A 72089-nucleotide genomic window follows, 5' to 3' on the forward strand; every position below is an offset into this window, starting at 1 on the left:
AGGGAAGCTCCAACTAGCACTTTTATTCATACAGATTTGGTATGAGACAAAAATCTCAGCATGTTTTGAGTGACAGTGTATATTTGACGACGCACACCCATTCCAAACTGTAGGCGCATGTAAAACATTAGAGTACAGTTTAGGTGTCACACGGTCAATGGAGAAGAGAGAGAAATTAAGTTCTCCATCTTTTCTCCACCTGTAATCCAATTCATACTAGAGAATCAGGTCATAGTAAACTCACACTTCTACTAAAACTCTGATCACAGTTTAAGTCAAGTGTCATTAGCATTATTGGCCCAATTCTCTCTCATGGGGAATATACACCCTTCGTGGTACTGATTGTGACCTGAAAAAAAGATGTAAGTTCTCAAAAACCACTGCACATGAACACAGGAGTTATAGAATGCTGAAATACACGTGTCTGTTATTACCGTATGTGCCCTACGGCAGGTAAGCTAACCAAACTGATAAAGGAGATCCTTTAAACGGAACTGAAGTGTTTTGAAAAACTGTGTGCTAAGTACTCAACCGAAAGACTACGATTGCAGGAAGGATATAAAGAAGTAATTAGGAAAGAAAATGAACGTGATATCTGTAGAAGCAAGGAAAATATAAAAGTATCCATAGAGAAATATTTGTGCAACAGCTATATTCCGCCACTGAGCTTCAAAGAGAAAACTTCGGACAGCTAAAACTCATTTAGGCATTAAGATCAATGACCTGAAAGTCATGGCTCAACCAATGAAACTGAAGTGTTACGGACACTTGAACTTGGCAAAGTCCACCATCCACTGTCCAGAGCAGAGTTGGGTACAGCTGCGAGCAGCAGAACGAGCGCTGAGGGCAGCATCTGAATAATGGAGTCTTTAGAAGAGTTTAAACCAGACCCCAGGTATAGTAATAGTAATGTAAAGCAACAGATTACATTACTGTTTGGAGAAATACTGTAGAAAATGGAAATCTACATTTATCTTAGTGAATGCATATTATGGATCATGCAATATGGTTTGGATGATAACACCTATTGACACCTTAGGATGTTACACATATAATTTTCTATATTATGCGCTCAGTTTTTGATGTTATGCTTTAAATATTGCCTTTTAGGTGAGAAAAATAATTTCTTAGTAACAATTGATATTCCAGTCTATTCATTATAGAAACTAGTATTTAGCGATGCATATTAGAATTTAACAATCTAAGAACCATCTTTGAGAAAGGCCTAAAAGGCATCACATATAAGCATTACATATAACAAGTTTCCCATAGGCACCAATGGCACTGGGAATGTGACTTCTCAAACTAGGCTGCTAAAGATGGGGAGACAGAAAGCGCAGTAGGGTCTTACCCGGTATTTACCTATGGAAGTATAGAGAGGTACACTCACCTGGTCGGGTTGTGCCAGTCACAACTCCTAAGTAAGCATGTGAGTGTCCGCGTGGTCCAAGCAGCGGCCCCGTATAAAACGTAATAAAAATGCCAAACAAGAAAACGGGTCTATGCCGCGCTAAAAAAACACTGGTACTTGGAAATTAACGGAATTTCTTTTATTTCAGCAATCCAAACATTGGATTGGATTGCTGAAATAAAAGAAATTCCGTTAATTTCCTAGTACCAGTGGTTTTTTAGCGCGGCATAGACCCGTTTTCTTGTTTGGCATTTTTATTACTTCTCAAACTAGGAAATCCAGCCGTTAGATTCCCAGTAGTCGTTTGGGGCATATACACTACAGCTTAGACTAGTTGATGTGTTGCAATGTGTTATTTTGTGTATGTCACTTGACACATTCTCCATTTTCTTTATCTTTGTACCCCCTGGGCTTGTTCAGCATATTATGGGTCTGTGTATCATTGCAAAATAGAAAATAAACGGACAGCAAACCGACCAATGCAAGTCAATGGTGTAGTTCACATGAATGGTTTTAAACACAGACTGGTGGTTTAGTGAAAAAATTGAAGTATGCACTAGTTTCATCCTTTTTTCAGATCAGTGTTCTCCATTAATCTCAATGGGTGCTTAAAAAAAAAATAAATTCTTACACATGCTCGTCTGAACCTATCCTTAAGCTATGTTCACACATTTGTGTCTGTTTTTACATCCATGTTATTTTCTCATGTGCCATCACTATTGCCTCCGTTTTGCATCTGTGATTTGTTAACAATCAATCATTGAAGGTAATAATGGCTTTTCTTATTCATCTGTGGTTATTGGATCCACATAGGCACAGTCTGATCCACAAAACAGATGAGAAGAGGACATGATCTGAGTCTTATGGACTGGAGACACGGACCTGGGTTTTTTTTAGAACAAATGTGTGGATTGATGAGGGTCAGATAGACATTGGTTTTAAAGGGAACCTGTCACGTCTTTTTCTATATTAAAACTGTTCCCAATTTCTTGTTAGTGAAGCAATGTGCATCACTAACTGTTATTCTCAAACAAAAGTTCCCAGTATTTATCATAAAAATATACTTCTTATCATTAGGTGAATGCATTATAGATCTTCTCATTCAGTCATCGGGGTGGCGCTTTGTATCATTTCAGTCACAGTCAGTCACGGTCCTCTTCAAATTATGCAAGTCCTTCACAGTCTGATTGATTGCTGTGACTGGCCCGACATCACGGTGACCTCCTAGTAAATCCCAAGCTTGCGTATTGCCCATCAGCACCCCAGGCATGCACTCTGAATCTGGGTGTACGTCTCCAACTTCATTTCATATATGCACATGCTCCGGAGCCGCAAGCAGAGTGTGCATAGCATCCATACATACTCACCAGTAGACATCAATAGCCACTGACTGATAGCAACTCTAGGGCATTCGCATAGATGCAATGAAGCTGGGGATGTACACCTGGATTCAGTGCTCATGCCTGGGGAGCTAATTGTCAGTGTGCAAGCACAGGATTTACTAGGAGATCACCATGATCTTAGGCCAGTCACGGCAATCAATTGCACTGCCATGGGCCTGAATAATTTGAAGAGGACCGTGACTGAACATGACTGATTGTGACTGAAAGAATAGAGAGACACCCCTATGACTGAAAGAGAAGGTCTGTTATACACTCACCTAATGATAGAAAAGGTGATACTGGGTCCTTTTGAGAACACCATGTTAATGATGCACAGTACATCACTAACAAGACAATGGGGGCAGTTTAATATAGAAAAATGATGTGACACCCAGGTTCCCTTTAAAAGAGGACAGCACACAGACACGTACAAAGGATTTCCGAATATAACCTTAGGTGAAGTTCACAAGTCCGCAGACATTAACAGACCAGTCACATTCTCGAATCGCATCCACGACTGGCTTTATGTGCCTGTCTGCTATGGAGCTACCTGATATTCACAGTCTAGTCCATAGATCATAACATTCTCTCCAGCTCTATCATATTACTCAGAAAAGAGCAGCACAATGTGAATTTTACAAGTTCTAACCCCAACACACATTGCAACAGTGTAGTTTCTGTAACAATCACGGCAAAAACGCATCAGATGATACATTGTTGGGTGGCAGCAGAGCAGTCACAGCTCCAGCCGCACCAAGGCAATGGTCGCAGATTGTGGGAACAAAATCAGGCAGCAATTTGCAGTGGGTGGTGTTTAGTCACCGTGCAGCACTTAGCCCTTAGGCTATGTGCCCACGCTGCGGATTTACCGCGGGTTTTGCCGCGGATTTGCCGCGGATTTCCCGAAAATCTGCAGCAGCGGCACTTCCAAGCCATTTCAATGGCATTTTGGAAATGCTGTGTCCATGCTGCGGATTTTTCCCCTGCGGATTTGCCGCGGATTTTGATCCGGAAAAATCTGCAGCATGTCAATTGTTTGTTGCAGATTTGGTGCGGATTTTGGGTATAGAATGGGGAAAAAAGAAAAAAAAAAAATCCGCATCAAAATCCGCGGCAAATCCGCGGTAAATCCGCGGCAAATCCGCGGGTGCGGATTTGCCGCGAAAGTCGCGGATTTTCATGCAGAAAAATCCGCAGGTACATTCTACCGTGGACACACAGCCTTAGGGTATGACGACCTGAAATGTGGCGTGACCTGGCTGGGGACCCTCCAGGGGCACTATGGTTTTCAAATGACCAATTTTAAAAAATGTTTGATTTTGTTTAAAATCAGCTGTTTTACCTGCAAAACCGTGTGTTCGACTGTTGTAGCTTTGCGGTTTTCCTTTCCCTCTGCATAATCAAATAATTTTCTGCTGCAAATTTTGTTGCACAAATTTCTTTAATTGTCCTAGTCATCTGAATGGAAAATGATGAAATCCATGAGCGTGTCCTCATAACCACCTGTTAGGCTATGCTCACACACTGCGTTCTTGCTAAGGTTTTTCATGAGTTTTATGCAAATTAGCTGCTTTTTACAGTACCAGCAAAAGCAATGAATTTCAGAAATCTTATGCACTCGATTGCTTATTTTTTCATGACGAAAATGAAAAATTCCTGCAATTTGTTTTATTAAAAAAAGCATCATGTGAAATCTTTCAGAGTTTTTGCAGCGTTTTTTCACCATTGAAAGCAACAAGAAAGGACAGCTGCGTTTCTGCTGCTTTTGTGGTGAATAAACCTAACTTTATTTAAACACAAACTGTAGAAAAATAACATGAAAATGCAGCCAAAAAAGCAGCAGAAACACAGCATAACCTGCTTTTTAGAAGCAGCTTTTTTTACTGCAGAAAAATAAGGCAGCAAAAATGCAACATGTGAAGAAAACCTTCGATAAAACTGATTTTAGTCAAATACAAATGGCCTGGGTAGGGCTGGTTTTGCTACCAGTTTCTTGTACTTGCAGATACAGTAGATGTGACGTTTCCTTCTACTTTGCTTACCAGATACATTATTGATTTCCATTGCAAATGGTTAAATGCAAAATATGACACAATGGTGTTTACTTATATTATTATGGTGGCTACCATCCAACGTGGGTGAGCTTCTATTACCTCTGCTGTTATTGATTGCACTCTTTTCCAGGCTTCCCAAGCAGCTGGTTTATTTCCTGATGAACAACCACAGTATACCAGCATCCTGCTTCTCCTTACCACCAACAGCGGCACGATTACCATACTGTACGTCACCCAGTGAAACAGCTTGAATATATGTATATATAACATTATTAATGCATTTCTATCAGGGGCGGACATATCATTGGTGCAACCTGTGCAGCCACACAGGGGCCCAAGAGGGAATGGGGCCATTTCTACCTACAAAACAGGTGGCATTGTCTGTTTTGATGAGTTATTGGACTGAGAAGGGCCCATATACTGTTCCTGCACAGGGGCCCTTTTCCGTCTGTCTGCCAATGATTTATATATAACATTAATGGCCTCAATGTGGTGGTATGAATTGCCATAGCAGCCATGAATCTGCTGAAAACAGCCATCTTTATATTCCTATGATATCATTCATTTCACCAAATACTGCAATACCAAAGTACAGTACAAGCAATTGCACATTTCAGGTTCCAGGCCCCTTGAATATTTTTTTTTTTACATATTTGTTATCACCACAAATCATAAAAGTCCAAAACAAGAAATCGAATTGAAGGGGTTTTTTGTCACCAAACCTCCCCAAATGCTGTAATAAGGAACTATCAAACATTGTATGGACGCTCAATTGGTAACAATAAAAACAGCCGCTCCCCACACACTGGAAAATACAAAAGTTGCAGGTCTCAGAATAGGTTTTTTTACAGTTTGGATATTATTTTCACCACTTGCATATGTCGCGAGCGGAGGAGGGGACGCTACGCTCTCCCACTGCTCGGGTCCGGCTGCCGCTGCTCCGCGGCTGCTGCTGCTCGGTGGCTCGAGCGATGGGCCGGATCCCGGGGACTCGAGCGGCGCTCCTCGCCCGTGAGTGAAAAGGGGTGGTTTGGTTTTGGGGATATTGTCCGTGACGCCACCCACGGTTGTGGTGATTGTGTGGACACCACCGCTGCTCTGGACGGGGATCCCGGGAGCGGTGACAGGGAGCAGCTTTGTTGTTAATTCTCCCCTCCGTGGGTAGGGGGTTGGTTGTGTGAAGCCCCACAGGTGTTGTGTCGGTGCATTACCTTCAGGGACTCCACTCGGCTGGATCTCGTCACAGGTAGGGAATCTTCTATTTGTCGTGACGCCACTCTCAGTATTGCGGTCAGTGGGGACCGCCACTGCAGGTTGAGGGACGCCTGGGGCTGATGGTGAATGCAGTTAGTTGGAATTGCCTCCTGAGAGTGAGGCAAGCCCCAGGGCCCTGTGTAGATGCGTAGAACCACAAGGCGCAGAATAACTCCACACAGGCAGAATGTCTTTCAGGGTTTTTACTCACTTCAGGTGGCAGGGTGAGTAACCCGGGCGTAGCTGGGATGAACCAGGCGGGAATCAGGTATCCTTCAGGCTGACTTCTGATGGTGACTACCAACTCGCCTTCCTTAGCCCTTGGTGGTTTGGGGTAACCCCGACTTTTAGTCCCTATGGGGGTCACCCGGGGAAGTTGCTGAAGCCTCACTCCCCTTCGTTTGCCGTGTGCTTGTTGCCTGGGCCAGATCACTCCAGCTTCTTGCCTCCTGTGAACTGTGGGCCCTAACTGTGGCTACGTGGCTGCGGCTTTTAGTTGTTGTGGTGTGGGCTTTGAGGGCCCCACACCGGCAGGTTTAGCAAGGAAAGGTGGATCTATCCCCGCTCCGGGATCTGCCGCCCGTTTGGGCCTGGTACTCCCTAGCAGTCTCCTTACTTCCCACTCTGTGCTCTCTCTCTAGCTGGAGATGGGTTTCGGGTAGCACTCCTAGGTGACCGTTCTCCCCCGTCGGTAGTCACTGCGCGGGCGCTGTCAGACTGCAACAGCCCCAGGGGAAGGGGTCAGCTCCTCTCGGAGCTCCCTGGACTCTGCACTGCACTGAGCCGGCTCACTGCTCCTCCTCTCCTGTTCTTGCCTACGCCACCTAGCAACCAGGCTCTCTTACCACACCCCTTGAGAGGAGATGGAGGCTTTTGGCCCCCTCCACTATTCCAGTGAAGGTGAAGGCTTTTCCCCCTCCTGGGATCCCCAGGGGTCCTCTCATAGGTACATGTGTGAGACCTGATCACTATGCGCCTGTGTAGTCACACCTCGGTCAGCCTTCTGGATTACCTGTATTGTACTGTCCCCAGCATGGGTGCAGTACTCAGTGGTGCCTGACCAGGTCAGGGGCGCCACAGTTGTCTCGGGGCCCGGTGATGGGGTAGGAGTGGATGACAGGCGGGTTGCGGGGCCTGATGAGGTGCAGGGTCGCAGGGGCAGCGCTGTGCCGCACGGCACGGAGGTACTCACTCAGCCCAATGATGATGACACAGTTCACGGTAAAACAAGTGGCTGGATGGACGAGTCCCTCGGACGGCTGCGGTGTTGTTGTTCCCTGCAGGTTAGCGGTGACTGTCTCTCCCTGCACCTATGTTCTATGTTGATTCCGATTGGTTCCCACCGGTAACCCGCTCCCCGACCTGGATGTGGGCCGGAGGAGCCCCTTTTGCCCGCAGGCGCTGGCCCTGGGAAACGGTTGCCCTTGGAGGTGGCGGTGTCTCCCCTTCACGGTTGGACGGTTGCCTTCTGTCGGGACTTGACTATTTGGAAACCCGGAGGTCCCTTTAACGGATTCGGCAACTTCACGGCGACTCCTAGCCTTGCCGGGGTCCGAAAAGCCCCTGCCAATGGTGCTGGCTTCTCCTTGTGTACCGGTCCGGTACCTCCGGGCCACCGCCCATCCACAGTCCTTACGGCAAACTCCGATAGGCCACTCCTGCAGACGGTCACCACCATCTGCCAACCTTGCTGCTCCATCCGGGCCACACACCCGGACTCACTTCAGTCTGCTCTCTTGCCACTTCACTACTTCTCACTTTTCCTCCTTCCACTTTCACTGTCCAAGCTAAACTCCTCTCTCCTTCACTTCCCTAGCTTAACTCCACTTCCTTTTCCCTCCTCCAGGACTGTGAACTCCTTGGTGGGTGGAGACCAACCGCCTGGCTCCGCCCCCTGGTGTGGACATCAGCCCCTGGAGGAAGGCAACAAGGGTTTTGTGTCTGACCTTGATGTGCCTGCAGGGAGTGTGGGGTGTGTAGGTGTTGTGCTCTGTGGCCCCTGGCTTGTCCAGGGCGACACACATACAGTAAATAATTGGCAAGTTTTTTTTACCTCAGTATTTGTAGCCAAAACCAGGAGTGGAACAATCAGAGGAAAAGTATGATAGAAACACAGCACCACTTCTGTATTTATCACCCGCTCCTGGTTTTATCTTACAAATACTGAGGTAAAAAACTCCCCAAATACTGGATGTGTGTGTGACTGTGGCCTAATATCTAAAAAAAACAAACAAAAAAAACCTATACAAGTTTGGCACTGGCGTAATCATTCTGACTTGAGGAATCATGTCACAAGATAATATTTTAGCATGCAATAAACTCCATAAAAAGGTGTAATGATGTTTTTTCACCCCACTTTTTTTCCTACTTTTTAGTACATTATATGGTGTTACTATGTCGTAAAAAAAAAAGGAAAAAGTTAAAGCTCTTGCATGAAAGGGAGAAAGAAATGAAAAAGCAGAAACAAAAATAGCCATCATGAGGATGGGGTTAAATCTAAGTTCTGTCAGGCCTCATTTACACATCCGTTTTCTACGTAGTGTTCTCCAAGAGTTTTTCTCAGATAGAACATGTACCCATTTTATTCTATATTGCTATTCATGTCTGTGTTGTCTGTGGTCCATGCGTGTCCTTGTTTGATGCGTTTCACAGATTACATTCAGTTATACAAGTCTATATGTCTATGGGTCCATAATTTTCAAGAACAGCACACAAATGCCATCTATGTGCAATCAGTGTGCTGTCTGTTCGTAAAATTGTAATGGTGGGTGCACACAATCTGGAGATGCTGTGTCCTGGACGCAGTGTGTCTTCTCCTTCGGGGCCGCGAGTGCTGTCCGCAGGAGACCGCAGCTTGATGTACCCACGATCAGGGTTCGGGCCACTGTGGATTTTCACTCTATTCTCCCTGCGGAGAACACTCTCGTCTCCACAGCATAAATTGACATGCTGTGACCGGAAAGCCACACTGCATGTCAGTTTATGCTGCGGAAAAAGGAAACACAGTGGAGATGAGATATCTATAAATCCACTGTGTTTCTACTGTTCAACACAGTGTTTTGGACGCAGCGCAAACACACTGCATCCAAAACGTTGTAAACCCTGATCATGGGCACCTACTCTAATAGGTAGGCAAAGCTCTGCCAAAAAAATATTTGCATACCTGAAAATCACTGATGAAACACTGATGGTAAAAATGCACACTCTTACCAAACACTGATGAAAATCATTATTATTTTTTTTTTCTACATACACAAAACCCCCCATTTTTTTAATGAGGCCACATATTGGGATTACCCTAAAATATTTGAGCAGCTAGTTCCTTTTAAAACTCCTCACTGCAGGCGCAGCTCCAGTATGCAAAACTGTCTCTTTACCGCCATCTATTGGTTATTACCCCCTGGACCTGTCAGCTCAAGAAATATCTATTTCAGTAAATCATTGTATTTCCCATAAAAAATTATGCACAATTATTTGGGCCCCTTCATAGAGTAGGTTAAACATTAGGAACCTGGTCTTCATTTTCCCAATTACCAATGCTGAAAGCCTACAGTGCTAACCTGATAACTACTTTCCCAATACTGAGTAGCACATCCTTTTGTGGGTTCATCTGTCTTAAGTTAGGGGGGCTTCCAATCCTTATAATGAAGGGGCTGTAATACTTTGCGCAGCAACCCCCAGACACTAATGAAAAGGAGACAGTAGTTGACCCTATCCCTTTAAATGTGGCCTCATTGCAGCTCCTTGAACATTTAAATGCATGGATAGCAGGCAGCGTAATGCTACTCTTGCAGATGAAAAAACTATTAGGAGAGACGTACGATGGCTCCTGCATAACCAATAACCAGTAATTTCAGGTTTTGGTGTTTCCTATTGTCTATTCTACGTTCATTGAGGGTTGTTCTTTACTGTACAGGACAAATAACTGCCTACCTAACCTTACTGTGCTACCTGTACCTTATCACCTCTTCTCCTGTTTTTAGTGGTGGATACCTTGCAGCTGAGCATTATGGGGATTCTCACAGTACTTTCCATCATCTCAGTTATTGTTTATGTGGAAGAAGCTCTTTATATTCTAAAGAAAGTGCAATGCCCAATGAAGAAGAGAACCTCTCTCTGGAGCAGCGCTGCCCCAACGGTGAGAGCCTAAGGAGCTTCTTATTTGAAATATTTATTTTGGGCAGATAGAATGACAGTTGTGTAAATGTTAATTGAAGTGAAGCCTATTTGGTTGTCACCTTTTAATTACTGTAGCTACTCAATGAACTTTTTCATCACCATGATCAATTACTAAAAAAATAGCTAAAGAAGCAGAAAAAATGCATATGCTCTTCCTCTTCTCACTTGCTACTTAGTCACACCTGCACCACATAGAGCATGCCCACAACACTGACATATAGAGGGACTTGAAAAAGTTTACCTACCTCATGAACCTTTCTACATGTGTTTATGTTACACTCACAAACATGATAGCTGTGTCCCCTAGATAGCATGTGTAAGATGGTGCTGTAGTCATTTAAGACCAAAGGTGAATTTTTTGGGTCAAATGCAAAATGTTAAATGCAAATGGAAAATTAAAACTGCACATTACCCTGAAAACACCATCCCCACCATCAAGTATGATGGCGGCAGCATCATGCTTTCCTCCAACAGGGACGCCTGCACCACATAGAGCATGCCCACAACACTGACATATAGAGGGACTTGAAAAAGTTTACCTACCCCATGAACCTTTCTACATGTGTTTATGTTACACCCACAAACATGATAGCTGTGTCCCCTAGATTGCATGTGTAAGAAGGTGCTGTAGTCATTTAAGACCAAAGGTGAATTTTTTGGCTTAAATGCAAAATGTTAAATGCAAACGGAAAATTAAAACTGCACATTACCCTGAAAACACCATCCCCACCATCAAGTATGATGGCGGCAGCATCACGCTTTCCTCCAACAGGGACAGGGAAGCTGGTCACAGCTGATGGGGAGATGGATGAAGCTAAGTAGTGCCAGAGCTACAATGTTACGGTTTTGATCAAAGCATATTCATGAAGCTTCATCTACCATTTTGTTCAATGCTTAAAAAAGCCCAATATAGAAGTAGAAAGAACAGTTCAGCTCACCCCAATAGAAGGAGACTCTGGCAGTGTGGTGCACGGACAAATAATAGGCTGGTTCTTGAATAAACGATCCAAAAAGAGTAGAGCCAACATCCGCAGGTGATTTTAAAAACCTTTGCATTAAAACATAGACACTGTCTGGTCCGTGTTTCGAACTGATGAGTTCTTATTCATGACCATATTCATGAATAAGAACTCATTAGTTCGAAACGCGGACCAGACAGTGTCTGTTTTTTAATGTATTTTTCTGAAGAATAAAGCAAAGGTTTTTATTATTCCCTGCGGATGCTGGCTCTACTCTTCTTAAAAAAGGCTGCTTGTTGGCCTAAACGTCACTTTAAATCATGTGTCTGATGCCTTGGAAACTATTAGCCTGTGGCTAATGGCAGATAGGTTGAAACGATTTACTAAAGAGCAGTGATAAGATATTTATAGCATGATACTTTACCAAGTGCAAACTCCTATTCCAAATGCATGCTAATTTGCTGTCTCCTGAAATGATTAATTGGGAGGTATCATATAGTTTTGCCACAGTATTAGCGTGCTAAGGAGTTAAAGTTGCGATCACATGGTCATTTGGCGATCAGTCTGTTGGAACACTAATTTATAAGTATTTATGTACAGAACTATGGTATGGTACTTTACTATAACCATCTTATAGATTATTTTTTTGTTCAAAATTGGCTGCAAACGTAAAGGGTTAAAGTCTTGTTTGAAACACCTTAAAAGTCCAGCGTTCTAAGCAATAGACAATATAATGTATTTGATAATATTTTAAGTCAAATCATCTATATTACAGTTCATTATGTGCAAATATTTCCATGACAAAATTTAAAGTTTGCATCAACCCAACTTCTTACTTCACAATCACCACCTTCTTCCTTTCATTCTTCCATCTTGTGTGTAGTCAGATACAAACAGCCGGAAATTAGCAGACAAAACAAAAAACAAGCTATTGGTTTCTATGGGAGAGTGTTGCGTGCTAGATCTACCTGTGTTCACAGCCAAAACTGCATAATGAAACTGCAATATTTAATCACATAGAAAGTGATTAACAAATGTAAAATTGTGTTAACTCAAAACCGAAGTAACCTTGAATGGGTCAGAAACTGCCATTACAGAATCAATAATGGGCAAAATCCAAACCAAAAACACAGTTGGGTAGACATGTCAGACTCCGGGAGGTCAGGCAGAACAAACATTAAAGTCAGTCCAAAGTCATACCAAAATAGGCATTCAGGGGTTTATCCAGGAGAGGAAGCTAGATCAGAAAAAAATAGCACACCAGGTAATACACAAAATACAATAGCTGGCAAAGAACATTATACATAAAGTGAAAAAGGGCATCAGGATCCCTCAGGGACCACCAAATCTACAGACTGACTCCCAATAGATACTCATTTGCTCATTCATATTGCAAATTGTGCCAATTTAGCTGAATAACTGGGCACATTGTGCATGGACTGCACAACTTCTCTAACAGTACCACCAAGTAGTCCCAGCAGAGTCGTCTGGCAGAGAGGAGTAGTGCTGGAATCCATATCAGTAAGTTGTAACATGTTTTTGCACCGTGGCCCCATTAAAACATTTGTAGAAAAAGTGACAGACAATGTAAATGTACAGTCATAGCCGAAAGTGTTGGCACCCTTAAAATTGTTCCAGAAAATGAAGCATTTCTCCCAGAAAATTATTGCAATTAGACATGTATTGTTATACACATGTGTATTTACTTTGTCTGTATTGTAACAACACAAAAAAAAAGCTGTGAAAAAAGGCAAATTGTACATCATTTTACAAAAAAAATGGACAGGATAAAATTATTGGCACCTTTCTAAAATTGTAGGTAAACAATTTTGTTTCAAGTATGATGTGACGCTCATTCAAAATTATCTGTCGCAAGTAACAGGTGTGAGCAATATGAAAAGCACACCTGACACCAGAAAAAAAGGGAGAAGTTGACTCAATCTTTGCATTTTATGTCTGCGTGTGTGTGTGTGTGTGTGTGTGTGTGTGTGTCCCTAAGCATGGAGAACAGAAAGAGGAAAAGAGAACTGTTTGAGGACTTGAAAACCAAAATTTGTGAAAAATGTCAACAATCTCAAGGCTTCAAGTCCATCTCCAGAAATCTTTATGTTCTTTTGTCCATGCGCACCATAATCAAGAAGTTTACAACCTGAAGGCAGTGCAGATAATCTCCCTAGACATGGAAGGCAGAGAACATTTGATGAAAGGTTGCAATACTGGATAGTTTGGATGGTGGATAAGCAATTCCACTCAAGTTCAAAAGAAATTCAAGCTGTCCTGCAGGCTTAGGGTGCATCACTGTCAATGTAAACTATCTGTCGACATTTGAATGAAATGAAACGCTATGGCTGGAGACCCAGGAGGGTCTCTACTGGCACACAGACATAAAAAAGCTAGACTGCAGTTTGCTAAAATGTACGTAAGTCAAAATCCATTTGGGAAAGTGTCTTGTAAATAACTGAGACCAAGATAGAGATTTTTGGTAAAGCACATCCTTCTACTATTTACTGAAAACAGAATCAGGCCTACAAAGAAGAGAACACAGAACCTACAGTCAAGTGTGGTAGAGATTCAAAGATGTTTGGGGTTGCTTTGCTGCCTCTGGAACTGGGTGCCTTTATTGTGTGCAAGGTATCATGAAATCTGAAGAATACCCAAGGGTTTTGGGTGGCAATATAGTGCCCAGTATCAGAAAGCTGGGTTTTCCAGCAGGACAATGACCCCAAACATACTTCAACAAGCACCCAGAAATGGAAAGAAGCAAAGAGCTGGGGAGCTCTCAAGTGGCAGCAATGAGTTCGGATCTAAGTCCCTTTGAACACCTGTGTAGAGATCTTAAAATTGCTGTTGAGAGAAGGCACCCTCCAAATAGGAGAGACCTGGAGCAGTTTGCAAAAGAAGAGTCAGCCAAAATTCCAGTTGGTAGGGATAAGAATAATGTGGATTGTTAATGAAAGCAATTGATTGCAGTTATTTATTCCAAAGGGTGAGCAACCAAATATTACGTTGAGAGTGCCAACAATTTTGTCCAGCCCATTTTGTTTTTTTTGTGTGAAATTATGTCCAATTTGCTTTTTTTCTTAGTTGATTTTTTGGGGTTGCTCCAATACACACAAAGGAAATAACATGTGTATGAGAAAACGTGTAACTGCAATAATTTTCTGTGAGAAATACTTAACTTTTTGGAACAATTTCAAGGGCGGCAAGACGTTCGGCCATGACTGTAGGCTTATTTGTATTGATACTTCTTGTGACAATTGTGTATATTCCTTTAGGTCATCTCAATATTTACCTGCTTGGGTTTATGGATTCCTCGTTCGGCCATGTTCGTGGAAATTGGTATTGGCACGTGAGTAGTAGTTGAATGTTGAAAGATAAGTTTTAGTGTATAGAAAATAATATTAATTTTAGAAATGCATTGTTTCTGCAAACGAAAGCTAATCTGTCTATTCAGTTTTCTATAAATGTACATAGGCTGAAATACAGAACACAGCCCCATGGACAAACACTGGTCAGGAGCAGAAGGAAACAGGCCTCTTTTTTACTGCTAGACAATCTGTTTTATGAGTCTTATAAAATGGCTACCAGCAGTGAAAATTAGAGTATACACCTAAAAGTTTGTTTCACTTAAAAAATGACCAATGCAGGCATTTATAGATATACAGGCTTGAAAATGATCTGGCTGATATTCGGACGCTGGTTGTCACAGTTCTTAAGATGGGACCACTCACCAAGATCAGGCTGCCCTAATATCTGCACAGCTTCAACCCCTTCCCGAATTAACGATTTTCCATATTTGCCCATTAAATTTTTCCTTTCCTTATTCTTCGAGCCATAACTGTTTACTTTTCCTTCGACATAGCCATATGAGAGCTTATTTTTTTGTGGGACCAGTCGTACTTTTCAATGACAGCATACATTTCATCATTTGATGTACTGGAAAGTGGGAAAATTTCAAGTATGGCGAAACTACAAAAAAAGTGCAATTCTGCAATTGTTTTTTGGGTTTTGGTTTTACAGTGTTCATTATATGGCAAAAATGATCTCTTACTTTACCCCAGAGCTAGCTTTACATCCACATAGATCAGGACTTCTGTACAATTTAATCCATGCTGCTCCTCTCTTTGCACTTAAAAAGGAATGAACAGCCGGAATCCATGCCTGTGTACTGATCTTTGCAAGGATAATATAATAGCAGATAGGCTTCACCTACCAGCTCAGACTCAAATGCAAATGACACTGACAAGCAAAAGGGTAACAATGTTTTGAACTTTCGATTTTAAGGCTCCATATCTCACCATTCTCTACAGCTTTGAGCATGAGACTACATTCATTTTATAGACAATCATCTTGATTATCTCATACAGATATTTGATTTGCAACTACTTAGCAAATGACTAGTTATGCAGATCCCTTCATGTCACTGCATTGTTACTGTTTTACTCCTGGTGGTGGAAAAATCTTTTTCTACCAGTATACTACAAATTACAATTTGTTCGCACATTCCCTAACAATTTAGTGTATTACTAGATTCATTTGCAAATGAAAGTCATTGTACAAATCGAGGAATAGCCATGAAGAAGTTTTTTGATGAAAAAAGTAACAGTATCATCCAGCTCATCAATAGTGGTCTCTTGGCCAAGAAAATTGCCAAACTATATCATGTGAGTGCCATGACAGGTGGAAAAATACGAAATTAAGTCCGTTCATCCATTCAAAAGCCAAGAGCAGGATGTCCAGACAAAATATTGGAGTCAACAAGTCAGCTCATTACAAGGTCTATTAGTTCTGGTGCAACAAACACGACAGTGGAGGTGGCCCGTATGTTTCCACATATAGCCGGTGAGATGTCAGATGTCCATGCAAGCACTGTGCCAAACATGTTACAAAAGTCTGGAATGGTGGCCCGAAAAAAGGTGAAGAAGCCTTGACTTCAAGATTATCATAACAAGTGTCAACTCGAGTTTGCAGAAAACGTACGAAAAGTGGACAGTAGAATATTAAAAATGGGTGATTTGGAGTGATGAGATGAAATCAATAGACTAGGCTCTGATAGGTGCAAACTGGTCTGGAAGAAACAAGGGGAAAGGAGGCTAATGGATCAAATAAAATTGAAGGAACTGTGAAGTTTGGATGAAGAAGCCTGATGTTATGGGTTGTTTCACAACAAAAGTCATTGGGTACTTCACCAGGAACAATGATGATCTCAGTGCTGAGCTATTTGTATTTTACAAGATTAGTTACTTTGTACACTCGAGAACTATGGGTATGAAAAGGACGACATAGTGTTCCATTAGGACAACAACCCAAAGCATATGTCAAGAATGGCGAAGATATGGTTCAAAGACAATGAACTAGAGGTGCTGGATTGGTCCCCACACTCCCCAGACCTCAACCCAATTGAACACTTGTGGGTAGAGTTAAAGAAAAAACTGTATACTTACAAAGGTGAGAAGACCAAATACACCAACATTGGGAACGTGTAGAAGAGACATGTGACCAGATTTTGGTCAAGACATGCTTGAATCTCATCATGAGCATGCACGGAAGGATTCAGGCAATGTTGAAAGCCAAAGGTGGATTTACAAAATACTATTAAAATAATGAAAATAAAAATGTAGATTTATAGGAGTAAAATAGTAACAATGCAGGGACATGACAAGAATCTGCATAACTAATCATATGCTAAATAGTTGAAAGTCAAATTTATATATGAAATAGCCAAGATGATTGTCTAAAAAAATGAAATTAGCCTCACATTCAAAGCTGTAATGGATGATGATGAGATCTGAAGCCTCAAAATTATACGTTGAAAACATTGTTACCCTTTTGCTTGTCAGTGTAACGGTATGTGCCCACGATCAGGACTCACTGCGTTCTGGACGCAGCGGGTCCTGACCTGCGGGGCCACGAGTCTCCTCCACAGGAGAACGCAGGAGAACGCAGCTGCTCGTATCCCCGATCAGGATTCAGTGCGCTGCGGTCTCTCGCTTGCGTTCTCCCTATGGAGGATGCATGCAAATCTGCAGCAAACAATTGACATGCTGCGGCTTCGAAAGCCACACCACAGGTCAGTGTTTGCTGCGGAAAAAACAAACACAGTGGGCACGTTATTTCTAGAAATCCCGTCCACTGTGCTTTTACTATACAATGCAGTGTTTTGGATGCAGCAAAAACACGCTATCCAAAAGGCTGCAAACACTGATCGTGGGCCCGCACCCTAAGAGATAAGGCTCGCTTATGGCAAAACTACTGAAAATTCATGACAGAGGTAATATAATATGTAGCAATAGTGTTAATTCTTGTGTACACACATCTGACAGCTTCTGAAAAGTTATTTGAAAGTACAGTAACACTTTAATGAGGGACCTGTCACTCAGTCAAAAATTACAAGTTTTAACTGTTACTTTATTCCCATTGTTCACCTAAATATTTCATGTTTGCTATTTTTAAATTTGCCATATGGCTCCAGAGATATGGACCTTTTTAATTGCTTCTAATTTTTATGGCCATTACCAAAGGAGTATGGCTTACAGGATTCTTTAAAGTCTCTTTAGGCTGCTCTTCATTATTACCCTGACATTAACACTCCATTGTAAATATCATAAAAATTAGCAGTGAAAAAAGGCCCAAAAAAAGATAATCAAAGGAATACTCAGGGGAGCAGTTGAATGAAAATAAAATGAAAAAAAAAATAAATAAAATAAAATACTGGCCACTTTTGATCTGGTGACATCTTCTTTAAGATGGAATCTCAATAGTTCCTGTTGGAATGACGAAAGTTGCCAAGAAAACACTTTAGGCCGGGTACACATATCCGTCTTTTCGCCGGTTTGACGGATGCGGCGCACGCCAGTACAGTATGATACAGTACAGTGGCAGCGCCGCAACTTCTGGGTCACATGCTCCGGTCACATGACAGCATGTGACCGGCGCTTGCTGCGCTGCTAGTGTACTGTATACACTGTACTGGCGTGCGCCGCTTCCGTCAAACCGGCGAAGAGCCGGATATGTGTACCCAGACTTACTGTGTTAGCACATAAGTCATTGTGGTAACCATTGTTTCTCATAGGTATTTTGCAGTTTGCTTCTACCTTACCTTGATGGTTATTATAGAAGGTTATGGAGGAAAAGATGCAATTGTCAAGAAATTTGAATTCACTGAGGTTCACATAAACACTGGACCATGCTGCTGCTGCTGCCCATGTCTTCCCCGCATGAAAATGACCAAGTAAGACTTACCATTGTGTTTATAGTGGGAAAGTAAACCACAAGTTGTGGCTAGCTACAGGCTCCCATGCAAAAAAAAATCAGGTTATCAGAGTAATACTGATGCATGGAGCAAAGATGTAAACAAATAAAATTATAAGTTGGTCCCTGCAATAAGAGATTTTGTTCTAAATGGAAATAGGAACACCATAGATAAATATTAGGAGCAAATGTACTGGTCTGGAGCAATACGTTCCATAGAATGGATGCAGCATAGGAGCACTGTAGAAGGAATGATAGGTTAAGATAAAGCAGGGGTGTTACACATGCGGCCTGCAGACAATTAAACAGTTTTTTATGGCCTGTGAAGAAGTATGGTGTAACCGCTCTAAAGAGATAGCTAGTTAGTATGTACAGGTTTTAATTTAATAAATCAAATAAATAATTAAATGTAAAAGAAAAAAAAATGACATGGGGCTCCCCCCAATTTTTGATAAGCAGTAAAGATAAAGCAGACAGCTGTGAGCTGATATTATCAGGCTGGGAAGGTCCATTGTTATTGGGCCCTTCACAGCCTAAAAATACCAGCCCATAGCCATCCGAGAAGTGGAGCATCACATGAGATGCCCCAATTCTGGCACTTTTCCTCAACTCTTCCCAAATGCCCTGGTGCTGTGGTAATCAGGGTAATGGTTTTTGGGTGTGATCTCAGCTGTGTAGTGTTCAAAAACACAGCTGGCATCAAGCCCTGGGTTAGTAATGGAGAGGTATCTATCAGACACTTCCATTACTGACCCAGTAATACAAAAACACACACACAAAGTACTTTATTAAAATAAACACTCCCTAAAACTTTCCTGCATTCACCACTTCATAAAAAACCCACGCAGGTCCGCCATAGTCTACCAAATTCGTTCCATCACAGATGGAAACCTGAAAAAAAGGAGAAACATAGAAACACATAAAAATAAACAAGACACATTTGTGTACTACGATGGGTTTCATGGAGTATGTTGGATTCCCTCGACTACAGCAGACCTGCTTGGATTTTTTTTAATACAGTGGGGAAAGATAGACACATTTCCATTACTAACACCACGGCTTTATGTCACCTGTATTTTTGGACACGACACAGCTGGCATCAACCCCAAAAACCATTACCCCGATTGCTACCACACCAGGGTATTTTTAGGCTGGGAATGGCCCAATAACCATGTACTTTCCTAGTCTGATAATTGAGAAACTGTGGAAAAGAAGCGCACATAGGGTTTTACCCGATATAGGGTTAACGCAGGGAATGGGACAGGTACTCACCTGCTGCAGTTGTAACAGGCACACCTCCTTAAAGGCACAATGTAAATAGAATGGTGGTAAGCGGCAGCCCCGATGCAAGCGGTAAATTATAAAAAATGGTTTAGAGAAAACGGGTTAAATGCTGCGCTAAAAACCACAAATCCAGGACATATGATGAATTCCTTTTTTTTAATTTTCACAGGACCTGTGAAAATAAAGAAAAAGGAATTCATCATATGTCCTGGATTTGTGTCTTTTAGCGCAGCATTTAACCCGTTTTCTCTAAACCATTTTTTATAAACTGGTCTGATAATATCAGCTCACAGCTGTCTATTTTACCTTGGCTGGTTATCAAAAACGGGGGGACCCCATGTTGTTTTTTTCATTTATTCATTTGGTTAATATCTGTACGATCTATCATCTATCTCTATCATCTATATGTAGCTATAATCTATGCTCATCAAAAAAAAAATCAGTCATTTCATGAATGCATTTAATTCTGGTACATGTCACCCATGTGCTGTACGTGTTTCATGGAGCCATTGTCTTGTATGGCTTTGTGTCATCCGTGCTTCCGGGAAAAAATGGACATGTCCCCATGTGGATCACACGATGCCGTGTGGTTCACAGGGAAACACAGTCCGTGTGAAAACATTGAGGTGTGGAGATCAACATATATTATAATGGGTGTATGTGTCTGGTACATGTGAAAACGGACATCACATCTACCAGAAACACTGATGTATGAAGGCATTATTCCTCACAGGCATAATCTCCATTGTAACCACACACAGCATCACAGCACAGGCAGAGTGGCACAATGACATCATGGCAATACCGGTTTCAGGACATCAATGTGAGTGCTCTTGCCGGTTTGTAGGCCGCGGTCATAAATCAACTATGGCTAACTGCTCTACAGCAGGGTTTACCGGTATTGCAGCGCTGTGCCCCGAGTGAGTATGCTACTGCTTCAGGCCATATGTCAATAGGTTAAAGTTGTTTTGGCAGCACAAAAATTAATCTGTTGTTTTTAATGTCATGGCTAAAAGATGTACAGTACCTTGCGAAAGTATTTGCCCCCCCCCTTGAAGTTTTCATCCTTTTCCCAGATTTCAGGCTTCAAACATAAAGATAAAAATTTTAATATTATGGTGAAGAATCAACAACAAGTGGGACGCAATTGTGAAGTTGAACGAAATGTATTGCTTATTTTAAACTTTTATAAAAAATAAATAACTGAAAATTGGGGCATATAATATTATTCGGCCCCTTTAAGTTAATACTTTGTAGCGTCACCTTTTGCTACAATTACAGCTGCAAGTAGCTTGGGGTATGTCTCTATCAGTTTTGCACATCGAGAGGCTGAAATTCTTGCCCATTGTTCCTTTGCAAATAGCTCGAGCTGAATGAGGTTGGATGGAGAGCGTTTGTGAACAGCAGTTTTCAGCTCTTTCCACAGACTCTGGATTGGATTCAGGTCTGGACTTTGACTTGGCCATTCTAACACCTGGATACGCTTATTTGTGATCCATTGCATTGTAGATTTTGATTTATGTTTGAGATCATTGTCTTGTTGGAAGACAAATCTCCGTCCCAGTCTCAGGACATTTGCAGACTCCAACAGGTTTTCTTCAAGAATGGTCCTGTATTTGGCTCCATCCATCTTCCCATCAATTTTAACCATCTTCCCTGTCCCTGCTGAAGAAAAGCAGGCCCAAACCATGATGCTGACACCACCATGTTTAACAGTGGGAATGGTGTTTTCAGGGTGATGAGCTGTGTTGCTTTTACGCCAAATATATTGTTTGGCATTGTGCCCAACTAGTTCGATTTTGGTTTCATCTGACCAGAGCACCTTGTTCCACATGTTTGGTGTGTCTCCTAGGTGGCTTGTGGCAAACTTTAAACACTTTTTATGAATATCTTTGAGAAATGGCTTTCTCCTTGCCACTCTTCCATAAAGGCCAGATTTGTGCAGTGTACATGTGGCGCCCCTGAGGCTTCCGTCGCCACAGGTCATTGCACCCCATCCAGCGGTGTGATGCCCCATTCTGGGAGAGGAAGAGAGTGAACTCCGGTCCCCTGGTAAATCCACACTACACCCATTGTTAGGTACATACTGGGACCAGGGAAAGTGGCAGTTACCCCCCCATGCTGCATGCTGGGAGGGGCCGTAAGACCCATCCCTGCTCCTATAGGGTACAGCTTAGCAACTGGGGAGGTGGGAGGAGCCATCTGAGAGCAGACACAGAAGGGAAGGTCAAGTTAGTTTCAGTCTACCTCAAGGAGTGAGAGAGTGAGCATGTAGTTGGAGAAGAAGAACGAGAGAAAGGAGGGAGGAGGAGGCCGGCTGGAGGCAGGCAAGGAGGAGAAAAGAAAGACAAGAAACAAGAAAGAAGGAAAGAAAGCTCCAAGTGAGACAGGAGCAGAGAAACAGAAGGAGACGCTTCCTGGTGAAGATCCTGGGACCCAGAGGTCCAGGTGACACCACGTAGGAGACATAAGGAGTCGCAGGGCCACGGGTAGTCCTGGAGGTACCACGGGCAGTCCTAGAGATACCACGGAGAGGTCCTAGAGGCGCCACGGGTAGTTGTAGGCTATGGTGGCCTGTTCCACAATAACATCGGTGGAGGGATCAAGCCGCGACAGGGGACGGTCCCTAGAGACTGGAGGAGTGCAAAATCATCTCCAAACAGTAAAAACCGAGGCCCAGGGAAGGTTATAGACTCCCAGGGCCAGAACCCATAGCAGACTTCCAGAAAAGGGGGAATCAGCCGACAGGTGACCCCCCAGCCTGGAGGCTGTAGTGGAGGCCAAGCCAGGTCCATCCTAACAAAGGCAAGGCTAAGGAAGACAGCAGAAGAAAGAGACACTAAGAGAAGGGTACCGGCTTTCACTCTCAGAATCACCCAGAAACGGCGGAGGTCCCTGACAGTGGTCCCAGCAGTCCAAGGGTCCCTACAGCTGTGACAAGAACTGTGAGTAAAGAACTTGAACTGCACCCTTGAAGTGGTCTCTGTTATTTTAGCTGCATAGACATTCACAAGCACCAACTGTGCCCCGGGCATTGCTCCACCTGTGGGGAGCAGTACCACCATTGCTGCCATAACACCATCCCGGAGGCCTCACACAGCAGCGGCGGCTTAATAGCCGCATACCACAGGTGGCGTCACGAACACAAAGTTTATTCACCTAGCCACATAATATACTGACACCCACCAGGGCCACGGAGCCGGGCCCAGCCACCACTGACTACCACCGGACTAGTCCGGCCCGGCACCGGGTGTCCCATAGCCCTGGGGTGGGCGAGTCAACTTTTGGCGTCTCGAACTGGATTTCGTGCCCGGTTTCACCGGGTACTGTGCGCCTGAAGAATCGTGAAGAAGCCTGTGTTAAACTGTGAAAAACTGTCGCCATTGAAGCCACTGAGTGCGGGAAGAAGGGGGGCGTGAAAGAAGAAAGGGCGCGAATAGAAGCCCCGCCCCCTTGTCCAAGAAAAGAGCGCAAAGCGGTGCCCGCCATAGAAGGCGGAGGAAGAAAAGATGGCGCTTGAAGAAGCTAAAAGGATGGACGCTGAGCAACGAGCGGCCAGAGGAGGAGTGGCCGAGCCGGGACACGCACCTGAGAACCGGGTGGTGTCCTGCGTCCTGGAGAGCGGAGAAGATCCAGCAGCTGCTGCAGAGCCGGGTAAAGAGAGTGTCACCCCCAACCGGCGGAGCTCGGATTGCCAGGTGGGGTTCCTGCTCAGTCCTCCTGCAGGCGCGCGTGCCACCACCGCAGCTCCGATACCAGCACCCTGCATCAGGCCAGCGACCACCAGAACACCGGAGATGCTACTGAGGGGTGAGTCATTTAATGCCCTTGCCGGCGCGAGTGCCCCGACCCCCGCTGCCATGCCCGCGGTCCGTGAAGAGGCGCCCGGCGCGGCAACGCCGATCCGGGCCGCAGCCACGCCAGGTGCGGCCCGCCAAGATCTCACCGCCGGAGCGACGCCCATCCACACCGCAGCAGCGACTCCAACCCAGGCCGCCGCCATGCCAGGCGCGGCCCGCCAAGACAAGGAGGCAGCCCCAGAAGAGCCAGAGTGGCGCCGTACGGCTGGTAACTCCCTGCAAGCCAGCAGCCTCGCGCCAGCCAGTAACCCTATGCAAGCCAGCAGCACTACCTCAGAGCAGGCCCAGGCCGCAGCATCTTGCAGCAGGCCTGCTACAGCCACGCAGGAGACGCAGACTGTGCTGACCGCTGTCTACCTGCTGCCAGGTGGGGAGCCGGAGAAGAATCCCTACATGTAAAGAAGTAAGAAGCAGCTGAACTGTATATAGCCCCTGTCTGCCCCACATTCTTTTTGAAGATGTCCCTTGTGTTCTGCCCCAATGTTCTTTTCGAAGATGACACCCTTTCCTGCTGTACTGCCCCTCATGCTTTTCGAAGATGTCACCCCCATGTTTATGTGTACCGGGCCACTGAACTGGAATGTGGGCCTCGGTAAATGTGATGTCTTTTGTGTCCTGTGTAACCAGGCCACTGGACTTAGTGGCTGGTTGAGTTTTTGCACTTTTGTTGAGTGAAAAAGAAACGAACTGCCAGGCTACTGGACTTGTTGTAGCCAGAAATGTATATAGTTGCACCTGTTGTGCCCCCTACCAGAATTATGGGGGAAGTGCCCAAACCGTGCAATGAACTGGAAGTGCACACATAGTTTCTATATAAGAAGTTTGCAACGTTAAAGTGATTATGCCTCCCATAAAGGGAAGAAATGTTTTATTGTTTTATGTTTTGCATACCAAAAATGTTTTGCAGTTGTCCCACATGTTTTTGTTGTTTTTCAGCCCGAGGACGTACTGGGATTTGCTGTGGGGGAGTGTGGCGCCCCTGAGGCTTCCGTCGCCACAGGTCATTGCACCCCATCCAGCGGTGTGATGCCCCATTCTGGGAGAGGAAGAGAGTGAACTCCGGTCCCCTGGTAAATCCACACTACACCCATTGTTAGGTACATACTGGGACCAGGGAAAGTGGCAGTTACCCCCCCATGCTGCATGCTGGGAGGGGCCGTAAGACCCATCCCTGCTCCTATAGGGTACAGCTTAGCAACTGGGGAGGTGGGAGGAGCCATCTGAGAGCAGACACAGAAGGGAAGGTCAAGTTAGTTTCAGTCTACCTCAGGGAGTGAGAGAGTGAGCATGTAGTTGGAGAAGAAGAACGAGAGAAAGGAGGGAGGAGGAGGCCGGCTGGAGGCAGGCAAGGAGGAGAAAAGAAAGACAAGAAACAAAGAAGGAAAGAAAGCTCCAAATGAGACAGGAGCAGAGAAACAGAAGGAGACGCTTCCTGGTGAAGATCCTGGGACCCAGAGGTCCAGGTGACACCACGTAGGAGACAGAAGGAGTCGCAGGGCCACGGGTAGTCCTGGAGGTACCACGGGCAGTCCTAGAGGTACCACGGAGAGGTCCTAGAGGCGCCACGGGTAGTTGTAGGCTACGGTGGCCTGTTCCACAATAACATCGGTGGAGGGATCAAGCTGCGACAGGGGACGGTCCCTAGAGACTGGAGGAGTGCAAAATCATCTCCAAACAGTAAAAACCGAGGCCCAGGGAAGGTTGTAGACTCCCAGGGCCAGAACCCATAGCAGACTTCCAGAAAAGGGGGAATCAGCCGACAGGTGACCCCCCAGCCTGGAGGCTGTAGTGGAGGCCAAGCCAGGTCCATCCTAACAAAGGCAAGGCTAAGGAAGACAGCAGAAGAAAGAGACACTAAGAGAAGGGTACCGGCTTTCACTCTCAGAATCACCCAGAAACGGCGGAGGTCCCTGACAGTGGTCCCAGCAGTCCAAGGGTCCCTACAGCTGTGACAAGAACTGTGAGTAAAGAACTTGAACTGCACCCTTGAAGTGGTCTCTGTTATTTTAGCTGCATAGACATTCACAAGCACCAACTGTGCCCCGGGCATTGCTCCACCTGTGGGGAGCAGTACCACCATTGCTGCCATAACACCATCCCGGAGGCCTCACACAGCAGCGGCGGCTTAATAGCCGCATACCACAGGTGGCGTCACGAACACAAACTTTATTCACCTAGCCACATAATATACTGACACCCACCAGGGCCACGGAGCCGGGCCCAGCCACCACTGACTACCACCGGACTAGTCCGGCCCGGCACCGGGTGTCCCATAGCCCTGGGGTGGGCGAGTCATACAACTGATTGTTGTCCTATGGACAGACTCTCCCACCTCATCTGTAGATCTCTGCAGTTCATCCAGAGTGATCATGGGCCTCTTGGCTGCATCTCTGATCAGTCTTCTTGTTTGAGATGAAAGTTTGGATAGGCGGCCGGGTCTTGGTAAATTTTCAGTGGTATGATACTTCTTCCATTTCACTATGATCGCTTGCACAGTGCTCCTTGGGATGTTTAAAATTTTAGAAATCTTTTTGTAACCAAATCCGGCTTTAAACGTCTCCACAACAGTATCACAGATCTGCCTGTTGTGTTCCTTGGTCTTCATGATGCTCTCTGCGCTTTAAGCAGAACACTGAGACTATCACAGAGCAGGTGCATTTATACAGAGACTTGATTACACACAGATGGCTTATATGTATCATCATCAGTCATTTAGAACAACATTGGATCATTCAGAGATCCTCAATGAACTTCTGTAGTGAGTTTGCTGCACTGAAAGTAAAGGGGACTAATAATATTACACGCCCCACTTTTCAGTTATTTATTTTTTAAAAAGTTTAAAATAAGCAATAAATTTCATTCAACTTCACAATTGTGTCCCACTTGTTGTTGTTTCTTCACTATAACATTAAAATGTTTATCTTTATGTTTGAAGCCTGAAATGTGGGAAAAGGTTGAAAAATTCAAGGGGGCCGAATACTTTCGCAAGGCACTGTATGATAAAGCTTTAAATACCAATGTTACAATTATTATTATTATTTATTAGTATAGCGCCATTTATTCCATGCGCTTTACAAGTGAAAGAGGATATACGTACAACAATCATTAACAGTACAAAACAGACTTGTACAGAAGGAGACAGGACCCTGCCCGCGAGGGCTCACAGTCTACAGGGAATGAATGATGGTACAATAGGTGAGGACAGAGCTGGTTGCGCAGTGGTGTACTGGACTGAGGGCTATTGTAGGTTGTAGACTTGTTGGAAGGGATGGGTCTTCAGGTAACTCTTGAAGCTTTCCATGGTAGGGGAAAGTCTGATATGCTGAGGTAGAGCGTTCCAGAGTATGTGGAAGGCACGGGAGAAATCTTGTATGCGATTGTGGGAAGAGGAGATAAGAGAGGAGTAGAGAAGGAGATCTTGTGAGAATCTGAGGTTGCGTGCAGGTAGGTACCGGGAGACTACTATATATAAATTATGGTTGTTATCTTAAATAATCTCATGGTTTAAATATTAGTCTTGTGGAATAATTATGATCAGCAAAAATCATACAAATTGGCAGGTGGTTTATTAAGCCATGGAAACTCAATATTAATTGTCAGACCCCATCCAATCAGAAATCTAATGTCTATGTGTCCCTGCTTTTAGCAACAGGTGCATTTAAATGGTGATGTTCCATTAGAGAAAAATATGATGAATGTGAGCTAAACTATTCTTCCTATTCATATAGTAGTATTCAGCGTACAGTCTGGCAGAACTGCAGAACAGCTTTTATTAAGTTTTCCATTGTTTAATTTGCTTACTCATTACTGCAGCAAACTGATGAAACAGTCAGTGCCCACGTCATGTCACATCCTGGATTTCACCTCTGTACAGTAATATTTCAAGGACTTCACTTAACACATGCAATCAAATTTCTCAAAGCAAATAGAAAGGTTTTTAGCTTGCCGATAGTATAATAAGTCTTGTAAAGTTTCTATTTATCAGAACAAGCCCTACATTTAAATCTATTTGCTTTTGCAGGCGGAAGGTGAACCTCTTCATCGTGGGTGTCTTCCAGATGGCATTCTTGAAACCTCTTTTTAATTTCATTGGCTTGATTCTCTGGGCTGATGGAATTTACAATCCAGAAGATGTAAGATATTTAAGTTAACATTAGCTATTTGATATTTTGAGTAGTAGATTTTCGAATGAATTACTGCCATAGACCATTAAATGGAATCTGTCAGAAGGAATTTATGCCCCAAACTGTTTATATGCACATATAGCCCTTCCAAAGGCTACTCCATTCCACTGTTGCTGAAAAATCAATATTTGAATTATTTAAATTGATATGCAAATGAGTCTGTAGATCTAAATCCTCCGTCACTCCAGGTCTATTCCCCGCCCAACACTTCCTCCTCCTGCTTGACTGATGGCTCCTTTTCCTGAAGTCAAACAGCGTAGACGTGGTCAGTCAAGCAGGAGGAAGCTACGCTGGGTGGGTAATAGAGCTGGAGTTACAGATGCTTCAGATCTACAGTAGCTCTTCATCTTCTTTTGCATATTAATTCAAGCCCAAAAGTTACCAATACTTTGCCTGCTCTGACATTAACATCAGCAGAAAAACTGTGCGTAATGATGGGATTCACAGCCAAGCAGCTCTGTGAAAGTATTCCATCACCAAGCACAATGCCAATAATTGGGTGGAGTGGTCTAAAGCATGCCACCACTGGACTCTGGATGCCAGTTGTAGACTCCCTCAAAACCTGCAACACCTCTATCATTGTGCTGTGTGATAAAACTGCACATATTAGAGTGGCCTTTTATTGTGGCCAGCCTAAAGCCTGCTTTACACGTTGCAATTAGTTGTACAATCGCATTTGCGATGTGACACGCCCAGGTTGCATACGGGATCTTATGAGATTGCACGTAGGTCGTTCATTTGCTGTCACACGTGCGTTAGTAGTCTATGTTAAATTGATCAATTTTGTGTGCGATCCTTTAGATCATGTGTTCTGTGACGTATGCATTGGGCACCCTTTTTTTTTTTTTTTTTTTTTTATTTATTGACTTGCCAAGCATGTGTAATGTGTAGGGATGCATTTTTTACTATCTCATCTGCCATTCAGCTCTGCTACATGGCCGCTGACAGCAGACACAGACAGCCATGTAGCAGAGCTGAATGGCAGATGACAGCAGACACAGACAGAGCCGCACGATCAGAATGAACTCAGGTTAACTTCACCCGACTTCATGGTCATGCTGCGGCTCTGTCTGTCTCGCTTCCTGATTAGCGGTCACCTGTGAAGGGCTCACCGGTGACCGCTAATCCCCTGAGTGACTGAAGTGAGCAGCCCTCTCTCATATACTCACCGATCCCCGATCTCCGGCGCGGCGCTGCACAGCATTCACACTGCTCCGGCGGCTTTCACTATTTTGAAAAAGCCGGCCGCTCATTAAACAATCTCGTATTCCCTGCTTTCCGCGCCCACCGGCGCCTATGATTGGTTGCAGTGAGACACGCCCCCACACTGAGTGACAGGTGTCTCACTGCACCCAATGACAGCAGCCGGTGGGCGTGTCTATACTGTGCAGTGAAATAAATAATTAAATAATTAAAAAAAACGGCGTGCGGTCCTCCCCAATTTTAAAACCAGCCAGATAAAGCCATACGGCTGAAGGCTGGTATTCTCAGGATGGGGAGCTCCAGGTTATGGGGAGCCCCCTAGCCTAACAATATCAGTCAGCAGCTGCCCAGAATTGCCGCATACATTAGATGCGAGGAAGAGCTGTGGAGAATAAAGCGCAATAGGGTCTTACCCTTATAGGCACAGGGCAATAGGCAAGGGGAGCAATTATACTCACCAACTGTAGTTGTGACAGTCACAACTAATGTATTCGCATTTACAAATGGATCCAGGCAGCGGCAACCCAAAGCGGCTGATAACAGAGAACAATTGTAGAAAAAGGGTTTTTATACCGCGCCAATGATCACAAATCTGGAAGTCGGATTGATGTGGCTTTATTGTAGCATAGGTCTACGCGTTTCAGGAGCTCTGCTCCCTTCCTCAGGACCATAGAAACAACATCAAATCAAAAAAATTGGGGGGACCGCACGCCGTTTTTTTTTAATTATTTATTTCTCTGCTCCATAGTGACATGCCCACCGGCGGCTGTGATTGGTTGCAGTTACACAGCTGTCACTCAGCGTGTGGGCGTGTCTCACTGCAACCAATCATATTTGCCAGTGGGCGTGGAAAGCAGGGAATACGAGATTGATTAATGAGCGGCCGGCTTTTTCAAAAGAGGAAAAGCCGCCGGAAATTTTATAACAGCAGTGCAGCACCACGCCAGAGATCGGGGAACGGTAAGTATGAGAGAGGGGTACTCCATTCAGTCACTCTGGTGATTAGCGGTCACCGGTGAGTCCTTCACGGGTGACCACTAATCAGGACGCGACACAGACAGAGCCGCGGTATGACAATGAAGTCGGGTGAAGTTCACCCCAGTTCATTCTCTACGCGCGACTCTGTCTGCTGTCAGCGGGTATGTATCTTCGACATTGTGCATCACAAACACGCATAAATTCACACGGACAACACATACACATGTCCGTTATTTCTCTCACGCATAAACAGATAATTAACACACACACACAGCTAGCATACGGCATTCACACAGATGGCACACGGACACAAAAAAAGGACACAAAACGGAAAACGGACCCAAAAAAAGGACGTAACACACGTGCGTGTTTTTTCAAGGACGTGTGAAGGGGGCCTTAGACAAATTTGTGAACAATATTTCAGAGGAAAAGGCCTTTTGTTTACAAAAAGTCTTAGATTTTTGCGTTCAGCTGATAAAAAATGGGAGCAAAAACAAAAAAAGTGTTGTGTTTATATTTTTGTTCAGTATACATGCTCAATTTGTAACATTGATATGTTTTATTATTTGGCAAAGCACAGTGTATATTTATAACCGCTAAGTGATGGAACGATAGAAGTTGCCACTAAATGCAGTATTCTTACTAACATGTAAGCAAGTCTTGTAATTTACAAAGAATATTCTGTGAGTTTTAGGTCTCCGGCACCAGTGCGGCACTATGGATGAATGTGGTCCTTGGCTTCTGTACAGTTTTAGCGCTATGGCCAATTGGGATACTTTTCCGTGAGGCCAAAGTTCACTTGGCTGAATTCAACATGGGAACAAAATTTGCAGTTTTTCAGGTAAGAATCAGGGGGAATATTTTCTAATTTGTCATAGTTTCCTTTATATCCTTATTAGCAGTAATAAGACTTTTACAGGAGTAGACAGATATGTATGGGAATCATGTATTACATTTTTTTTTTTACGCCAGTCTTAAACAAAAAAAAAAAGTCAGTTGAAGTAAAATGTGCCTAATTTGCACCATGGCTAGTGCAATTTTTTAGCGCATGCTAGAGATTGTATATAATACAGTATATACGATCGTAATAAAATAACACATGCATTACATAGGTATTTTTGACAATTTTGTTTCCAAGTTTTCATCATTTACATATTAAAATGTCCATCGATCCTGTGATTTTCATTATTCCAAGACTTTTACTTTGTGGTGATGTATTTTCATTGTTGAGGAGCAATTCATATATACAACCCCTGGCAAAAATTATGAAATCACCTGGCGCTGAGGATTTTCATTCAGTTGTTTACTTTTGTTTAAAAAAGCAGATCACAGACATGACACAAAACTAAAGTAATTTCAAATGTCAACTTTCTGGCTTTAAGAAACACTAACAAAAAATCATGAAAACATAATGTGCTAGCCAGTAACGGTTACTTTTCAAGACCAAACAGGGGGAAAGATGATGGAATCACTCAATTCTGAGGCAAAAATAATGGAATCACCCTGTAAATTTTCATTCCCAAAACTAACACCTGCATCAAATAAGATCTGCTCGTTAGTCTGCATCTATAAAGGAGTGATCACACCTTGGAGAGCTGTTGACATAAATCATGGCTCCAATATGACATGTCAATTGAAACAAAGGATAGGATTATCAAACTCTTAAAAGAGGGTAAATCATCTTGCAATGTTGCAAAAGATGTTGGCTGTTCACAGGCAGCTGTGCCTAAAATCTGGACCAAATACAAACAACCTGAGAAGGTTGTTAAAGGCAAACATACTGGCAGCCCAAGGATAATATCAAAGTATCAAGAGAGGAAACTTAAAGCAATATGTCTCCAAAACAGGAAATGCACAACAAAACAAATGAGGAACGAATGGGAGGAAACCGGGATCAATGTCTGTGACCGAACTGTAAGAAACCGCCTAAAGGAGATTGGATTTACATACAGAAAAACTAAACAATAAAAAGATGACTGCCTGAAGAGAACATGTAAATTTCCACAGTCATTGATGATATGGGGCTGCATGTCAGGTAAAGGCACTGGGGAGATGGCTCTCATTACATCTTCAATAAATGCCCAAGTTTACATTGAAATTTTGGACACTTTTCTTATCCCATCAATTGAAAGGATGCTTGGGGATGATGAAATCATATATCAAGATGATAATTCATCATGCCATAGAGCAAAAACTGCGAAAACATTCCTTGAAAGAAGACACATAAGGTCAATTACATGGCCTGCAAATAGTCAGGATCTCAATCCAATTGAAAATCTTTGGTGGAAGTTGAAGAAAATGGTCCATGACAAGGCTCCAACCTGCAAAGCTGATCCGGCAACAGTAATCAGAGAAAGTGTGAGCCAGATTGATGAAGAGTACTGTTTGTCACTCATTAAGTCCATGCCTCATAGACTGCAAGCTGTTATAAAAGCCAGAGGTGGTGCAACAAAATACTAGTGATGTATTGGAGTGTTCTTTTGTTTTTCATGATTCAATAATTTTTTCCTCATAATTGAGTGATTCCATAATTTTTCCCCTTGCTTGGTCTTGAAAAGTAACCGTTACTGGCTAGCACATTATGTTTTCATGATTTTTTTTTAGTTTAGTTTTTTTTTCTTAAAACCAAAATGTTGCCATTTGAAATGACTTTAGTTTTGTGCCATGTCTGTGATCTGCTTTTTTTAAACAAAAAGTAAACTACTGAATGAACATCCTCAGAGCCAGGTGATTTCATAATTTTTGCCAGGGGTTGTATAAAAGTTTCAGAGTTTTAAAGATTGAAGGTAGATATAATTCCATCGAGTTCAACCCACCACAGGTAGACCAGAAATCTCTCGTAGAGCAGAGAGGATCCAGAGAAAGACAAAAACCCCATGTTGCAGAACTTAATTGTCTTATTATAGGGGAAAAATTAATTTCTGAATTATATTCTGTTTACTGACACACCTGCACACACACGCTATATACAGTGCTCAGTGTAAGTGAGAACACCCAATTTTAAAGGAAAGATTTTAATCAATATCTCACTGAATATAATAGCAAAGATCGGAAAACATTGTGTTTCCTCTACAGTGCTGGTGATGAGTTTACAAAAAATGACAAAGATGAATGAGTACTGCGGTTTTATTACCTACATGTTTCAAAGTGGTCCAATTTCTTTATGATGTAGCCACAACAGAATATCCTGAAGAAGCAAGACAACTTTGGAACGCGTAGATAATAATACTGCAATATTCATTCATTTTTGTCATTTTGCGCTGTCCCCTTTATAGTGTCTTACTGAATTAAAGGGTATATCCAGGACTTTAAAAAAAATTGTGCCTAAGCATGAACAGGTGCCATTGTTTGCCGACACAAAGCGATGACAGGCCACTACTGCTGTCGATTCAGCGTCTTCCATTGACATTGCGTCAACAGAGCGGCGGATTCTTTTCCATTCTACTCTGTAGACAGGGAACGACAGCTGTCGTCATTCTGATTGACAGCCAGTTACCTGCTGCCTAACTGGGGGAGCTGGCTGTCAATCAGCATGACATCAGTTATCCTGCCACATCTACACAGCAGAGTAGATAAGAAGCCGCCACTCTGTTGATGCAATGTCACTCGAAGCCAATAAATCACCGGCAGGAGTGTTCTTTGACTGCTTTATGCTGGCGAAGAATGGCGCGGCCACAAAAGTCAGGTAGGCAACAACTACCTGACTGTTAGTGCTTAATTACCTTTTTTTTTTTTAAAAAGTTCTGGATATACCTTTTAATAACACATTCCAAAATGTGGACAAGTCTGAGTTTCATACAACTTTTGTAACCCATAACTTGAAAGAAAGGTTAATAATATAACTTTCATTACAAAATCTTCAGTTTTACTTATATTAGTTGAGTATTTTGCATGACCCCAAGATTTTTAAGGACAGCACAAAGTCTTTTAGGCATGGAATGAATAAGTTGGCGACATATGGGAAAATCTAAATCTTGTTCTACTGACATAGACTTATATGGGGTTCGGCATCTAGGCAGATGTTCAGGTACAAGTCCGGAACCTTACTTTATTTTTTTTTTTTTTATTTTTTTTTTAAAGTCTGGCCAGAATTGCCAAACCTGAACATCTGTGGGTTCACTCATCTCTATTGGTGAGATGATGTTTTTATCCTTTTAATATATTTCAATCATCATATTATATAGCACCGGCGTACTTACAATGACACATTTTGCCCTTCTACCCAGTTAATTCTTCAATTTTCCATTAGATCTAGGACATCATGTAATTAAAAACAGACTGGCTGAATCCTTCTAAGCTCTATGTAGAAACAGGAAGTATCTTTTCCCTGCATGAGTCATCATTAGAACTACAAATCTAGGTAACTGAAAATACTTTATAGTTCTAATGATTACTCATGGCACATTTTTAAGTTGCTGCTGTTAGAGGCAGGTGCTGGCTATATAACACAGGTGGCACCTGTCGCATATAGAGTGAGCTCTTCTTCTAAGCCTGTGCCATATCCTGGTACCAGACGTCAGGAAAGGGTAAATGTTTTCATCCCACCATAACAACCTATTACCAATAAGGATAGATGAAAAGTTGCTGATCTCCAGGAGTCCAATAACCTAGAACCCTACCAATACAAAGTGTGAGACCTTGTAGTTTCTAGTCTGTATAGAATGATGGTCAATCATGCGCAACACTTTTAAATTTACTGTCTACAGGACTGACGAATATAGCAAAACCTGGTCAATTTATGTACTGTAATATTTCAACACTGAAACATTATGTTGTACACATAAAAATAATAAATTAAACATTTTCTTTTCCAAACTTTTTTTTCCAGACATTGCTAATCCTGACCACGCTGCAGTCCTCTATCTTCAGTATTCTGGGCAATACCGGAGTACTTCCTTGTGTGCCTCCATATGCATTTAAAGCCAGATCTCACTGTAAGTTAGCTAACCATTCTTAAATGGGAACTGTACTTTTAACAAACTTTGCAAAAATTGATAGTAGAAGTGAATTTAAGAAACTTTGTAATGCCCTTTCCTCCACTTATGAGCTACTTCTTCCTGCTTCCTGAATTCACCATCCACTTAGGAAAAAAAATTGAGCTCGGCTCAGGCTTATACAAGACAGACTGCCAGCCCTGTGAGGTGTCAGATGATACCTCCGAGGATACTCTATGAAGAGGAGAGGATAAGGACAAGCAGAGGCAGGCACCGAAAGATAGTGATGAGCTTTCTAACAAGGCTTTTTTTAACTTCACTTCAGAGCTAGGTCCAGGCCTACACTGCTCAGTACAGCTGTCCTCCATACTGGTTTCTTTCTGTGTGCTTAGGCATGAAGAGCAGGAACCTCTTCGTATGATGTGCTGTGTATGGGAGACATTATTGCAGTTATGCCGGCGTCACACGGTACGATATATCGGGCGATATGTCGTCGGGGTCACGTCGTTAGTAACGCACATCCGGCATCGTTAGACATATCTAGGGGCTGGCTGGCAAATTTTGGCCTGGGGGGCAAGCAGACAGCAGTGGCCCATGAGGAGCGACCCATCCTTATTGTATTTACCTCCGGCTGCTTTTTAAATTTAAAGAGATGGTAATAATAGCAAGCTTTCGAGACTACGCAGCCATTAAAAGGTATCAACCACTGAGGACTTCAGTTCTTTTAAACAAACTTTTTTTTATCTCTACTGGGCTATGTGCGCATGTAGCATCTGTCCCTGCAGAAATTTCTGCAGCGATTTAAACAGCACATGTGCGCTTCAAATCGCTGCAGAAAGAGTCCGTAATGGAAAAAAAAAAGCCGATTTCATGCGCGATTTAAACAGCACATGTGCGCTTCAAATCGCTGCAGAAAGAGTCTGTAATGGAAAAAAAAGCCGATTTCATGCGCTCTGAGTGCAGCCCCTCCCATAGACAGAGCAGGGAATGAATGCAGAGCGCACGGAATAAGTGATATATCACTTCTTAGAACGCGCGCTTCGGGCAGCAGCTGAAGCGCTGCGCTCTTATACGCCACGTGCGCACGTCTCCTGCATAATCTTCATAGATTGTGCTGGGGATGCAGGATGCATGCAGTTACGCCGCGGTGCAGGGTGCAGCATAACTGCATGCAAATACGCAACGTGCGCGCATAGCCTAACACGGTACAAAGATATATTTTACCTGTAATATAAAGAGTAGAGGCAACAATGCTTTAAAAAGATAAAGCCGAAGTAATGATGATGCTCTTGTGGTGAAATGCCGACTAAATTCTCATCCACATCTATCAGTGTCCTAGACTGTAATCAGCACGTAACCAGAAGACTGGAGTCACACTTGCGATTAACTCGTAAACGTTAACTGTAAATGCTCCTGTACATAACATTACATGAGTAGCAGCTGCTGAGAGTAAAAACTGATTGCACACTGAAAGCACACTGACAGCATACTGATGAAATGTGAGAAGAAATCGTCCGACTTTCTGGCATAAGAATCGGATGGATTTTACACTCGCAAGTGTGATTCCAGCCTTACTGTGCAAAATGCATACATTCGATCACTACACCGGGAATACAGGGGAATCCCGACAGTGTGCACAACGGTCTATCACCATTCATCAGTCTGCTGTCACATAGGGACTACAGAAATCTGGCTAGAGCTTGGAAAACAGTGTTGGGAAAAAAAAATGTTGATTCATATACACTCGCTTCCTTTATAAAACAGACAAAACCGTCCACCTAAAGAAGCCTCATATGAACTTTTTCTCTTTCTATGTGTAAATGTTAGTGTAGTGTACTGTCAGTGTGTTTAATATAGTCACCTGCCACAACCTTCTCCTGTGTGCTGCACCACACTGCTCCTCTTCTCAGGCACATCACCGCTCTGCAGACGCTCTAGGTCACATTGCACTCTGCGTGACCTACAAGAGCCTTTTACAATGCAAGTCTATGGAACATCCAAACAAGGTTACATAGACTTACATTGTAAAAGAGCCTTCCAGGTAACAAATACCCAGTATACAGGACAGGAGAAGTGGTACTGTGCAGTGTATATATACAGAATAATACAGATACTGAGGATTTCACCCAGTATACAGGACAGAAGTTGTACTGTGCAGTGTATATATACAGAATAATACAGATACTGAGGGTTACACCCAGTATACAAGACAGGAGACATGGTACTGTGCAGTGTATATATACAGAATAATACATGTACTGAGGATTACACCCAGTATACAGGACAGGAGAAGTGGTACTGTGCAGTGTATATGTCGCGGGCGGAGGAGGGGACGCCGCACTCTCCCTCTGCGGCTCGGGTCTGGCTGCCGCGGCTGCTGCGGCCTGCCGCTGCTCGGTGGCTCGAGCGATGGGCCGGATCCCGGGGACTCGCCCGTGAGTGAAAAGGGGAATTGGTGTTTTGGGATAGTTTATTGTCCGTGACGCCACCCACGGTTGTGGTGATTTGTTAACACCACCGCTGCTCTGTATGGGAAGCCCGGGAGTGATGGTATGGAGCAGCCAGTTGTTGTGTTGCCCCTCCGTGGGTAGGGGTTGGGGTGCTCCCGGGGCCCGGTGATGGGATTGGGATGGTGGACAGGCGGGCTATGGGGCTTGTGGAGGTGCAGGGGCGCAGGGGCAGCGCTGTGCCGCACGGCACGGAGGTACTCACTCAGCCAGTAAACATGACACAGTTCTCGGTAAACAAACAGCTGGTTGGACGGGTCCCTCGGACGGTTCACGGTGCTGATGTTCCCTGCAGTTAGCGGTGACGGTCTCTTCCCTGCACCTATGAAAGTCTCTTTGGTAGCGATGGGTTCCCACCGGTTACCCACTCCTCGGCTTCAAGCTGGGCCGAAGGAGCTCTACTCTTGCCCGCAGGCGCTGGCCCTGGGAAACTGGTGCCTTGGCGGTGGCGGTGTCTTTCCTTATCGATCGGACTGTTGCCTTCAATCGGGACTTGGTTGTTAGGAGACAGACGTCCCCTTCAAATGACGGATTTGGCAAATTATGGCGACTCCTAGCCTTGCCGGGATCCGAAAGGCCCCTGCCCTGGTGCTGACTGTTCTTCGTATACTGCTAAGGTACCGCCGGGTCACTACCCGTCCGCGGTCCTTCCAGCAACCTCCGAGCAATCCCCCTGCAGACTATCAACGCTGTCTGCTGACCTTGCTGTCACAGTCCGGGGCACACACCCGGACCAACTTCAGGCTTTACTACCGTCACTTTTCTGTCACTTCAGCTTCTCTCCTTTACCACTTCACTGTTTTACTCCTTACTCCTCCACTTCCCTAGCTTCACTCTCTTCCTCACTCAAGCTCTGCCTGAGCTCCACTCTTGGTTCCTCCCGCCTCCAGGGCTGTGTCCTCCTCGGTGGGCGGAGCCAACCGCCTGGCCCACCCCCTGGTGTGGACATCAGCCCCTGGAGGAAGGCAACAAGGATTTTGGGTTAGCTTGGTGTACCTGCAGGGAGTGTGGGGTGCGTGTGGTGTTGTGACCTGTGACCCCTGGCTTGCCCAGGGCGTCACATATATATACAGGATAATACAGATACTGAGGATTACACCCAGTATACAGGACAGGAGACATGGTACTGTGCAGTGTATATATACAGAATAATACAGATACTGAGGATTACACCCAGTATACAGGACAGGAGAAGTGGTACTGTGCAGTGTATATATACAGAATAATACAGATACTGAAGATTACACCAGTATACAGGACAGGAGAAGTGGTACTGTGCAGTGTATATATACAGAATAATACAGGTACTGAGGATTACACCCAGTATACAGGACAGGAGAAGTGGTACTGTGTAGTGTATATATACAGAATAATACAGCTACTGAGGATTACACCCAGCATACAGGACAGGAGAAGTGGTACTGTGTAGTGTATATATACAGAATAATACAGCTACTGAGGATTACACCCAGTATACAGGACAGAAGAAGTGGTACTGTGCAGTGTATATATACAGAATAATACAGATACTGAGGATTAAACCCAGTATACAGGACAGGAGAAGCGGTACTGTGTAGTGTATATATACAGAATAATACAGCTACTGAGGATTACACCCAGTATACAGGACAGGAGAAGTGGTACTGTGTAGTGTATATATACAGAATAATACAGCTACTGAAGATTACACCCAGTATACAGGACAGGAGAAGTGGTACTGTGTAGTGTATATATACAGAATAATACAGCTGAGGATTACACCCAGTATACAGGACAGGAGAAGTGATACTGTGCAGTGTATATATACAGAATAATACAGATACTGAAGATTACACCCAGTATACAGGACAGGAAAAGTGGTACTGTGCAGTGTATATGTGACACCCTGGACCAGCCAGCGGTCACAGGTAACAACACACACACACCTCCACTCCCAGTAGGTCACAGCAGTCACCCCCATGGAGACCTGATTGCCTCCCTCAGAGTCAGTCAGGCACATCAGGTGGGCGGAGTCAGGCGGATAGACACGCCCACCGAGGAGTCTGGCTGGCCTGAGGCAGGAAACACAGACAGATAGTTCCGGACAGAGGAAAGGAGAGGAGGTGTGAGGAGAGTTGAGAGGAGTAAAGCTGTGTGGGACCTGGGTAGGAGCCCAGGATCCCCATCAGTCAGGCAGGCAGACGGTGGTGGCCGCCTGCAGGAGACCGGGAAGACGACCGGTGGAACCGTAAGGGACCGGGACAGGGTAGGAGCCCGCCGGAACCGAACCGAGGAGCCAACAGGATACCGGAGCACCAGGCAGGGTACTCAGACCCCGAACTACTCCAGAAGCCACTGGGTCTTAGTCGAATTAACTGATTGCAGTCTGGACCTCAGGGGTCCTTTCCCACCCAAAGTCCCGATTGAAGGAAACAGCCCACCGATTCCGGATAAGCGCCACCGCCAAGGGCCAGAGATCCAAAGGGCCAGTGCTTGCGGGCAAACGGGCTCCTCCGGCATACAAAAGTCGGGGAGCGGACTACCGTTGCTTAGGCATAGGAGTCAGCAGCTACAATTAGAGGTGCAGGAGAAAGGCGACACCACAAACCTTACAGGGGAGACACGCAGCCGGCTGCGGGCACCGATCACCACCGAACTTGGTTTACCAGTGACTCAGTGTCGTTTAATCATGAGTACAACAGTGCCATCTGGCACCGCACTGCACCCTGCACTCCAAACGGGCGCCGGGACAAACCGCCCCTAGCCAAGGAGGGGTTAACACCAAGCTGCGCCACTACACCACTCCCGGGAGTCCCCCACCTTCACCGCAGCGGTGGTGTCCCACTTCACCACACACCGTGGTGACGTCACAAACTTGCTATGCCCTAGCCCGTACATCTACGTCTCCCCATTTATTCCGCGTGTCCGTGAGACCCCCGGGTCCGGAGACCCTCGAGCCACCACCCCAGAAGGCCCGAACTCGAGTAGCGTCGGCTGCTGGCACGGCGGCGGCACACTTTTTTTATTTTAACAGGGTCAAATATGCGAAATCAGAGAGGATTGCACCGGTGTACCGCGAGTGCAGTGCAATTTTTCTCTCGAACCATTCACTTGAATGGGTGCGAGAGAAAGAGTCTCGCATTACAGTTGCAGCATGCTGCGACTGTTTTCTCGGTCCGATTAGGGCTGAGTAAATAATCGCTCATGTGCGCTGACACATAGGCTAATATTGGTCCGAGTGGAATGCAATGTGTTATCACATTCCACTCGCTCCGATTTTCATGCCGTGTGTCTTAGGCCTAAAAGCCGCACTATGGTTCCCAAATTAGTTTTACATGTTGGATAAACCTTTTACTAGTCCTGTGTATTCTGACAATACTGCTCTATGGGCAGATCACGCTTTTTTTTACATGTATTTATATTGTGGCCCATCTTGTAATATCATCACATATAGAGGTCCCCCGAAGCATAATCACATGTAGCCTAAAGCCAGCTTTACACCTTACAATTAGGTCTGCGATCTCGTATGCGATGTGACACGCCCAGGTCGCATATGCGATCTAATGAGATTGCACGTAGGTCATTCATTTGCTGTCACACGTGCGTTAGTAGCCTATGTTAAATTGGTCAATTTTGTGTGCGATCCTTTAGATCATGTGTTCTGTGACGTATGCATTGGGCACCCTTTTTTTTTTTTATTTATTGTCTTGACAAGCGTGTGTAATGTGTAGGGATGCGTTTTTACTATGTCATCTGCCATTCAGCTCTGCTACATGGCCGCTGACAGCAGACACAGACAGCCATGTAGCAGCGGTGAATGGCAGATGACAGCAGCCACAGACAGCCATGTAGCAGCGGTGAATGGCAGATGACAGCAGCCACAGACAGCCATGTAGCAGCGGTGAATGGTAGTTCACAGCAGACACAGACAGAGCCGCACTGTCAGAATGAACTCGGGTGAACCTCACCCGACTTCATGGTCATGCTGCGGCTCTGTCTGTGTCGTGTCCTGATTAGCGGTCACCAGTGAAGGGCTCACCGGTGACCGCTAAACTCCTGAGTAAGTGAATTGAGCAGCCCTCTCTCATATACTCACCGATCCCCGATCCCCGGCGCTGCACGGCATTCACACTGCTGCGGCGGCTTTTACTGTTTTGAAAAAGCCGGCCGCCCATTAAACAATCTCCTATTCCCTGCTTTCCCCGCCCACCGGCGCCTATGATTGGTTACAGTGAGACATGCCCCCACGCTGAGTGACAGGTGTCACACTGCACCCAATCACAGCAGCCGGTGGGCGTGTCTATACTGTGTAGTGAAATAAATAATTAAATAATTAAAAAAAACGGCGTGCGGTCCCCCCCCAATTTTAAAACCAGCCAGATAAAGCCATACGGCTGAAGGCTGGTATTCTCAGGATGGGGAGCTCCACGTTATGGGGAGCCCCCCACCCTAACAATATCAGCCAACAGCCGCCCAGAATTGCCGCATACATTATATGCGACAGTTCTGGGGCTGTACCCGGCTCTTCCCGATTTGCCCTGGTGCGTTGGCAAATCGGGGTAATAAGGAGTTATTGGCAGCCCATAGCTGCCAATAAGTCCTAGATTAATCATGTCAGGCGTCTATGAGACACCCTCCATGATTAATCTGTAAATTACAGTAAATAAACACACGCCCGAAAAAATCCTTTATTAGAAATAAAACACACAAACACATTCCCTGGTTCACCACTTTAATCTGCCCCAAAAAGCCCTCCATGTCCGGCGTACTCCACAGTCCTCCAGCGTCGCATCCAGCGCTGCTGCATGGAGGTGACCGGAGCTGCAGCAGACACAGCCGCTCCGGTCACCTCCACGCAGCTAATGAAGACAGCCGCGCGATCAGCTGAGCTGTCACTGAGGTTACCCGCTGTCACTGGATCCAGCGGTGGATGCAGCGGTGGCCGCGGGTAACCTCAGTGACAGCTCAGCTGATCGCGCTACTCACCGCCGCTCCGGTCAGCAACGGAGGTGAGTAGCGCGATCAGCTGAGCTGTCACTGAGGTTACCCGCGGCCACCGCTGCATCCACCGCTGGATCCAGTGACAGCGGGTAACCTCACTGACAGCTCAGCCGATAGCGCGGCTGTCTTCATTAGCTGCGTGGAGGTGACAGGAGCGGCTGTGTCTGCTGCAGCTCCGGTCACCTCCATGCAGCAGCGCTGGATGCGACGCTGGAGGACTGTGGAGTACGCCGGACATGGAGGGCTTTTTGGGGCAGATTAAAGTGGTGAACCAGGGAATGTGTTTGTGTGTTTTATTTCTAATAAAGGATTTTTTCGGGCGTGTTTTTATTTACTGTAACTTACAGATTAACCATGGAGGGTGTCTCATAGACGCCTGACATGATTAATCTAGGACTTATTGGCAGCTATGGGCTGCCAATAACTCCTTATTACCCCGATTTGCCAACGCACCAGGGCAAATCGGGAAGAGCCGGGTACTGTCCCAGAACTGTCGCATATAATGTATGCGGCAATTCTGGGCGGCTGTTGGCTGATATTGTTAGGGTGGGGGGCTCCCCATAACGTGGAGCTCCCCATCCTGAGAATACCAGCCTTCAGCCGTATGGCTTTATCTGGCTGGTTTTAAAATTGGGGGGGACCGCACGCCGTTTTTTTTAATTATTTAATTATTTATTTCACTACACAGTATAGACACGCCCACCGGCTGCTGTGATTGGGTGCAGTGTGACACCTGTCACTCAGCGTGGGGGCGTGTCTCACTGTAACCAATCATAGGCGCCGGTGGGCGGGGAAAGCAGGGAATAGGAGATTGTTTAATGGGCGGCCGGCTTTTTCAAAACAGTAAAAGCCGCCGGAGCAGTGTGAATGCTGTGCAGCGCCGGGGATCGGGGATCGGTGAGTATATGAGAGAGGGGGATAGACTGACATGGACAGAGAGAGAGGGACAGAGATAGTGACGGACTGACAGAGATTAGTGAATGACAGACATTGTGAGGCGCTTCAGACCGCAGCTTTTCAGCTGCGCTCTGAAGCAGACCTTTGTTAAGCTGCGGTGCAGAGCGCACACCTGCGCACATAGCCTCAGACATCACAATCGTATGAGGGATGTCACACGTTACAATTCACTAGTTTCGTACTACCAAACGTCCAATGTATGAGGAATAAACGACGTGTATGCGATCACCGTATTTTCGTTCAATATCGATCGCATGTAGGTTTCACACGCAAATACATCACGAACGATGCCGGATGTGCGTCACTTACAACTTGACCCCGACGACGGATTGAAAGATCTATTGAAGTGTGTAAAGCAGGCTTAAGGGCGGCTTTGCACGTTGCGACATCGCAAGCCGATGCTGCGATGTTGCACGCGTTAGTCCCCGCCCCCGTCGCAGGTACGATATCGTGTGATAGCTGGCGTAGCGAACATTATCGCTACGCCAGCTTCACACGCACTCACCTGCCCTGCGACCGTCGCTCTGGCCGGCGACCCGCCTCCTTACTAAGGGGGCGGGTCGTGCGGTGTCATAGCGATGTCACATGCCAGGCGGCCAATAGCGGCAGAGGGGCGGAGATGAGCAGGATGTAAACATCCCACCAACCTCCTTCCTTCCGCATATCCTACGGAAGCCGTGGTGACGCCGGTAGATGTTCCTCGCTCCTGCGGCTTCACACACAGCGATGTGTGCTGCCGCAGGAGCGAGGAACAACATCGGACCGTCGCATCAGCGTAATTATGGATTACGCCGACGCTGCACCGATGATACGATTACGACGATTTTGCGCTCGTTAATCGTATCATCTAGGCTTTACACACTACGATGTCGCATGCGATGCCGGATGTGCATCACTTTCAATTTGACCCCACCGACATCGCACCTGCGATGTCGTAGTGTGCAAAGCCCGCCTAAGATACTGACACTGGGGGTACAGGATAATGACACTGGGGTACAGGATACTGACACTGGGGGTACAGGATTCTGACACCGACACTGGGGTACAGGATAATGACACAGACACTGGGGGTACAGGACAATGACACTGACACTGGGGGTACAGGATAATGACACTGACACTGGGGGTACAGGATAATGACACTGGGGGTACAGGATAATGACACTGACAATGGGGGTACAGGATATTGACACTGGGGGTACAGGATAATGACACTGACACTGGGGGTACAGGATACTGACACTGGGGGTACAGGATAATGACACTGACACTGGGAGTACAGGATACTGACACTGGGGGTACAGGATAATGACGCTGACACTGGGGGTACAGGATAATGACACTGACACTGGGGGTACAGGATAATGGCATTGACACTGGGGGTACAGGATAATGACATTGACACTGGAGGTACAGGATAATGACATTGACACTGGGGGTACAGGATAATGACACTGACACTGGGGGTACAGGATAATGACACAGACACTGGGGGTACAGGATAATGACACAAACACTGGGGGTACAGGATAATGACACCGACACTGGGGGTACAGGATAATGACACAGGGGACACACGATATTAGCTCCTCTCCCCCTGCTCCCCAGCAATCCTTAGCTGGCCTCCTCTTCCTCTATAGCAGTCTTTAGTTCCTCTCCCCCACAGCAGGCCTTAGTTGGTCTGGTCTCCCCCTTCTCTATAGCAGCCATTAGCCCCCCCTCACCAGCAGGCCTTAGTTTGTCTGGTCTCCCCCTCCTCTATAGCAGCCATCAGCCCCCCCCTCCCCCAGCAGGCCTTAGTTGGTCTGGTCTCCCCCTCCTCTATAGCAGCCATTAGCTCCTCTCTAACCCTCCCCCCACTGCACACACACTAAGGCCTCCGACACACTCACGTGAAAATCACGCACGTGCCGAGAGACACGTATTTCCCCTGCGTGTTGCGTGCAGGTAAGTACGTGTCTCTGGTATGTGCGGGCCACGTGTGTTCTACGTGTGCTATCCGCGATAGCACACGTAGAACCGGTAATTTACATACTCACGTGGTCCTTCCTGCTGTCCGCGCTGCTGTCCATGGTGCTGATCCTCGGTCTCCAGCACTCCCGTCTCCCCGCTGCTGCCAGGCAGTGAAGTGAATATTCTATGAGATTAATGAGCGGCGGTCGGCAGCAAGAGGCAGCAGCGGCAGAGACAGGAGGGCTGGGGAAGGTGAGTAAATGTTATTTTTTTTTCCACAGACACGTGTGTTTTTGTGTTTTCTCCGGCGCAGTCACACGGGACCGCATTCACACTACACCCGTGTGGTACGGGTGCGGGCCGTGTGACACCCGTGCTGCCGGAGAAAAAACTGATATGTCAGCGTTTAGAAAAACGCACACACGTACAAACGCACACGGACACACGTTCCGTGTGGTTTTACATGTGTGTGCCTGCTACAATAGGGTAGCATTGCTGAACGTGTCTCCGTGCCGCTGGTACGTGTAAAAAATGGCAAACACGTACCGGCGGCACGGATGTGTGTCACAGGCCTAAGAGAGATTTATAACAGTTTCTGAGCGCTCCTGAACAGCAGTCAGCAGCACTCTATTAAACTGTGCTGTGCTGCTGTCTGCTGATGTGTGGAATGAGGTAGACAAACTTACACTAGTGCAGGCTGCAGCCACAGCGAGACACCGGATAAACTATGTAATGGTCGACTGCTGCCTGTCTCCTGAGCTCCGCTCCGGATGGTAAGAAGAGGCTTGTCACTTACTGCGTGGCTACGCCCCAGTCAGGAGTCGGACCTTGGTTAAAGGTACAGGCCGCCTAGTGCAACACCAAAGATATCTCCTATCATCCTGTGGTATCTGTGTTATTACATCACTGGCGGCCGCATGCACAGCTATTACAAGCCGTGGCCGCGTGTACAGGTATGATGACAAGCTGTGGCGCGTGCACAGCCATAAGGCAAGCCGCGGCCGCCGGTAATTTAACTGGGACTGCATGTGCAGCCCTAAAGTGTCCTTAAGTGGCCAGCCCGGGGGGCAATTGCCCCGCTGCCTCCCTGGCCAGCCCGCCCCTGGACATATCGTACCGTGTGACACCTAGGAACGACTGTGAACAAGCAAAAATACTCAGCTTATCGTTACTCGTTGACACGTCGTTCATTTTCAAAAAGTCAGTCCTCCTTATGTGCTCCGGTTGTTCATCGTTCCCGTGGCAGCACACATCGCTCCGTGTGACACCACGGGAACGACGAAAACAGCTTACCTGCGTCCCGCTCATCTCCGCCCCTCCGCTTCTATTGGCCGGCCGCTGAGTGACATCGCTGTGATGCCGGACGTCCCTCCCCCTTCAGGAAGAGAATGTTCGCCACCCACAGCGAGGTCGTTCGGGAGGTAAGTACGTGTGACGGGGGTTCACGACTGTGTGCGCCACGGGCAACTAATTGCCCGTAACGCACAAAGGATGGGGGCGGCTACGATCGCTCGTGCGATCGCATGATAGATTGTCCCGTGTGATGCCGGAATTAGACTCATCCCACCAGCTCAGAGTCAATTGCAAGTTAAGAGATAGAGTCTGCAGAGAGGGAAGACTGGTGAAAATGCACATTATAGGTCATATAATGGCCACAATTCCTCATGTATATGTGACGCCCTGGGCAAGCCAGGGGTCACAGGTCACAACATCACATGCACCCCACATTCCTTGCAGGTACACCAAGGCTAACCTAAAATTCTTGTTGCCTTCCTCCAGGGGCTGATGTCCACACCAGGGGGTGGGCCAGGCGGTAGGCTCCGCCCACCGAGGAGTTCACAGCCCTGGAGGCGGGAGAACCAGGCAGAACAGAGATGAGTTTAGAGGAGTTAAGCTAGGGAAGTGGAGGAGTAAACAGTGAAGTGGTAGAGGAGGACAGTGACAGAAAAGGAACAGTTAAGCAAGCCTGAAGTTAGTCCGGGTGTGTGCCCCGGACTGAGACAGCAAGGTCAGCAGACGGCGGTGATAGTCTGCAGGGGGACTGCTTGGAGGTTGCTGGAAGGACCGCGGACGGGTGGTGACCCAGCGGTACCGGAGCAGTATACGAAGAACAGTCAGCACCAGGGCAGGGGCCTTTCGGATCCCGGCAAGGCTAGGAGTCGCCATAATTTGCCAAATCCGTCAGTGAAGGGGACCTCTGTCTCCTAACAACCAAGTCCCGATTGAAGGCAACAGTCCGACCGTGAAGGGGAGACACCGCCACCGCCAAGGCACCAGTTTCCCAGGGCCAGCGCCTGCAGGCAAAGTAGGGCTCCTTCGGCCCAGATTGAAGCTGAGGAGTGGGTAACCGGTGGGAACCCATCGTTACCAAAAAGACTTTACATAGGTGCAGGGAAGAGACCGTCACCGCTAACTGCAGGGAACCGCAGCACCGTAAACCGTCCGAGGGACCCGTCCAACCAGCCGTTTGTTTACCGAGAACTGTGTCGTGTTTACTGGCTGAGTGAGTACCTCCGTGCCGTGCGGCACAGCACTGTCCCTGCGCCCCTGCACCTCCACAGGCCCCATACCCGCCTGTCCACCATACCAACCCCATCACTGGGCCCCGGGATCACCAACACCCCTACCAATGGAGGGGCAAACCAACAACTGGCTGCTCCATACCACCACTCCCGGGCTCCCCAGACAGAGCAGCGGTGGTGTCCACTTAATCACCACAACCGTGGGTGGCGTCACGGACAATAAACTATCCCAAATCCCAATCCCCTTTCACTCACGGGCGAGGAGCGCCGCTCGAGTCCCCGGGATCCGGCCCATCGCTCGAGCCACCGAGCAGCAGCCGCAGCGGCAGCCGGACCCGAGCAGTGGGAGAGCGCGGCGTCCCCTCCTCCGCCCGCGACATATACACACAGGAAAGCTTTTTCTGAAAAGTTACATGAAAGTACATTTATTTCATGTTAAGTTGTTAGAGTTATAAAAAGAAAGGTATACCTATTATACATCCAGGCTGTGGATTTCTTCAATGAATGTATGTATTAAATCAGTATAAAAGCGCCATTATGGACCTTGAGCTTAATATGCATAACCCCGATGACAGGTTCTCTACTATGTTATCTCTAAGACACCGCAGTGTTTCAGAGTAACATACAAGTGGCTGCAATTGTACAGCCAGGCTGTGATGAATCTAATGACAGGTTCCTTTTTAACCCCTTAACAACGAGTGACAGACATAGCACATCATAAGCGGATGTGAGTTCCTGCATCATGACTTGCTATGTCCATCATGGATCTAAGCTGTCACTGTGTGAAAACACACAATTACAGCTCTGTGCAGACATTGGTCACTGAGAGCTGACCGACATGGGAAGAGGGGCGGGAATCCATTTCATGGGTCCCCGCAGTCAGATCGCTGTGATCAATCAGTCAATCTGACTAACCAATCACAGGATGATCATGCGTGAGGTCCTGAAATCTCAGTATTTCCCCGAAGGACCATCTTTGCAGCTCAACACAGCTGACGGGCGAGCTCCTGCCAGCACCACTACTGGCTGGTTAACCCTAAAGATGCTGCAACTGATCACTGCATTTGGAAAGTTTAGGGATGAAGGAGACTCCCTCTGTCACCTCCATCGGCACCCACGTGACGAAATCACAGGGAGCCAATGGTTGTAATGGCACCCGGAGGTCAAACAATGACCTCCTGCTTTGCCAGGTTTGGTACCCTATTAAGCAAGCAAACACTGACAGGCGTTGTCAGTGTAATCTGACAGGCCTCATGTATTGCAATACATGAGACGTGATCAGAATAATAAAATGTACACGTTTGGTATCTCCGCATCCAGAACGATATGAGCTATAGAACCATCACACTGTTTAGCCCCTACAGTGAACATCATAAAACATTTTTTATTAGAAATATGGCAAAAAAACCCTATGCTTTTTCATCACACCTAAATAAAAGTGGAATTAAACAACAAATTTAAATACAAATGGTATAGCTGTAAACATCTTGTCCTGCAAAAAGCAAGCAGCTCTCAGTGAAAAATAAAAAAATACAGTGATGCAAAAACAATACTTTTTCTATAAAATAGTTTTCATTGTGTAAAAGTGGCAAAACATTAAAAAATATATAAATGTGGTATCGTAATCGTACAGACCCGAAGAATAAAGCTGTCTTTTCACTTTTACCACACGCTGAAAGGAGTATAAAAAAAAACAAAAAAAAAACAAAACATTTTTTTCCCTAAATTGTTGCTGTTTTTTGTTCATTCTGCATCCCATACATCAGAATAGAAAGCGATCAAAAAATGTTATGTGGTTAAAAATGGTGCCAATAGAAACTTCAACTCATCCCACAAAAAAAACAAGCCCTCACATGACTCTGACAGTAGAAATATTATAGCTCTCAAAATAAGGTAATGAAAAAACATTTTTTTGTAATAAAGTGTTTATTAGTTTTGTGATAGTAGCCAAAAACTTGAGGGAGGTTTCTGCTTTTCTGGCACTTAGGAGTGCTGAATATGGAGTCCACAAACTATTCTAGGAAGCTCTGTACTCCAAAAGTCAAAAAGCACTCCTTCCCTTCTGATGGCCAAACGGGACTGCATAGTCACATATGGGGTATCATCACGTTCACGAGTTGTTGCGTAACAATTTATGTGGTCATTTACCTATTCCCCTTGTGAAAATTTAAAAACTGTGGCTAAAACAACATTTTAGTGGGAAAAATGAAATTTTTTCTTCACTGCCCAATGATAAATCATTGTGGGAAACCTATGTGATGTCAATATGCTCACTGCACAGCTGGATGATTTCATTAAGAGGTGCAGGTTGTAAAATGGGGTCGCTTATGGGGGGGTTCTGCTGTCCTGACACCTCAGAGGCTTTGCCAATGTAACATGGCACCCGCAAACCATTCCATTCAAATCTGTTACCTGAAAAGAAGTTTCCGACCACATATGGGATATTGCTGTATTTAGGAGAAATTGCGTAACAAAGTTTGTGGTCCCTTTTCTGTTGCCCTTTTGAAAATCAAAATCTTGGGCCTTCAGCACCAATTTTTTCACAGCCCAATATTATAAAATTTTATGAAGCACCAATGGGTTCAAGATGCTCATCAAGCCCCTAGATAAAAAATCTTGAGTTTTAGTTTCCAAAATAGGGGCTTGGCAAATGCAACATGGCATCTGCTATCTATTCCAGACAATTTTGCACTCCAAAAGTCGAATGGCGCTCCTTCCCTTCCAAGCCCTGCTGTGCTCCCAAACAGTAGTTTTCCACCACATATGTGTTATTGGCATACTCAGGAGAAATTGCACAACAAATTGTAAGATACCTTTTTTCCTGTTACCCTTGTGAAAATGCAATTTGGGGATAAAAGAACATTTTTGTTGAAAAAAATTATTTTTTATTTTCTTGGCTCAATGTTACAAAATTCTGTGAAGCACCTGGGATTTCAAGGTGCTCACCAAACATCAAGATAAATTCCTTGAGGGGTCTAGTTTCCAAAATGGGGTCACTTGTGGTTGGTTTCCATTGTTTAGCCATATCAAGGGCTCTCTAAACATGAAATGGTCCACTATCTATTCCAGACAATTTTGCATTCCAAAACTCAAATAGCGCACCTTCCTTTCCGAGCCCTGCCATGTGCTCAAACAGTAGTTTTCCACCACATATAGGTGAGCGTACTCTGGAGAAATTGCACGATAAATTGTATGTTCTATTTTCTTCTGTTACCCTTGCAAAATGTGGTGCTAAAGTAACATTTTTGTGAGAAAAAGTACAATTTTCATTTTTTCCTTCCACAATGCTTTAGTTCCTGTGCAGCACCTAAAGGGTTAGGGCGCTTTTCCATCTGCGAGTTCCTGGTGCGAGTGCGATCTGATAAAAAAATCGGATTGCACTTGCATTAGCGTAAAACAATGAGACAGTTTCCTCTGTCCCGTTTTTACTTTACACGAATCCGGCTCTCGGTTCAAACGCAGCATGCTGCGTTTTGCACCGAGTCTCGGCTCACGTGTGTGTAAAATCGCACTGCACTCGCATGTTATGCGACTGCAGTGCGGTGCACGCAGAGACAGACAACGGAGGAGATGGGAGAAAGTGCTCCCTCCATCTTCTCCGTTCCTGTGATGCGATTGTGACGCCCATGGATTATTCAGGTTGTCACAGGGTACTGCACACTGTTTACTCTTAGTGCAGGGCTCAACCCCCCATGGTTCTGGGTTCCCAACTTGTAGTACTGCCTCCATCAGCATCCAAAATCCCAACCACACCTCACACCACACCCTGTCAGACACACCAGTGGGCTGCTGAGCTGGAATAGGGCCGCCCACTTAGGGGTCAGGCAGAATGGTGGGAGGGAGGAAGTGAGTCAGAGCACAGTTTAGAGTCAGTTCTGTGGTATCCCTCGAGTAGTGAGGAGCTGTGGGAGTTTGTGGCTCCCTGGGTGTTAGAGGTTGGGTCACAGACGGTTGTCTGGGCCCCGAGGAGTCGGAGACCCGGTCGCAGGGTATTGGGACTGGGTGCCTGGACCTAGTCTTCGAGGACGGTCAGCAGCTCGAGTTCAATAGCCGGTCCAGGACCGAAAGCACGGTGGGGTACTGGACTCTAGGTCAGGGAGTAGCTTCAAGTAACACAGCAATTAACCAGTGAAGGATAGTGGCTTTATAGACTGTCCCCAAGAAGCTCAGAAATCAGGGGCACTAGCGCAACAAGGGGGATAGGTCTTTCCAACCCAAGCAGCCCACAGAAATCTCACACGTGAGCCCTTGATAGCACAACTCCTTTATCCGAAAAAGGAGGGAGCGGGGCCCGGACAGCTTTATGCCTACGGGCCACACGGACACTTTACAATTTGTGCATGGAGGTAGGCTCCGGACCACCAGGCAGTACTGCAGGGGACGGATACTCGGACAGACTCCCCCAAGAGGGCAGCGGAATCCAGGGACTTAGTTTACCTTGTTGTCAGAGTTTTCTTTGCGGCTGCACCATCACCAAAGTTGCCTGAGTGAGTACATGGTCCTCCCCTGCTTCCAGCTGGCCCTATGCACCCCCGCTCCACCATCTCACAAAGTCCCGGGGTCTCCCCTACCCGTGGAGGGAACATCATCTGGCTGCCCCACTCCATCTCCCCAGAGTACTCCCATCGGCAGCGGCGGAACTCCCTTACCGCGAACCACGGGTGGCGTCACAAACTCTTATACCCTATAAATAGCCCCCTTTTCGGATTTGCGAGGGCGCAAGCCCCAAGTCCGGAAACCCTCAAGCCACAGCAGCAGACCCCGGACCCAAGCGGTTTGACCGCTGTAGGAGGGTACACGATCACAAGATCGCAACACAGTCACATGACCCTCGGCTGACACCGCAGCAGAGGGTCATTAGCATATTGCTCCCACATTGGAAGCGGTGCGCAAGTGGAAAAGAGCCCTTAAAGTGAACCTATCAGGTGCAATATAAATCCAAAACCACGAGCAGCTCTGGGTGCACATTGCTAATCCCTACCTAACAGTCCCTGTATCTAGTAGCATACATAAAGAGATCTTTAGAAAAAGTATTTTTAAAGATCCTTTATGATATGCTAATGAAGCTAGAGAGTAGTGCAAGGGTGTTATTTCCCCCGACTAGTCTGTCCTCTTAGAATGTTAGTACTCCCACAACGGTGTGTAACATGCTATTCAATGCCCATTGCCCAGCGTCATCAGCAGTGACGCGCACACCTGTGTCCCATTGGATCTGCTAACATGCTGAGAGGGCAGACTGGTTGGGGAAAATAACATCTTTGTGACTAGTTCCTGCGCTGATTAGCATATCATAAAAGATCTTTAAAAATACTTTTTTCTAATTCTCTTAATGTATGCTACTATATGCTAGGACAGTTAGGCAGGGAGTAGAAATATGCACCAAAAACTTTGGGGTTCCTTTAATGAACTTCTTCTTGAATGTGGTTTTGAGCAGTTTGAGGGGTGCAGTTTTTAGAAGTGTCACTTTTGGGTATTTTTTGTCACCTAGGCCTCTCCAAGTCACTTCAAATTTGATGTGGCCCCTAAAAAAAATTGTTTTTGTAAATTTTGTTGAAAAAATTAGAAATTGCTGATAAATTTAATTTTTGTTTGTACGAAGGTCAGAAAGGTTATGTTCCAAAAATGACACTGATGTAAAGTAGACATGTGGGAATTGTTATTTATTAACTACTTTGTGTATTATAACTACAGTTAGGTCCATAAATATTTGGACAGTGACACAAGTTTTGTTATTTTAGCTGTTTACAAAAACATGTTCAGAAATACAATTATATATATAATATGCGCTGAAAGTGCACACTCCCAGCTGCAATATGAGAGTTTTCACATCCAAATCGGAGAAAGGGTTTAGGAATCATAGCTCTGTAATGCATAGCCTCCTCTTTTTCAAGGGACCAAAAGTAATTGGACAAGGGACTCTAAGGGCTGCAATTAACTCTGAAGGCGTCTCCCTCGTTAACCTGTAATCAATGAAGTAGCTAAAAGGTCTGGGGTTGATTACAGGTGTGTGGTTTTGCATTTGGAAGCTGTTGCTGTGACCAGACAACATGCGGTCTAAGGAACTCTCAATTGAGGTGAAGCAGAACATCCTGAGGCTGAAAAAAAAGAAAAAATCCATCAGAGAGATAGCAGACATGCTTGGAGTAGCAAAATCAACAGTCGGGTACATTCTGAGAAAAAAGGAATTGACTGGTGAGCTTGGGAACTCAAAAAGGCCTGGGCGTCCACGGATGACAACAGTGGTGGATGATCGCCGCATACTTTCTTTGGTGAAGAAGAACCCGTTCACAACATCAACTGAAGTCCAGAACACTCTCAGTGAAGTAGGTGTATCTGTCTCTAAGTCAACAGTAAAGAGAAGACTCCATGAAAGTAAATACAAAGGGTTCACATCTAGATGCAAACCATTCATCAATTCCAAAAATAGACAGGCCAGAGTTAAATTTGCTGAAAAACACCTCATGAAGCCAGCTCAGTTCTGGAAAAGTATTCTATGGACAGATGAGACCAAGATCAACCTGTACCAGAATGATGGGAAGAAAAAAGTTTGAGAAGAAAGGGAACGGCACATGATCCAAGGCACACCACATCCTCTGTAAAACATGGTGGAGGCAACGTGATGGCATGGGCATGCATGGCTTTCAATGGCACTGGGTCACTTGTGTTTATTGATAACATAACAGCAGACAAGAGTAGCCGGATGAATTCTGAAGTGTACCGGGATATACTTTCAGCCCAGATTCAGCCAAATGCCGCAAAGTTGATCGGACGGCGCTTCATAGTACAGATGGACAATGACCCCAAGCATACAGCCAAAGCTACCCAAGAGTTCATGAGTGCAAAAAAGTGGAACATTCTGCAATGGACAAGTCAATCACCAGATCTTAACCCAATTGAGCATTCATTTCACTTGCTCAAATCCAGACTTAAGACGGAAAGACCCACAAACAAGCAAGACCTGAAGGCTGCGGCTGTAAAGGCCTGGCAAAGCATTAAGAAGGAGGAAACCCAGCGTTTGGTGATGTCCATGGGTTCCAGACTTAAGGCAGTGATTGCCTCCAAAGGATTTGCAACAAAATATTGAAAATAAAAATATTTTGTTTGGGTTTGGTTTATTTGTCCAATTACTTTTGACCTCCTAAAATGTGGAGTGTTTGTAAAGAAATGTGTACAATTCCTACAATTTCTATCAGATATTTTTGTTCAAACCTTCAAATTAAACGTTACAATCTGCACTTGAATTCTGTTGTAGAGGTGTCATTTCAAATCCAATGTGGTGGCATGCAGAGCCCAACTCGCGAAAATTGTGTCACTGTCCAAATATTTCTGGACCTAACTGTATCTGGTTTAAGGGCATGAAAATTCAAAGTTTGAAAATTGTGAGATTTTCAAATTTTTTTGCCAGATCTCGATATTTTCATAAATATATGCAATATCGATCAACATTTACCACTAACATGAAGTACAATATGTCACTAAAACAATTCTTAGAATCACGGGGATGTATTGAATTATTTCAGAGTTATAACCTCATAAAGTGACGCTGGTCAGATTTAAAAATGAGGCTTGGTCGGTAAAGTACAAAGTTGCTCAGTCCTTAAGGGGTTAAAGGGAATCTGTCACTACGTTTTTGTTAAGGAAAGAGGAATATTGTAGAGACAAAGATCCTGACTCCAGCAGCTTATCATTTATTGGCTGACTGTTGCAGTTTTGATAAAGCACTGTTCTTTCTGCTATAGATCAACCAATTCTCTGAATGTGGAGCTCTCCGATGGACAGCTTTCTGTGTACACTGTGCATAGACCGAAAGCTGATAATCACAGAGCTCATGAATATGGAAGAGATTTACTAGTCCTCTAATGATAATCTCCTGCAGATAAAACAGTGATTTTATTAAAAATATAGCACGCTGCTCAGTGTCTGGCATTGCTGGAATCAGGGTCTCTGCCCTGACATTTTGCTGCGATCAGGTTAGGTTGCAAAACTTTGGAGACATTCTATTAAAGCATATAAGTATGTTCTTCAAGGAAAATAAAAATCTAACTTTTTGGATGGGAGGGAAATTTGCAGATATAGATACCAGAAGCTTAATAAATATGGCGCACATTCAGATTTACAAAGACTTTTTAAAAAAAAATATTGGATATTTTTGGTTCTTTTTTGGGTTATTTTTTTTTTTTAAGTGCTCCAATATATTAGCCTAGCTATTTATAGAGAGAAGTCTGGCAAGATGCAACTGGTTTGGCTTGACCATTCCCTAGAGACGCCAAGTTCTTCATGCATTTCCGTGTACTTAACTTCGTTCTGTTGTTTTTGTCTTTTACAGTGATGCACTACCATCTGCTAATTATAGAGACATTTTTATTGGCGATACTGGCTCGAAATGCATATAGGAAGAAGGATGAAGAAGCAGGGTACACGATAAAAACACAGGCAGTGTGACTTAGAAATATAAGCAGTGCTCCTAAACACTACTCTGGAAGTTTAATTTTTACTTGTGTATGTTCCGCCCATACCGAAGACTCCGTGAACAGAACCAGAAGAATCATATGGGTCCCAAAGTTCATTGAAAGCCAAATATTATGGGCAATAATATATGGAGGCATTGTAAAAATGTCATCACTTTAAGACTACTTAGCTCTTTTATGAATTCACAACCACTACATCACTGACAATACCAGATCTACACCTTGGTGGCTCTGTACTACACTCCCTGACAGAAGTTCTGACGCTTATCCATGTTATGTAAATAAGAGCTTATAACCTGACTTTAAATTCATCCATTGGTTTTATAAATTACTCTTGAAAGCTGAAACCCTCCCAAATTTGGTTTAGGTTATGAAAATAAAGTTGCTGCAAAGCTGAAATATTGATCATTTAATGAATACAGAAAGGTCAGATTTTGGCAAGACAAAAGTTTTGTCGCCCACAGAAAGTAATGTAAAATTCAAACAAATAATTAACTTCTAATAGAAAGATATGTTGCATAACATAGGTGAATGAAGTTGTGGTGCCATTAGAGCCATATTTAATATTTTGTGTGACTTCCATGAGCTTGAAGGACTGCATCCATGCGGTTCAACAATGATTCATACAATTTATTGATGAAGTCATCAGGAATAGCAAAGACTACAGTCTTACATGCCTCCCAGAGTTCATCTAGATTTTTTGGTTTTGTCTTCCAAGCTTCCTCTTTCATCCTACCCCAAACATGCTCAATGATGTTCATGGCTCGTGACTGGGCTGGCTGGTCCTTGAGCACCTTGATCTTCTTTGCCAGGAGGAACTTTGTTGTAGAGATGTAGAGAACTTTATTTTCATAACCTAAACCAAATTTGGGAGGGTTTCAGCTTTCAAAAGAGTAATTTATAAAACTAATGGATGAAGTTAAAGTCAGGTTATAAGCTTTTATTTACATAACATGGATAAGCAACAGAACTTCTGTCAGAGAGTGTATATGCACTGTAAACGCTTACTATAGTATGTTCATTATGCCCAATTATATTGGAGTCATGGAGACATACTACAGGCAGCGTTGGGATGGACAGGTTACAATCATTTTCAAGCTGAACACCATGGGCACCAAGGGAAATTATATATAATAGCAATCAAGCCTTGAGATGGTAACTAAACCTGGAAGGATGAAAAGTGAATTTGCAGTACTTTGTCTATTTGAATATTTGTAAACAAAAGGCTTGAAATTGTCCATTATACAGGGTGGTCCATAAGTATGGATACACCCTGATAAAATTGAAGTGGTTGATATCACCTTACCGTTTGTGGCATATCAGCATATGGGAGGGGCAAAACATATGAGGCCGGGTGACGCCCATGGCGGCCATCTGCAAAGCCGCCATTTTTAATTCAACTTTACTTTTTTTTTTTGTATCAGGGTGTATCCATACTTATGGCCCACCCAGGGTGTATCTATACTTATGGCCCACCCTGTACATATTGAGATAATCAACTCCATCATTTCAATGATTATACTCTAGTCCATTCCATAGTTAAGCCCTGTAAGACATGATATTTCCTTACTGTATTCTATCTAATGCATTGTCATCTAGTCTAACGTCTCCGAGGATTTATGATATACATATGTTTTGGGGTTTTTTATATAACAATTTGTACTTTGTTATGGTTCATTATAGTTCTTATTAAATGTATCAGGTCTTGGTTGTACTTTATAGTCCTGTACTCTATGCTCCATTCAATTGCAATCAATTTTTTTTTCACCTTCCCCAGCTAGCTATACATTCATGTTCTTCCCAAGGTTTTAATACTTTTTACCAGTAAATATTGTCAAACTACCTTTTTACATATTATCCATATAGTTCTAAAATAAATTACCATTTAAGACTTTTACTTTGTCGGTCTAGCATCGCTTCTCCTTAATAGGTGCTTTCCAGTGGAATAATGTAAAAGGGGGCTGTTATGGCGCTACTTGAAACCAGATAAGTAGATTTAGTACTCACAGTACAATTTGTTTCTCATAGTCTTCATTGGGGGGTCACAGAACCATGGGATGGTCTGCTGCCACCTGGAGGCTGACACTATTATTGCATCTAAATAAAAGTGGCTCCTCCCCAGCAGACTATTCCTCACCTGCTGGAATCAGGCTTATTCAGTTTCATGAGAAAGCAGTATGAGGAGAAAGAAAGGAAAAGGAATTAATAAAAGAAGAAAAAAAAAATATGATCACATCGGGTAACCAAAGTACTAAAATCTACTTGTCTTGTTCGTCGTATTAGGGGACACAGAACCATGGGACATCCTACAGCTTTCCCCAGGGAGGGAAAAAAAAAATACTGTTATGACCTAGCCTTCTGGCCCAACTCAAGCAGAAGTTTGGGCTACTGCTGCCTGCAGTATCTTCCTAAAAAAGACTTGCGTCTGCAGAGACAAAAGTAGGGACTCAAAATTTAGAAAAATGTATGCACTGATGCCCAAGTAGCTGCTTTACAGCGCTGAAAAGCTGATGCCTGATGACGTATCGCCCTGTAGGCTCCCACCGCTCAATTAGACTGTGGTCTAAGTTAAATGGAGCCACCCTAGCCTTAGCACCATAGGCCTGGATAATTGCAGGCTTGATCCTGCATGCAATGGTTGCTTTTAGAAGTGGTCTGTTCCCTACGAGGGCCTTCTGATATATAAACAAAGAAGCAGAATGCCTGAATGAGGCCATGACTGATAACTAGTACCTTACAACTCAGCTGGAGCTGGAGAAAAGATGCTAAAATAATACTTTAAATTATGTGTAAACTCGAGACCACCTTGGGAGAAAAGACGGAATTGACCGCAACACTAACTTATCTTGATGAAGCACAATGTAGGGAGCACCACACAACAGAGCCGCAAGTTCTAAAGGCCACGTCAAACTAAGCAACATCGCTAGCAACATCGCTGCTAAGGAACAACTTTTGTGACGTAGCAGCGATGTTGCTAGCGATGTTGCTGTGTGTGACATCCAGCAACAACCTGGCCCCTGCTGTGAGGTCGTTGGTTGTTGCTGAATGTCCTGGGCCATTTTTTAGTTGTTGCTCTCCCGCTGTGAAGCACACATCGCTGTGTGTGACAGCGAGAGAGCAACAACTAAATGTGCAGGCAGCAGGAGCCGGCTTCTGCGGACGCTGGTAACCACGGTAAACATCGGGTAACCAAGAAGCCCTTACCTTGGTTACCCGATATTTACCTTCGTTACCAGCGTCCGCCGCTCTCACACTGTCAGTGCCGGCTCCGTGCTCTCTGCACACGTAGCCACAGTACACATCGGGTAATTAACCCGATGTGCACTGTGGCTAAGAGTGCAGGGAACAGGGAGCCGGCACTGGCACTGTGAGAGCGGCGGACGGTGGTAACGAAGGTAAATATCGGGTAACCAAGGTAAGGGCCTCTTGGTTACCCGATGTTTACTGTGGTTACCAGCGTCAGCAGAAGCCGGCTCCTGCTGCCTGCACACGTAGCAGAGTACACATCGGGTAATTAACCCGATGTGTACTGTGGCTAGGTGTGCAGGGAGCCAGCGCTAAGCGGTGTGCGCTGGTAACCAAGGTAAATATCGGGTTGGTTACCCGATATTTACCTTAGTTACCAAGAGCAGCATCGCTTCCACGCGGCGCTGGGGGCTGGTCACTGGTTGCTGGTGAGATCTGCCTGTGTGACAGCTCACCAGCAACCCATGTAGCAACGCTCCAGCGATCCCTGCCAGGTCAGGTTGCTGGTGGGATCGCTGGAGCGTCGCTTAGTGTGACATCTCACCAGCGACCTCCTAGCAACTTACCAGCGATCCCTATCAGGTTGTATCGTTGTTGAGATCGCTGGTAAGTTGTTTAGTGTGACTGGGCCTTAAAGGTACCGTCACACTTTAGCGACGCAGCAGCGATCCTACCAGCGATCTGACCTGGTCAGGATCGCTGCTGCATCGCTACATGGTCGCTGGTGAGCTGTCAAACAGGCAGATCTCACCAGTGACCAGCCCCCCAGCCAGCAGCGACGTGCAAGCGACGCGCTTGCATGGAGCCGGCGTCTGGAAGCTGTGGACACTGGTAACTAAGGTAAACGTCGGGTATGGTTACCCGATGTTTACCTTAGTTACCAGCGCACACCGCTTAGCTTAGCGTGTGCAGGGGGCAGGAGCCGGCACTGGCAGCGTGAGAGCTCCGGAGGCTGGTAACGAAGGTAAATATCGGGTAACCACCTTGGTTACCCGATGTTTATCTTGGTTACAGCTTACCGCAGGCTGTCAGACGCCGGCTCCTGCTCCCTGCACATTCAGGATTGTTGCTCTCTCACTGTCACACACAGCGATGTGTGCTTATCAGCGGGAGAGCAACAATAAAAAAACGAACCAGGGCTGTGTGTAACGAGCAGCGATCTCACAGCAGGGGCCAGATCGCTGCTCAGTGTCACACACAGCAAGATCGCTGATGAGGTCACAAAAAACGTGACTCAGCAGCGATCTCAGTAGCGATCTCGCTGTGTGTGAAGTACCCCTAAGACCCTCACAATCAAAGTGATGGCTAAGGAAATCAACCTTATAAAAGAAAAAAAAAGAAAAAAAAAAGTGTAGAGATCTCTCTGATGGGCTCAAAAGGCGGGGACTGAAGAGCTTCCAAAACAAGATTCAGATCCCAAGGCTCCTGGGGAGCTTGATAGGGTAGTCTAACATGCGCCCTTGAAGGAGGTCTTAACCTGAGGTTTAGAAGCGAAGTCCCTCTGAAACAAAATAGCCCAGTTGCACACCTGACCCTTGAGGGAACTAAAATCCATCCCTGCCACCAATCCAGACTGCAAGAGGAAGAGCAGTGTTGGCATGGACAGGACATTGGCAAAGTACTGGTACCATCACCCCAACGAAAATAAACCCTCAATGTGAGATGATAAACTCTTAAGAAAGATGGTTTCCGAGTCCTAAACATAGTCTGAATAAAAGTTAGAGACAGACTTGCGGCTCTCAAAATTGTGGTTTCAACAGCCATGCTGTCAAATTGAGCGCTCATTAATTTGGATGGAAGAACATACCCTGGAATAAATGATCCGGGCACAACAGAAGAGCTTATGGGACATCCACCAGGAGATTGACCCCAACTGGCCCCGGAAAGCCTGGTATTTGGAGGTGGTCAATGAGACTGACTAACACCCTCTGCTCTGATCTTCTTGAGAAGTCTGTATAAGCGGTGGAGATGAAAACAGGTAAGCTAGAGCGAACTGGGACCAAAAGATTACTAAGGCATCAATTGCCAACACTTGAGGGTCCCTGACTCTTGTCACAAATTTCGGCACCTTGTGGATCAGTCTGGATGCCAAGAGATTGACATGCAGAGTACCCCAGCATTGACAAATTTACTCAAACGGAAGTGTGGAAAGACCACTCCCCCGCAGGAAACCACTAGAGACTTTAAAAGTCCGCCTTCCATATGTCCACCCCTGGTATATGAACCATTTAAATGAATGGAATCTTGTCTTCTGCCCATTCCAAAATGTCTGTGACCTCCATCATGGCAGATGAGCTTTGTGTGCCTCCTTGGGGATTGATATAGCCACTGTAGTAGCATTGTCCAACTGAATTCTGATCGGCAACCCTCAGTACTCGGAGCAGTTTATCTAGTCCTTTTACATAGGCAGCACTTAGTCTAACACTTTGATTTGGAGGAGTCTTGCTTGGCCACTCCTAATTCTCTAGACCTTCAAATGATGGAAGACCGCTCCCCAGCCGAAGACGCTGACATCTGTCAAGAGTACCTGACACTTAATTAAGCAAAAGGTGTGACCCCAAAGTAATGGGAGACATTAACCACCACTTGAGACGGACGAAAGAGAAGGGGGGGGGGAGAGATGGATAGTTCGATCCAGGGACTGCATTGATCTGTCCCAATAGGCTAGAAGGGTTTCCTGCAGAGCTCTTGATCGAAATTGAGCAAACGGAATCGCCTTGAATGCTGCCACCATGTTCCTTAGGATTTTCATGCAGAACGAAAAGGGCTTCTTGCCCAGACGTCTCAAGGCCCTGACGTAAGACTGAAAAGATTTCTTCTCCTTCTGAAGAAATACTGATGCCCGAAAAGTGTCGAACATCATAAATAAAAATCATAACCACTGAGTTGGGACCAAAACAGACTTGTCCTCTTGATAATCCAACCAAATTGCTCCAAGGTGTGAAGAACGATCTGCAGTTTCCAGATTCTGAGCAAAAGTATGGCGCTTTGACAAGGATATCGTCCACATAGGGAAAGACCATCAAAACCCCTGGACCGTAGCAGCACCAATACCAGCACTAGGATTTGCGTAAACTTCCTGGGCACTGAAACCAACCAAAATGAAGGAGCCCTTTATGGTTAGTGATCTCGCCAGACCGCAAAGCAGAGAAGACATTGATGGGGAGAAAAAAATTGGCAAATGCAGATAAGTGTCCTGAATATCTATCGATGAAAGGAATTCCCCGCTTCCATGGATGTGATCACAGATCGAAGCGAGTCCATCTTGAAGCTGAACCCATTTGTTCAGATGCTTTAAATTTAAAATTCGTTGCACCAAGCCGTCATTTTTGGGATAATGAATAGGTTTGAATAAAACCACCTGGGCGATCTGAAAAGGGAACTCCTACAATCACCCATGCTTAAAGCAGGGAAACTATGGCTCGATCGACACAGACTCTAATGCTGGAAGACGAGAATGAAAGAAACAATCCTTAGTTAGGGTGGTGAACTCTATCCTCTGACCTGAAGAGAAGACTTCCCTTAGTAAAAATCGCTGATTGCACCGAGCCGGGTACTTCTATTGCCTGTGGCTTCAAAAATTTGATCTAGTCTGGTTGCAAATATGCAAGAACACTAGCACGGTAGAATATTAGAGAATATTAGCTATTAGAGCTAGCTATTAGGCTATGTGCGCACGTTGCGTCGGAGTACCTGCAGTTTATTCTGCACGTTTTCCTTCCCTTGGTTTTTGACCAAATGGCTTTTGACCATTTTTTAGCGCTAAAAACGCATGCGTATTTACCGCGTTTTTAGTGCGTTTTCAGCGCGTCTTACCTGCGTTTTCACCTGCGTTTCTGCAGATGCGTTTTGTAGATCAAGACACTAAGGGGTACTTTGCACACAGAGATAAATCTGCGGCAGATCTGTGGTTGCAGTGAAATTGTGGACAATCAGTGCCAGGTTTCTGGCTGTGTACAAATGGAACAATATGTCCATGATTTCACTGCAACCACAGATCTGCCAAAGATGTATCTCTGTGTGCAAAGTAGCCCTAAGAAATAAAGTTGAAATAGTCAAAAAGAATGAAAAAAGAGAAAAAAAAGGATAAAATTAACTTTTAATAAAACTATATGGAAAATTATCAATTTTAATGAAATAATAGCGGTTATGCGCAATTTAACACAAAAATAGGTAAAGTTTATCATTTTTTAGCATTTAAATTTTCGGTTATTGTGTGTGTGTAAAGGAACATTATAACCCTTTAATTTTATGCCAGAAAAGCATGCGTTTTTGAAGCCAAAAATGCAGTGGAAAACCAGGGAAAAAGCATGAAAAACGCAGGAAAGTTGATTTTGGTTGCATTTTGCCATTTCTCATTGACTCCAATGTTAAGGAAACGCTACAGAAATGGTAAAAACAACTGACATGCTGCTTCTTTTTCAGCATGGTTTTTGACCCAAAATATGCAAATTAAACGCTGTAGAAAAAAAAGCAAAGTGCAGACAGGATTTCCTCTTTTCCCATAGACTTTGCTGGAAAACAAAAACGCATGCGTTTTAGCGCAAAAACGCTGCAGCTAAAAACGCTGCAGAAACGCGGGAAAAAACGCAACGTGCGCACATAGCCTTAGAGAATTCTTCAAAGCTATGTCTGCCCTCCACACCTTAAGCCAGAGCACATTATGGACCACCACACATATACTTGCCGCCTAGGCAGAGCACTCAGCTGCATCTAAAAGATGTTGAACAGAGATTATTTCCTGCCTGCGCAAACTGAACAGTGATCTCTGCAAGCTTCAAATTGTGAGAGGCAGCCAAAAAACTTTGGCGAAAATATTTTAGCCCATGCAGTTACTGCCTTGGAGACCCAACTGGTAGAAAAAGTTGGATGAAGGGCAAAACCTGCAGCCTCAAAAGCAGACTTTGCCACAGTTTTTAAATGTCTATCCATGGAATTTTTAAGAGCTGCAACTTCTGCCAGCGGTAGAGTGGTTACTTTGGATAAACCAGATACGGAGGAGTAGACCAAGAGGCCACAAGTTCTGCTGGGAAGGGATAGAACAGCTCTATGTGACTATGCTTCTGAAAGCATTTATCTGGGTACACAAACTCTTTGCAAAACCTCTGAAAATTCTTCATGGTTACAAAAAGACCTAGCCATACACTTGGCCCTCCTAAAAAAATCTTGCTTCAATAATGGGAGCGGGCGGCATATTTGTAATTTCTAGAGAGGTGTCAACAGCTGACGCCAAACTGTCCACTATGCCTCAATTTTATCACTTGATGTAGATCTATAACAGATTCCGAACTAGAACTGGAATCTGAGTGCTGAAGAGTAGAGATGAGCGAACCGGTCGTGGTTCGGCTCGAGTTCGGTTCGCCGAACGGAGGTCCCGTTCGAGTTCGGTTCGTCGAACGTTCGACGAACCGAACTCGAACTGCACAGGAAACAATGGCAGGCGTTCGCAAACACATAAAAACACCTAGAAAACACCCTCAAAGGTGTCCAAAAGGTGACAAACAACTCACAACACAACACAAACACATGTGAAAGTGACAAGGACATATACTCATGCGAAAACAAAAGAGCTGGACAAGGAAAAAGAGGAGGACACACAGATATATGAGTATATGCAAGGAAACGTCGATGCCATTACTGTGCAACTTGAGCCCTGCTCATTTTAGGCTTCCAATCTGGATAAATTGACTGAGCTTGCCACGTACGCCTTGGGGATCTTGTCGTGTCCTGCAGCCAGCGTTCTCTCGGAACCTGTCTTCAGTGCTGCTGGGGGTCTGCTGGCAGATAAGCACACGTGTCTGTCCACTGACAATGTGGACATGGCTCTCAGAGGACTTTCCTTCCCCAGGGTCATCCAGGGGACGTGAAAGGCACGCGTATTTTTGAGAGTGCTTCATGCAAAGCATCTTTTTCATTTTGAAAAGGGGGGTCAAGTGATACCAGTCAAGTGGGGTGTGTGTGGCCGAATTAGTGGAAACGAGGGAGACTGTGGTTGGAGTCCCCCCGCTTTTGAAAAAAGAACCAAGATGAACAAGTCATGGCTCTCAGAGGACTTTTCTTCCCCTGGGTCATCCAAGGGACGTGAAAGGCACGCGTATTTTTGAGAGTGCTTCATGCAAAGCATCTTTTTCATCTTGAAAATGGGGTCAACTGATGCCAGTCAAGTGGGGTGTGTGTGGCCCAATTAGTGGAAACGAGGGAGACTGTGGTTGGAGTCCCCTCGCTTTTGAAAAAAGAACCACGATGAACAAGTCATGGCTCTCAGAGGACTTTTCTTCCCCTGGGTCATCCAGGGGACGTGAAAGGCACGCGTATTTTTGAGAGTGCTTCATGCAAAGCATCTTTTTCATTTTGAAAAGGGGGATCAAGTGATGCCAGTCAAGTGGGGTGTGTGTGGCCCAATTAGTGGAAAGGAGGGAGACTGTGGTTGGAGTCCCCTCGCTGTGTTTTACATGATTTTCGAAGGGCATGACATGACTAAGAGGTTGAGTTTCATCATCTGCAACTTGTTGGCAACAGAAAGGCTGCCTTTACACCCTTTTGAGACCGAGGAATTTCGAGACCTTATGCCCATTGCAGTGCCCCAAGAGCCGATGGTCAGTCGTCACTCCTTCTCCAAGAAAGGCATGCCCGCGCTACCACAGCAGGTTGCACACAACCTCACCGATTCCTTGAGAAACTCTGTGTGACAGGGTGCATTTCACCACAGATACTTGGACCAGTAAGCATGGACAGGGGAGTTACATGTTGCTGACTGGGCACTAGGTAACTATGGTGAGAGATGGAGAAGGGTTTGCTGTACAAGTCTTGCCGTCCCCACGACTTGTGTGTCAATCCTTCCTCTGTATGTACAAGTTCCTCCACTGCTTCTGCCTCCTCAACCTCGTGTGAGTCCTCCACCTCGGCCCAAACCCTGTGTGGTCAGTCCACCCTTCCTTGTAACTGCGCCCAAGGAATCCCACACACCTCCTTACTATGCTGGCAGCAGAGCTCAAGGCCATCAGGCGGTCAAATGTTTACTTTGAAATGTAGGGGAAATGTGAGACACCGCTGAGGAATTGTGGACGGTTAGCTCTGGAGAGTGAGACCGAGTTTCATCAATGGTTGTCTCCACTCAACCAGCAGCCAGGGAAGGTCGGGTGCGACAATGATGCAAACCAGTCTGCGACCCTTCTTCAGGGCAATGTGACACACGTGCCTTGTATGGCTCACGTGTTGAACCTGGTTGTCCAGCAATTTTTAAAACACTATCCCGGCCTACATGGCCTTCTGACCAGGGCACGAAAACTGTCTGCTCACTTCCGCCGTTCAAGCGCCTCATAAACAGCAAGCAGGAAAAGTAGTCACAGGTAACAAGCACACAAAATCATAGAACTGAACTGGGGGTAACAGTAACAAGAGGTTCATAGCTTTGTCTGGCAGTGGTCTGCAGACAGGAGGGGCCTAAAAAAGGGTGCGGTGTATTCCCATTGGTTGTAGCTGAATGATGGTACTTCATCTGTGAGATACCCACCACCTACATTCAGCCTGTGGTTCTGCATCTGTCAAGGTAACGCAGCCCAGTGGGTGAGCATAACCTGCGTCCACCTGCACCGCTGGCATCGACTCCTTTCCCATCATCAGCACTATGCACGAAAGGAACACGTTGTCACCTGGCGACCGGAGTACAAATTGATTGAGTGGACTACGTTGGTGACTTAACAGCCGTGTGCGGCAATGATGCAAACCTGTCTGCGGCCCTTCGTCAGGGCAATGTGACACATGTGCCTTGTATGGCTCACGTGTTGAATCTGATTCTACAGCAATTTTTAAAATACCATCCCGGCCTACATGGCCTTGTGCAGCGGCCACGCTGTTATGTGCTCACTTTCATCCTTCGCACCCAGCAGCTCAACAACTTTCATCGCTCCTGAAGTCTTAGGGTCTGGCGGTTAAACGCCTGAAATGCGATGTTCCGACACGCAGGAATTTGAATCTGCACATGTTGCAGCGTCTGTGGCAGCACCGCAGAGCCCTGCTGAAATACGGTATGACTTATACCCTGGGCTAACTTGATCCAGAGGTGGTGCAGATCACGCTGCTGGAGTGGTGTCAGATCAAGGACCTATGCACCCTTCTACACAGTTTACAAATATCGATGAAGATCTTTAGCACTGGCGATGCCATTCTCAGCGTGACAATTCTGGTCATCTACAAGATGGAGCACACTGTATGCATTATTCGGAGTCAGGTGTTGGTCCAAGAGGAAGGGGAGGAAGTACAGGAGGAGCCATATGCAGAAGGGATAATAAGATCTACAAGGTCCAGACGGTGAGCGGCAGCTAGGCGGAAGTCAAGGGATGGTGGGGGAGAGGGATTAACAAGGGCGCATAGTATCTGCAAAAATTGTTGAGGAAGGTGCAGGACCCATGAAGAAATGGAGGACGAACTGGCGATGGGCATGGAAGACTCATCAGATGAGTGAGAGCTTGCTCACATTTCGGTTGTGCGAGGTTGGGGGGGAGAGGGCAGAGGAAGGAGGCACGATTCTCACCTCTCTGCCACCAACACACCAAGGACTTGGTCCTCCTGGATGCACAAGACACATGAGCGCCTTCTTGCTGCACTACCTACAACATGACCCTCGGATTGTACGAATTCGAAGTAATGCTAACTACTGGGTTGCCACACTGTTAGATCCCCGGTACAAGACAAAATTTGGCGAAATAATTCCTGCCATAGAAAGGGACGCACATATACAGGAGTATCTGCAGAAGGTGGTACGGATTCTTAGATCTGCTTTTCCAGTAAACACCAGTGCTGCACAGAGTGAATCTCTGGTGGAAAGGGGAACAGGTGTGTTGGAAAGGGGAAAAAAGTTTTTGTCCGTGGGTTTGTTGGTTAAGCAAAAGTAACATTTGATGAAGAAACACCATCTGTTACGGTGGGACTGGCAGATTTGGATAAGGTGGTATATACTATGTTACCGCTATATAACGAAAATTAATAAGAAAAGAAAGAGAAAGGCATATATCCCCATCAGCAGTCAATGTCCACCGTGCTCCCAGATGTAAAAGGAGAGGTTGGCAACTGGAAGGTTAGATGGAGGATATGATCTGTGTGGCTATGAAACTAATAGTTGCCTGAACCGAGTTAGACGCCACTCGGATCTGGAGACTGGGAGCCCTGTTAGCATCACAGGGTCCACATGCCCACCCAGCCCAGGAACTCCCTGTTAACATCACAGGGGCCATTCAGTACGCTGACCGTGTGCATTGGGGCCACACCTGTGGACAGCAGGCGCATCAGCAGCAGCAGGCCTGTTAATGCCACTGGGCTGCACAAGCAGGACTTGTAGGACAGGAGCTGGTCTTACCTGTTCTGCGTTACCAACTGTGGTGGCGGCCTGCATCGACGCCCTATCCCTGCCTACCTCTGGCCTAAAGCCGCAATGGGTTCAACACATGGAGGTGTGCTCTTTCGGAGCATAATAGAAGACTGCGCACCTGCTTGTTGGCTCCAGGCCGTTTTATAACCTTGGTCCGCCCCAAACCAGGGTGGACCACAATGCACCTCCTGGAGACAAAAGCAGAGTGACACGTCATGAGTGGCATAACTAGCGTCCTATTTGGAACCGAAACTTCAATAATGACCTCATGGCTGCCACGACACAAACACCTCACCAGTTATCGTCTGACCATCAATAATGAGGTGACAAGTCATAGGGGCGGGCCTCTGCAAGCCATTTGGGAGTGGCCTGGCCACATCGTCAGGACACCTGATGCCCTGTGGTCTATATGGGCCCCCCACATCAGGGGCAGGGCCAAAGATTACCGGACCTAGTCTCTGATGCAGTAAGTGCCTGAGCATGCTCAGTTGCATGAAATACAGTCTCTGAAAAAAGGCTATCAGCTTCAGCATGGTGTCTAGGCACAAAACAGGACTTAAACTCGGCACGGAATGCAAGTACCTGTGCAAAGAGGCTTTTTGCACTAAGTGTGGGAGCATGCGCTGTATCCCGAAATGAAGACTTAGCCTCAGGAATGGCACAGTCAGGCTGAGCATACTCACTAGGCGAAACACTGTAGTTAGGCTGCAGCTGGGGTAAATCGGCACACGCATGCGCACTAGCTGCCTCTCCACACTTAGACATGGAGGAGAAATTGCTCTTCGGGTATGGACTTGGAGATGCTGTCTATGAACAGAAGGAAAAGCTAAAAGGAAGCATCACTTTCTATCCCTCTGAATTATCAAATGCAGCAATGAATTCACTGAGTTTGCTATAAAATTAGCGTAGCAAAATGTGCATGAGGGTGTCATGCAGAGGTGCTGCACATAGATTTGCACCAGTGGGGCACTAATGGAGTACAACAGCCACTTCTTGTATGCCACTAAGTTTACTCAATTCTTGGTATTATAATGTCTTAGTAAGTAACAATGAGTTTGAGTTTGCTATGCAGGCAGACGTGCTGCAAATATCTTTGCACTTGTGGGACGATACAGAAGTCCAACAGCCACGTTTAGGATGCCACTAAGTTCACTCAGTGTTTGCTAGTATAATGGCTTAGTAACAATGAGTTGGGAGTGTGCAAAGGGCAGGAGGGTACAGTGCCAGGGTTGTGGGTCTCTGGGTAGAGGAAAGGAAGCCTGCCTTTCTATCCCTCCTAATGGGGAAATGCAGCGAGGAAATCCCTGACCTTAGCCACACAGACGCTGTCATCTTGTGTAGCTGTTAAACTCTGTTTTCACGGACCTGTCACCTATGGCTCTGACCCTGCTGGTATGAACCCTTAAAAGGACTGATAGTAAGTGCTATCCCTATGCTGTACAGCGCTGTGTATGGAGCGTACACAGCAGTATCGGCGATAGGAGCTGCGCCAGTGATGTCTGACACCAAGGATGCAGAAGGCAGATAATGGCGTGCTGGAGGAAAATGTCCGGTTTTATAATGCAGGGACATGTGACATGGACATCCTATCACACATGCCATTGCTTCTCTGGCTAAAAGTCCACTTAGCTGTGTGTGTGTCTGGGATTGGCTGACATGCTGGCCCGCCCCACTACACGCGCGCGCTTAGGGAAGGAAGACAAGGGAAAAAAAAAAAAAAAAATGGCGATCGCCATTATACATACAGCAGTGATCTGAAGGCGCTGTTCCCGCACACTATACACTGAAATGTCATAATAGTGTGAGTCACAGAGTGACTTACACTATTACAGCGGAAAGCCAGCTAGGAATTAGCTGTTTTTTTTGCTGCAAGAACCGTTCTCGAACGTATCTAGAACTATCGAGCTTTAGCAAAAAGCTCGAGTTCTAGTTCGATCTAGAACATCCCCCAAAATCACTCGAGCCGCGAACTGGAGAACCACGAACCACAAACCGCGCTCAACTCTACTGAGGAGAGGGAGTTCCATGTGGAGGAGAAAGGGAAACAAGGCGCCTCCCCTGTGCAGGAGACGCAGATGAGGAGAAACCCTGAAGATGTCTGGCCCACATTAGCCATACTGGTGTGGGATGACTGAAGGCTCCGATTTTCGTAATAGCAATCAGAGCTCCTAGGTTCGCAGTGGTCAACAACAATCACTCCACAACCGTAACCAGCGTCTTGGACACCCTGCCTAATTTGGTAACAAAGTGAGTTAAATCACCCATACAGGAGGAGTCATAAGGTGGCTTTACACACTGCAACATCGCAAACGACATCGCTGTAACGTCACCGGTTTTGTGACGTAATAGCGACCTCCCCAGCGACATTGCAGTGTGTGAAACACATCAGCGACCTGGCCCCTGCTGTGAAGTTGTGATAGCTACAAATCGTTCAGGACCATTCTTTGGTCCTTTGTCTCCCGCTGTGCAGCATGATCGCTAGAAAGTCTCAGTGTGTAAAGGGGACTTTACAGCGACTTCGTTAGCGACTTCCCTTTCAAAAAGCTGCTTTACAACGTCCCCAATGACTAGCTAGGTCGTTTTGCAGGTCCGGATCGCTGCTGCGTCGTTTTCCAGGTATGCCTGTTTGAAAGCTCACCAGCGACTCACCAGAGACTTTGTAGCGATCCCGGCCAGGTTGGGATCGCTGGTGGGATCGCTAGAAAGTCTCAGTGTGTAAAGGGGCCTATACTCTCCTCCAATGTCATAGGGACCCCCTGGGCAGCTGCCAGCAGCGAAGCACGGTACAATAGAGCACATTCCTCTCTAGACTCATAGATTGCAAGAGATAGTAAATAAAAGGCAAAAAGAAAATCACCAGAGTCCACTTAAACAGTAAAAAAAAATAAAAATATTAGAGCACTTAAAGGTAACCAACAACCAGGATTTTGGGATTTTGCTATATGAAGTAAAGGCAGTGCCATACTGGCACTAAGATGCTGAGTCCAGGTATACCTTTTGTTGAAACATGGGATGCTTGGTTGCTAAAATATCTTTAATCAAAGTTGCAGGAATGCACTGCACTTTGACTGGCATGTGCAGCAGGGTGCGGGCCTTTAAGGGTCTGGTCCTCGGTGTATATTTCTTTTCCTGTGTCTTGTATTGCATGCCCCCTTT

General features: G+C 45.5%; 1 protein-coding gene across 1 annotated transcript; it reads left to right on the forward strand.

Annotated features, from left to right (window-relative positions):
• The first annotated feature begins 860 nt into the window (after nt 1-860).
• On the forward strand, nt 861-56579 carry LOC142295399 (organic solute transporter subunit alpha-like). Its single transcript, XM_075338501.1, has 9 exons — nt 861-895; nt 4978-5072; nt 10085-10239; nt 14515-14588; nt 18312-18470; nt 27656-27767; nt 30694-30840; nt 34828-34933; nt 56179-56579. The coding sequence occupies exons 1-9, from the start codon at nt 861-863 to the stop codon at nt 56292-56294; spliced, it is 999 nt and encodes a 332-aa protein (XP_075194616.1). The 3' UTR covers nt 56295-56579.
• The last annotated feature ends 15510 nt before the right edge of the window (nt 56580-72089 follow it).

The sequence above is a fragment of the Anomaloglossus baeobatrachus genome, chromosome 3 (assembly GCF_048569485.1).
Source record: "Anomaloglossus baeobatrachus isolate aAnoBae1 chromosome 3, aAnoBae1.hap1, whole genome shotgun sequence".
Taxonomy (NCBI): Eukaryota; Metazoa; Chordata; class Amphibia; order Anura; family Aromobatidae; genus Anomaloglossus; species Anomaloglossus baeobatrachus.

What these genes read in the sequence shown, in the direction of transcription:
- LOC142295399 (XM_075338501.1), top strand. Translation starts at nt 861, where the DNA reads ATGGAGTCTTTAGAAGAGTTTAAACCAGACCCCAG. An exon ending in CCCCGCATGAAAATGACCAA is followed by an intron (nt 18,471 to 27,655) that starts GTAAGACTTACC and finishes TTGCTTTTGCAG; the next exon opens with GCGGAAGGTGAACCTCTTCA. An exon ending in CAAAATTTGCAGTTTTTCAG is followed by an intron (nt 30,841 to 34,827) that starts GTAAGAATCAGG and finishes TTTTTTTTCCAG; the next exon opens with ACATTGCTAATCCTGACCAC.